Source organism: Quercus suber, unplaced genomic scaffold (assembly GCF_002906115.3).
Source record: "Quercus suber isolate HL8 unplaced genomic scaffold, Cork oak 2.0 scaffold_95, whole genome shotgun sequence".
In the NCBI taxonomy this organism is placed as follows: Eukaryota; Viridiplantae; Streptophyta; class Magnoliopsida; order Fagales; family Fagaceae; genus Quercus; species Quercus suber.
The window spans coordinates 1500156-1572244 of record NW_027069560.1 but is presented as its reverse complement, the minus strand read 5'-3'; the positions used below and the strand labels follow the sequence as shown (position 1 = coordinate 1572244).

Genomic DNA, 72089 nt, shown 5'->3' with positions numbered 1-72089 from the left:
TAAAGTATTTGTCTATATATTGTACGATATGTACGATTTTATGATACAATACAAATCGTACAATACACATATTGTACTGTACGATTTATGAGCACTTACGAAACGAAACTTTTTCCACACGATACGATACGTATCGCGTATCGTACGATATTAACAACTATGCACAAAACTACCTAAAGAGTTAAAGTTTTGATTGTACACTTAACTTGTTTTGAGTCCAACACTAAGGGTCCGATTGGTTGGAGGGGTGAAAAAGTGGGAGGATAGAAAATAGTGGAATGATGGAAAAGTGGGAGGATAGAAAAAATTTTATTTTCTCTTATTTTTGTTTGGTTAAGAGTGGAAAAGTGGAGGGATGGAAAAAATGAGTTTAAATAAATTTACTCATATACCCTTATTAAAGAATGATGCCAAATTAAAATTAAAAAAAAAAAAAAAGTGACAAATAACCACACAAAAAAGAGCAATCTCCCAAAATTTTTTATAAAAATAAAAAACATGTTCCAAAAAAATCACATCTAGTAAAATAAAAATAAACTATCACGCCTAAGACCTAAAAAATCAAAAGAAAAAAAATTAGAAAAAAAAAAAAAAAAGAGGCAATGTTAATGCCCATGAAAAAAAGAAAGAAAAAAAGGTGGCAAGTGGCAACGTGATTGCCTAGAAAAAGAAAAAAAAAAAAAGTGGCCACATGGGGGGGGGGGAGGGGGGGGGGGGGAAGGCGGGGCAACGTTGCTACCAAGAAAGAGAGAAAAAAGAAAAAAAAAATGTAACTTAAAGTAAAAGTATTTGTGTAAATTACATTATTCACTTTTTCCTTCTCATTTTCCTCATAAATTGGGAGGATAAAAAAAAGTGGATTTGGAGAGATTATTTTCCTTCCTATTTTTTGTCTCTTGTTTTCTCTCTTAAACTAAATAGTGGAAAATGACATTTCCCACTCTATTTGTCATCCTCTCTGTTTTCACCCTAACCAAACATACCCTAAACCCCACAATGGTAAAACATATGTAACCCACCTTAGATTTTTTAGTGTTACACAACACCGCCCGCACTCCCCTCCAAAGTGGCATTGCTTTATTTGTAAACCGTTCAACATCTATTAAATAAAAAATGAGTTGCTCATGTGATGATACTTCTTCTTTAGAGTGTGTGTTGGGGGGGGGGGGGGGGTGGTTTTACACTAGGTCGGCTCCCCTCCCGTTTAGAATCCTTATGTTTTCTCTTGTTGTCTAGATGAGTAACAATTGACAAATGACACATCCAAAGGTTAAAAAAAAAAAAAACCAATGTCAACTATGGAATTTCTCTCAATTTTTGGGTCTTTCTTTCTCTCTTTCTTTCTGTCTCTTTGCCTCTTTCTATCTATCTCTCCAACATTATCATCACCACTTGAACGTTAGAGGCGTCAAGATTAGAAGTTGGGTAAAAGTGAATTCTGAATGATAAGAGAAAACCCATGTTTGCTTTCTTTTCAAATCACAATATACAACTGAACTTGAGAAAAGAAAAGAATGGAGGGATAAAGATGAATTGAAGTTTTTGACGTTGAATAGATTTGGCCATTCGGTGATAACATGTTAGGTCTTCAATAAGCCCAAATCAAGAAGAAATATACAGTAAATTATGCGGCCAAACAACTACTCGAAACAATAGAAAAAATAAAAATAAAATTAAGAGTGGAGATAGAACAGATGATGGTTTTACAAGAAAAATGAAAATGGCTTTACAAACAGAGGACAATAACTTGAACACCCACCTTGCACAATAGAGCGTCCTTGGCTTTTGGTAGAAAGATTTTATTCTTCTTTGATTTCCTCATCTATTGTCCCACTTTTACCCCTTTTTTCCAGAAAGTTATGATCTTGGCGCCTTTGATTCAAAGGCGACTGTGACAATGTTGGAGAGAGAGACAAGCAAAGAGAGAGACTAGAAGAAAGAAAGAAAGAAAAACCCAAAAATTGAGAGAAAACCCATCATTGACATGGGTGTTTTTTAACCTTTGGATGTGTCATTTGCCATGTGTCACTCATCTAGAAAAAAATAGAAAACATGAGGATTCTAAATGGGAGGGGAGCCGGACCCATTTACACTCAAAACTTCATGGATTTTACGTTTTACAGAAAAACTACATGGGGGTTTTTTATACCTTTCCCATTTTGGAATCAAATAACTACCAGATAAGATAACAGCACAAGATTCCCAGCTTGGATCCTATGGGGACAAGCATTTCCCTAGAAGAAAGAGTAGTAAAATTTTATTATTTTATTCAAGGGAAAAAAATATTATCAATTACGATGTACAAACTTAATCAATAAACCTATGACTAGATGTAAAAATATGACTACGTTTCGTTAAGATACTGGGTATGCTAACAAAACTTTCTGCTGGTACCAAAAATGACAAAACCATGTGTGAGACATACCAGAAACTCCTTAAGGCAAGTGAATCAGACTCTGGCCGGACTCTGCACCCTGAACTGTACTAGACCAAGTTCCTTGAAGCCAAATCCACAGAATTCAATTCACAGCCAGCTTCAAACTTTGAGTTGAGCAGGTCCTGACAAACCTTGCACTTTCATCATACAATGATACTTTGTTGGTGCAATAATGCCAGCCTGTGTGCACAAATCCACAACTGCTGGTGCATGTCCATAAAAATCCCTATGTGCATCCACAAGCACAAGAGGATCCTGAGGCCGCCGCTTCCATACAAGCTTAGGAGGCACCAAATCATCTACTTCTGCCTTTTCCCAGAAGTGGGCTCCTCGCCAACTCTCATACTTAAATACTCCACAGAGCCTAGCCTTGTGTCCAGATGGCCCAACATGAACTTCTGAACAGTATTTACAGACTTTTGCTGAATAAACCAACAACAATTTCTGTACACCAGTTCTTAGGATCTCCCATGCTCTCAGAGTTCTATTGGCAATTAACTTCAGTTCATGAGGTGACAGAGACTCAGCTCCTTCAATAGCAGCGGAAACATTTTCCGAGTTCCAATTGCTGGAGCACATATCTTCATCATATGGATTGGCTCCTGCCTGCCAACACAGTTCGACAACTGCAGGAACACGGTCAAAATCAAACCTTTGTTGGTGCTTAATAACATCTTGGAACATGTTCTGCAGATGAAAAGTTTCTACTGGAACAAGTATATCATTCAAACCACCACTAATCCATTCATGAACTCGATTCTTAGCACGGCGCTTGTAACCACAGCAAGTCTGAATTAAATGACCTTTCTCACCAATATACACTTCTGGACAAAACCTGCAATGGTACTTTATGAATGAAGTTAGGATGAACGTTCTCTTTGAAGAAATAGAGCATGTACTAAAGTGAAGTTAGGGGTATCACAGCCAAGTTAGATCAATTATTGTAGAATAAAATAGTCTTCAAGAGTTTAAGTGAACATATGGCAAAGACCTTTGTGCTAAATGTCACCTCCACCCCTCATAAGAGTGAGTTAGTGGCAGAGGTCAAGGGTTCATGTACCATGGGGTGCAGGTATCATGTAACAATTAAAAAGCAAGTAAGTGTTCAAGTGAAAATTAGAGACAGCTTGTTTACCAATGCTTGCCTAAAAACTGTTGGGTAATGTCTGCTAATTTATAGTGACAGCCTGACAGGCATAAAAATTTCACAATAAAGATGCACATAGTAATCAACTATATTCATAGTAATTGTCAATGACCATTGCTGCATAGGATGCATTTTGATAAGTGATATGTCTGCACATAGTTTTATTATTTCAGGTTTTGATTATTGTTCTTAATATTTTCAGCACCTGAGATAGGCTGGCAACATAATCATAAATTATAGTTCAGCACACATTTAATAGTTACAATGGGAGAGGGAGAGTTCTGAACCTGGACATCTCCATTGGAAACACCAGGAGGTGCTAGTTGAGCTACATGGCTCTTAGCAGCACATTTGAATCAACATCAAACCAGACCAACTTAGATTTCCAGCACTAATTAACTACATGTCTAAATCTTCATATAAAAAATTGTTAAAAACATGCAATACAGAGCGGCAAAATCGTTCATATACACAGTTTATAGATATCAACAAAATCATATAAATGAACCACGATTACATTTTAAGCAAAATGAACAAAATCATACACATCAATGACCCCATTTTTGACAAGATAGCAAGAAGCAATATTTAGGTTGTTTCCATGTTAAAATGATGAAGCACAAACAAATACAATTCAAATTATTGTTCAAAACATATATATATATATATATAAAATGAACACTCAAGCTGGACTTACTTGCAGGTCATAACAGGAAAGACATTGAGGAGAGTAGAGACGCCTTGGTAGAGCGCTGCTCGGGCCCTAAGTACCTCCTGGGCCACGGGAACCATGCCGCGAACCGGGTAGTCCTTGGCTCGGCTTTCGATTCTTTTCAGAATCATTGGCCTCAGCTTGTTAAAGTCTACCTTAGAGCTGTAAAATCTTGCGTGCATAACGCATCCAATCAAGTCCCCCGTAACATTCTGCCATGGTCTCTTCCTTACAGCCATATCAACAACCCCAAACCTCAAAAATCAATAGAAGAAGTATATTTCGTAACAAGTTGTCAAAGAAGCATTTAATCGAACAGGTTGTGGGCGATGAGGTCGGTGAGGAGTTTCTTATATGATTACGGGATTTACCGAGTGAAAGGTGAAGAAGGGTTTTGTTATTTGAGTTGGAAATGGTCCGGATATGAACGTAGAGCGGAAAAGGTATCGTTCGCCGGTTCTTCAAGAAAGCTCAAGTCTTCATCTTCGACGGCTTTAGAGAGGCTTAGAAAGAGTGAAAGAAGGAGAACAGAGCATCTTTGTGCGTGAATTTTAGTCCGTAGAACGAAATTGAGTGAGAGAGAGAGCGAGGAACACAAAGAGCCATTGCTCTGAGCAAAGTTAGACCAATTAATATTTTTTAATTGGAGTTGAATTTTGGTAAACTATCTGTTAAATTATATTATTTTTGTATATTTTTCATACTTATCAAATTTTGAGGCGATCAAAGATCAATAATTATGTTATTTATCAATTTTATAAATTCAAATTTTTGTAGTTTAAAATAATGCTTAAAAGATGAATTTATGAATTAAATAGTAAATAACATCAGATTGGTATGAAAATCGGCATGCATATTTAGAACAAATAAAATACGTAATTTAATAATAGAATTTTCAAAATATAAATTCATTAATAAGTTATTGGGTGGTGTGAGGCATTTACCTCAATCCCTTTACAGTTAATAAGAACCATGTCAAGAGGCGGATGGCTAGACCTAACAATAGCCTTATCTTCCTTAACAAAATTTGATTTTTTTAAATATATTCAAACTTTTTTATGAAATATTTTTCAAAATATAATGGTTTTTAACAAAATCGAAAAACAAAATATGTTTTTGCAACTCATGCAATTTCTGTTTCCACTTTCTTTTAACACGATCTTTTTCTTTTTGATCAAAAGTAGCATGATAAGATTTTCTCTTATCTTTGTTCTTTGCAGATTTAAATTCATCAAATAAAGCAATCATATCAATTTCAAAAGATGAAAATAGGAAAGCTTAAAATAATAAAAATAGGTATTTTAATAAAATTTTAATAACAAATTTAAACACTTACAAGAGATAATAATAGATAAAAATCTAGTTTACCGGAAAAGAAAAAAAAAAATAGATACAAAGCTTTGAACTGGAATGGAAAAAGGTTACAAGCTTAGGAAGCAGTCTGTAAACTATATGAAATTTGAAACTAGGAAAATTGAGTGATGCCTTCATCTGAAAGGGACGTCCCCGTTATAGGCAAAATATAATATATATATATATATTTTAGTTTTGGGTAAATATAAAATTTTTTTATTATTTTTTTCAAAGAAAATAAAGTTGCTAGTTTATCAAAGTTATGATTTTGTGGATTTTTGTTCGTTTAGATTGGTCATTTGTTCAAGCCTTCAACGTTGTTTTATTTTAATTTTTTTTTAATTTTTCGATAATTTAGTTTATTATGTAATTGATATTAAATAATGAAAGAGAAATTATACTTTACCATCCTAAATTATACCTCATGTTAAACTTTGCATTCTAAATTTTTCGAATATATTTTTTGCACTCTAAACTATGACCATTGTTACACTTTGCATCCCGATGTTAAGTTTGCTGTTAACTTAGATAAAAAAATATGACACCACGTGAAAAAACCTAATTGCCCCTCTTCTCAATGCCTTAAAAATAAAAGATAAATAATACTTTACCACCCTAAACTATACTCCTTATTACACTTTGCACCCTAAACTTTGAATTTTCATTCAAGTTAATAGCAAACTTAACAGTAGGATGCAAAGTGTAACAGGAGTCATAGTTTATGGTGCAAAACATGCATTCAAAAAGTTTAGGGTGCAAAGTGTAACATGAGGTATAGTTTAGGATGGTAAAGTGTAATTTCCCCAATAATGAAAATGAAGTGGGCACAATTCATTAAACTAACTAAGTGCATGGTTAGCTCCTTGTTATTATTATTATTAGTATTTTTCTGAAAGTGTATTAAAATATATTTATACTTTAAAATTTTTTGAAAATTTGAGGTTTTAAAAAGTTGTATATAAAAACTAAAAACTTGTCAAATAAGGTGAAGGAAAACGGCCACTAAATACATGTGACAGTCTTGGAAGTCAAAGTTTCTATTGAAATAAATTCTTAAACCAACATGTAGAAGCCCAAATCTATAGGAAAGATTCAAGGAAAAGAATGAAGAATAATTTTACTTGAGATTCAGAGGCAAACCGAACAATAAAGAATGACAAAAATTGAAGCAAAAGAGCAGAGGACCAGAGTTAGAGGCGATACATGGGAAATTGGGGAAGAAGGATTGTTGAGAGAGAACATATTACCAGAATATATACTAGTATTTAGGGGGCAGAGAGAAACAGGTTTTTTGGATGAAAAAAAGTGCAGTCGTTAATCGCTATTTTGGTGATTGAATCGCGCGAATTGAAAAAGCTTTGAAAATCTTTTTTTTTTAAACCATGGATAAAGTGTGATTTGTAAATGCAATTCGGCTAAAATTGCACTACAAAACGATTTCCTGTTTTGAGTTTAGCTCATTATATATAATGAAAAACTTTCAAATTTTTACCTTCTTTTAATGTTGTAATATGTATATTTTTAGAAACTTTAATGTTGTAATATTAATGTAATCTTCTAGTACCATTTTTGCAATTAGTGATATTATCAGAAAGAGAAGTGCTATGTCTACAACATTTTCACAACAATTTATAGGCGGTTAGTTGTTATTGGTTATAATTTGAACTTATCACTAAAATTACTTTTTAACCCCACCAATAACAACCCGTAACAACCTTCCGCTTAGAATTTGTTGTGAAAATATTGTAGATATAGCATTTCTTTATTGAAAAAGGTGAATGGGCGATTTTAGTTCTTCAAATATAAAACATTATCTCTTATATGTTTATAGAGAGTGCAACCTTTTGCCACTTTTGCATTGTAATGCTTTCTTATATAAGGAATAGTTGAAAACAAAATATATGATAGAGCATTATGGGTTTCGTTTCTCAAAAAAAGAAAAAAGAAAAAGAAAAAAGAGAGTAATATGGGTTTTAATATTAGAATTTAAATGTAATTAAATGGACTTTTCATTTTATTAATGTATTGAATTTAGTGATTCTAAAAAAGAAATATAGTGATTTTGATGGATCTTGAAATTTCCAAATATTTGGAAAAGTTTAATAGTTTTTTTTATAATTAAGTATTTTGATAGAGATTTTATTAGTTATTACTACAATTAAGGTACTTTAGCTTTTACATTTACATTAGATACATAAAATATTTGACAACATTTTTTACACCAGTTGAGATGACAAGCTTGTACTGATTCTCATTTGGGTTCACCTCTAATATTACTCTCAACAACTAGTTGTGTGTTGGTACTCATTATATCTCATTTCTATCCAAAACAATCGACCTAACATAACTAACTAGGAGTATGGGGTCTTGCTCGGGAGTAATTAGGGTGCTACTATGGTTACGCCCAGGTAAAGAAGTCACACTAGTCGCCCCCCTAACCATTTTTGGTATACCAAAAAATAAAAAATAAAAAACCTCTATAGGTGTCAAATTTTTGTATCTTTAGACTTTCTCATAGATTGTTTGTTTTAAATCTCAGTCACAAATTTTTTTTTTAATTTTTAATTTTGGGGATTTGGACAATTAGTCTAAATTTTATCCCTTGTAAGTCTAAAAAAGCAAAAGAATAATAATTACATTATTATGGAGACAAGTTACCTTATAAGTTGTGAAGTCTATTGTTTTTTTTTTGTTTTTTTTTTTAAATATTATTATTTTACTTGGAGTACTAAAAAAATGTTTACATGGAGAAATAATTAAGAAAATGCTAAAGATATTATAAGTTTTACTACATAAATAGTAAAAATTATAAACTGATGTGACAATGAATATGATTAGTATGTTTTTATCATCTTATAAATGAATATTTGAATTGTCTCTTTGTGATTGATGACAACTTTAACATATCAATTTGTAAGCTTAATTAGTAAAATTTGTAATATTAATTTAAGTTTGAATATTTGTAATATTAATTTAAATTTGTAAAATTTGTAATATTAATTTAGTAAATGAATATTTGAATTGTCTCTTTGTGATTGATGACAACTCTTGGTGTAATGGTCACTCCACAAGTATAAGTGTTTGTGGGGTGTGAGGGGTAAGGGTCAGGATTTAAGTTTCCAAGAGTGAGCTTCACATACATATACACTTAGATTAGACTAAAGTAGAATTTCTATCTTGTATAAAAAATAAAATAAAAAAACTATCAATTTTTTTTTTCTTTGGACTATGTTTATAGAAATTTTGACATTAAAAAATAATTTCTAGACAATAATTGCCTTGTTATTACTTCTTTTATAAAAAAAAAAAAAAATGTTCGTGTCATCAATGTATGGGAAAATTTAATATAATATCATTTTTTTTAATTATTTTGAAATTTCATATTTTATTATTATTATATTGTTATTACTTCTTTTATAAAAAAAAAAAAAAATGTTCGTGTCATCAATGTATGGGAAAATTTAATATAATATCATTTTTTTTAATTATTTTGAAATTTCATATTTTATTATTATTATTATTATTTTTCTCTCTTTGCGTTTGTTTGTTAGCAAATAATAATAATAATAATAATAATAATAATAATAATAATAAAAGGGAAAAGATTTATTGACAAAGGTCTTGGGTTAACAAGAGTTTGGTCATGGGTTCAAGTTCCCCTAACGGGCCTGATCACCGTTGACGAGTGCTTTGGTGCCCGTTAGGCTTCTTTTTTTAATATATATATATATATACACACACACGTTGCAGTGCGGCATAGAAACTGTGGAGTGTGGAGCGCAAATACAGGATTTTCGTGGGATTGCATAACATAATTTGCTGTGTATTATTCTGGATGCAAAACAAATTCTATGGAGGTATTCTTTGGGATTTTGGTATTCTTATTCTTTTGGGTTTTAATTTTTGTTTATTCCTTTTTAGTGGGATTGCATGAAATTTATTTCATTAGAGAAGATACCAATATGGTTTTGTTTAACTTCCTTTTGGGGACAAAATTGCAAAATGTCCATTTTGGGCAAACTAAGCAGCGTTTTGCCATCTTTCTCAAACTAATTAGGGAAATGTCTCTCTTTTGAAAATTGAGTTTCTAAAAATCAATTTAGGCTCTATAGCGACGTTTTTAAGGAGCCTATAGTGACGTTTTCAGGACCTATAGTGGCGTTTTGTAACTCGATTTATATAAAATCGAGTTATAGGTAAAAAAAAATTAAAAAAATTGCCTATAACTCGATTTATTGGAAGTTGAGTTACAAAACGTCACTATAGGTCCTGAAAACGTTACTATAGGTCTTTAAAAACGCCGCTATAGGGCTCTAAATTTTTTTTTTTTTTTATAACTCGATTTTGACAAAATCGAGTTTCAAAAGAGGGGCATTTCCCTAATTAATTTAAGAAAGAGGGCAAAACGCTACTTTATTTGTTCAAAAGGGGCATTTTGCAATTTTGTCCTTCTTTTTGGTGATGAATGAATAGTGCAAATTGTCACCTAAAGATGTCAGTACAGCCCAAAGAACAACTTATATATATTTCTTTTTAGGTTGTCTCAACCAGGAACCAAGGGATCAATCTTGTAGCAAAGGTTGTACCAGTTTTACTAGTAGAATAATATATTTTAGTATTGGCCAATACCGGGTTTACCGCTATTATATATATATATATATTATAATAAAAATAAAAGTTTATCATAAAATATTACCTCAATTCAAAATTAATTATTCATGGTTTTAGACTTTAGACCTTAGCATACTAAGAAAACAAATAATATTAACTAGCCGTTGAGCATGCACTCACGCACATGCTTAAAGGCTCTTCTATTTATTTATTTGTTTATTTTTTGGGAAAAAGTTAATAATTTGCATTCATTATAATTTGGGATTACTATACTTTTCAATCACAAAAAAACCTAGGAGTGTGATGAGTATTATGCATTTGCAGGTGAAATAATTTTTCTTCACACCCCTAAGTTTTTTTGTAATTGAAAAATGTAGTAATCCCAAATTATAATGGATGGAAATTATTAACTTTTTTCCAAAAAAATAGAAGAACCTCTGAGCACACGCGTGAGTGCATCCTTAGAAGCTAGTTATTAAATTATTATTTTAGGTAGAAGTTTTGAGAATATATTTAAATTTAGGTTATGAATTGTTAGATCAATGTGACCAAAATATAATTTTGAAAATGTCTAAATTTTATTTCCCAAGCTCATTTATACTTAAAATTAGACCAAATTTGCCGGATTCATTTGACACACTTTAAAACAAAATCATGCCTTTTTGTAAGGACAAATTCAAGTTCTAGTTAGCCAATGTAATTTGGTTATCCACTAGAGCTAATACTAATATATATATTACTTTTTTCATGGTATTTTTTTTTTAAGTAGAAATTTGTAGTTAAATTAAATTTAAGCTTAGGTTAGTCCAGTCCATTTTACAATCCCAAATAATAAGCATGGTAGAGTGCAAGGCCAATTGAAACGTGTCTAGTTACTCTTTATTAGAAACTGTTTATGTTTTCCAACACCCAATTGGATCAAGTCTACCATCTAAAATATAAAATATGCTTAAATAATAGTATTACTAAGTTAAAATTGTTAGTCCATATCTATTCCTTTTTATCATTAGTACTTATCTTTAAACATGTCTAGTTACTCTTTAATAGTTTTTATTTATTTTTGTTATGGTAAAAGGATGCCATTTTTTTGTGCTAGAATTTTTTTATCCATATCTATTCCTTTTTATTATTAGTACTTATCTTTAATCCTAACATTTATACACTTACTACACATCCATTAAAAAAAAAGTACAAAATTTGAATAGTTATTATTTATTTTTGTTACGGTAAAAGACTGCCATTTTTGTTACGGTAAAATTTGTAGTTTCTGTTACAAAAGATTTTTTTTTTTTTTTTTTTTTTACAACAATTTCTTAGATAACAACCACTTCATCTGAGGTTTGAATCATATAATAATTCTTGTAAAATCCCACCCGAACTTATTTGATATTCCATTCCAGTGACTCCTCAATGCAATCCAAAAAATTTGTGCATAAGTGAACTTGAGAGGTAAATGAATTAGGGTTAAACCAATTATTTAAAAAAAGATTGCTCATTTTGGACGTCTTGCAGGCCATCAATGGTGGTGACTTTGGCTCGAAAGCTTTTGGGTAAGGACCTTAGGACCTTCCACACAACTTTGGTGTCCTCTATCTTCTCTCTGAGATTAAGCTAGGCATTGACAACTTGTTGAGTCTCCCATAAAATGAGTCAAATGACTCGTCCTCACCCATCTTCACTTCTTCGAATCGAGTAGTAAGAATTTGCAATTTTGTGTCCTTACCTTCTTTGTTCCCTCATAGGTAGTCTCAAGGATTTTCCATGCTTCTTGGGCAGTCTGCACATGAGATATCCTATGAAATTCGTCATTAGACACACCACATAAAATTGCATTAATGGCTTTGCTATTGGCATTGGCCAAAGCTACGGCAGCCTTATCCCATTCGGCCTTGGGTTTTTCGAGTCTAACCCAACCCATCTTGACAAAGTCCCACACATTCTCATCGATAGCACAAAAGAAAGCATGCGTACACACTTTCCAAAATGCATAATTGTTCCCATCAAAGAAGGAAGGTGCGTTAAGAGATTGAGATCGGTCTATCTTAAAAGGAGTCTAGGATCACACAATGACAATCAAATCTAAATATGAGTACCCACTCTGATACAAATTGAAAGCTCGATAGTGTAAACCATTATAGCTTGTTTAGACCCACAATTTTAAAGTTACGGCTAAATTGTTTTTACTCTACTTAACTAAGTACGGAATAAGAGTAAATGAAACACAATAAACCAAAACTACTCTTTAGTGCATAAACAAATTCAATAAACAATAAATGTAAAGCATAATGAGTAAGAGAAGAGAGATGCAAACATAAGATAACATCGAGACGTGTTATCGAAGAGGAAACCAAAGTACTCGGCAAAAAACCTCTCCACGGCCCTCCAAGCCGAAATGATCCACTTGTGAATAAAGTTGAAGTACAAGGATATCAAAAAGACCTTCCAAGCCTAATCTACCTAATGTACTTGAACCCTCCGAGTTGTAGCTCCCAATGGACTTCACTAAGTCATGTCTTCACTTGTTATCCGAATCCCGCAATTAGCTCCAAATTGCATCTACCAATCAATGGCTTCTTCCAATGCTTCCCACATGCACCAAAACAACTTTCAACACTCAGATTGGGTGAGGTTTGTGTTTGGGCTAAGAACCTTTCAAGGATTTGTAATTGGAGAGGTAGGAGTAAAGGAAAACTAAGAGAAATTGTGTAGATAATTGTGACTTTACAATCTCTAATTATCAAGTGTATTTTTAGGGTTTTCTCTCTGAAAGTCTCCTTTCAATTTCGTGGGTAATGTGGGCTTATATAATGTGGGTAAAGAGATTAGGAAAGCACACTTAAAAACATCTAAGTAGTGCATCTCGCGGGTCATTTGCCTTCAACCATGGATGGCCTAAAATGATGTGATAGGATGTACTCCCCTCCATTACATGCATGAGAGTGGGTGCCCAAATTGGCCCAACCCTAAGCCAAAGACATATGCCCTAGAGTGCTCTACTATAAGGCTCCTATTCTTGCTACCTGCAGTGGCTCTGGAATGATTCTTTCTCTTGGAATACCCAAGATATCAAATGTTGGGAGAGGCAGAATATTAGTGAATACCCAAAACGACCTTCACCAAAGCCTTTTTGATTCGAGATGCTCCCCAAAAGGCAGTGAGTATAAAGGTCTTTCGCCATTAACAACTTGGTTGGCTAGATTTTTAGGTTTGCCCTCTTCCCAGCTTTGATAACCAAATCTCCCTTGGCTACCCCCTATCATGGAAGATATTCCTCAAAGCATAGCAATCCATGATATGGTGATCACATCTCCTGTGACACCTACAATAAAGTGGATTTTGCTTTTCTTCTTCTGTGGGCTCACGTTTGCATTCAGGTAACACCACTACACCATTCTTCAGCCAAGCTTCTAGGATGCTATATAACTCTTCATTGGAAATAGTAAAAGGAGGAGGAATACCACCTTTCTCCCTCTTCTTACCTTTGACTACTTTCTTAGGTTCCTTTGCCACAACGGCTTCCATCTTCTTGTTTTCTCTCCTCTAGGACTATCTAGGCGTACTCAGGGCTTGTGAAGTCGAACCCTTTGAAGGCTTCCTCACATACATACTTGTCCTTCTTGTAGCCTTTACAAGCCTTATAAAACTAGAAATCTACAAGCCTTCAAGATAAGACTGATATTCATACAGCATACCTGCAATACAAACACCTACTAGCCTTTCTTCCTACACCAGGGTCATAGCATAGCAAAGAAAGGTCTCTGAATCTACAAATATACTTTAGCAACCCTTCAAACACCCTTTGCTTTTCATGTTATAGATTAGACAATGTGAGCTTTTCCTCTAAAGCAAAAAACTTTTTCATGAACTGCGTTGCCAAGTCATTCCAACTTAGAACTAATCCTGGTGCAAGACTAGTGTTCCAAGCAAAAGCACAGCCTTCTAAGGACTTAGAGAACTCCTTGAGCCTCAATTCATGGTCATGGGAGTGAGCTGTTAGCGCATCTACATATTGCCTGAAGTGCTTTCTAGCATTCCCTGTCATGCAATCATACTTGGGAAAGATAGGAGTGTAGTTAGTAGGATAAGGTCTTCCAGCTATCTCTTCAAGATGAAAAGGTCTAATATCAACATAAAGAACACTCTCCAACTTCTTAGTTTCAAACAAAATAGTAGATATGTCTTCCTTGGTTAAGTAAGAAGATCCCTGATGACCTTGACCACCTCGAGGGGCTTGAGGTATGGCTGTCTCCTAACGTAGGGACTGGAATTTTGCCCACATAACAACCTGAGAATGCTGAAGGTCTTTAATGACAGCCATGAAACTCCCATTCTTGGAATGACCAGCCTCACCAGAGGACTCTGTGCCTTCAGAGTGCATGGACATTTGATCTGCACTTGGTTCTGGCCAATGATTTTCATTCACACTAGTCAGTACCCCCGTAGCTTTCTTCCTTGGAAGCATGGAGAAACTAACAACAAAATAGAGGTATATAACCCAACAAAAACACACTGAAAAAGGGAAATAACCAGAAATTCTCTAGTGGAGTCGCCAAAAATGTACGTGCAAGTTAGAATTGAGCTTATGTAGGGAAATAAAATAAGTTATCTAACAGTACATCTACAAGAAAAAGCTTGAAAAAATGCCAGCTTTGACATGACAATTGAAAATGAAGAAGAAAGTGATAGTAAGAACATAAAAAGACACGAGATGTGCGTGGAAAAGCCTAGAGAAAGGATAAAAAAACCACGGTTTGAGCAAGAATGGAATGTTCTTGCTCTGCTCAGAATGTATTATGTATGCAAAGAGGTCACTCTTATACAATAAAAGTGTTCTTGCTTCCTACCATCTCAACTTTCTACTTTCTTCTCTAGAATACCTTTTTGGTTCTTGCCTAAACCTACAACTGCATGTCCCTCTTATACTCTGAGGAATATGACTGTGTACAAAGATAGGTGTCAAGTCATCATTTCTTTATTTTGGACCTTTTTCATAGCTGTGATGTTATCTGCTGACTAGATGATAGGAATTGTACCACATGTCAGGTGCATATCTTACTTTCTTCCCAAGGCAGTCACGGTGATGAGGTTGTTGACATTGAGGATGTAGACAAGGATGCGTCTGAAAAGGTTGTAGCTCCCCAGGTGGGTCAAGGCGACAGTCCACCTCAATGTGAAGAGATGACGGAAGACAGAGCTGAGCCTGCCCCCACCGCTTGAAAGCCTTATGTTTACTTCTCCTTTTTTTTTTTTTTTGGCAATTTTCATTCTATTTTAAGAACAATTTGGGTGCCCTATTTTGGCACATGTGACATTTTTCTTTAAGTTTTTATTTGGAACAATCATCAGTTTTTAATATAGTTGTGTTAATGCTTTTACTGCCACCGTCTTTCTTGTGCAAGATTTTTACTGTCTACCCTTAGGAGATTTTAGGATTAGACACCCTTCGGTGTTCTAATCTGTCCACCTAGTAGGAGGGACTTAATATCTTCAGATCAAGGCACCCATCGGTGTCCTTGGGGATCCGTTCGCCTCGTAGGTAGGACTTAGTAATTTTTTGGACCATGACATTCATCAGTGTCCTTAGTGATGCCTCCACCCTGTAGGTAGGACTTAGTAATTTTTTGGACCAAGACACCCGTCGAAGTCATTGGGGATCTGTCCACCTCGTAGGTAGGAATTAGTAATTATTTGAACTAAGTCACTTGTCGGTGTCCTTGGTGATCCATCCACCCCGTAGGTAGGACTTAGTAATTTTTTGGACCAAGCCACCCGTCGGTGTCCTTGGGAATCCGTCCACCCCATAGGTAGGACTTAGTAATATTTTGGACTAAGTCACTCATTGGTGTCATTGGTGATTTGTCCACCCCGTAAGTATTTGGACTTAGCAATTTTTTGAACCAAGACATCCGTCAGCATCATTGGGGATCCATCCACCCCATAGGTAGGACTTAGTAATTTTTTGGACCAAGCCACCCGTTGGTGTCCTTGGCGATCTATCCACCCCATAGATAGGACTTAGTAATTTTTGGACCAAGCCTTTATTGCTTGTAGACATAATTTCTCGAGAACAGTCCCTTTATTAAAGATAACTCGAATACAAAATGTAGATACCTTCACCTGTCGGGCTCTAAGGCCTAAAACCTTGAATACATAACAAAATTTAAAGAAAAAAACATAGTTTATAGCTTTTGGTAGCACTGCTAGTTGTTCTTCCTTAGCTGTTCGGCATTCTAAGGGTGGTGTAGTATTTGTCTGTCGAGCATCTCTAAGTGGTAGGTGCCTTTCCTATAGCAGTCAAAGATCTTAGAAGGTCTTTCCTAGTTGGGGCCAACTTACCTTGTGTGGGGTCTTTGTTAGCTGTTGTCACTTTCCTTAGGACAAGGTCTCCGATCTTAAGGCAGCAAGACCTGACTTTGGTGTTGTAGTGCTTAACCATGAGGTCCTGGTAACATGCGATCCATTATTCAGCTGTCACCCTAACTTCATCCAAAAGGTCCAACTATAGGTGCATTCTTTCTTCATTCCTTCCTTTGTTGTGGTGGGCTACCCTATAGCTGCTTAATCCAACTTCTGCTGGGATGACGGCTTGAGTCCCAAATGCAAGGTAGAAGGGTGTCTCGCCTGTAGGCATGCAGGCCGTCGTCCGGTATGCCCATAACACATTTGGTAATTCATTCGGTCATATCCCCTTTCCTCCCTCGAACTGAGTTTTGATTATCTTGAGCAAGGATCGATTTATAACCTCAACTTGATGCCTGTGGGTGGGCAGGAGATGAATAGTGGTTTCGGATTCCTAACTATAGGCAGAAGTCCCTGAATGCATCATTGTCGAATTGCTTTCCATTATCAAAGACGAAGACTCTAGGGATTCTGAAGCGACAAATGATGCTTTTCTAGATGAAGCTTCAGATGCTTTTCTCAATAATAGTGGCCAAGAGTTCTGCCTCGACTCATTTAGTGAAGTAATCGATTCTTACGACGAGGAATTTGATTTGTTGTATTGCCATGGGGAAGGGTCCCATTATGTCGAGCCCCCACTGAGCAAATGGCCAGGGAGCATTCATTAGGGTGAACTGCTCTAACGGTTGTTGTATGATGTTGTTAAAGCGTTAGCATTTGTCACATGCCTTTACATAGGACTTGGTGTCCTTGTGCATGGTAAGCCAATAGTATCCCACTTGTATGAGCTTGTGAACCAACGATTGTGCCCTTGAATGGTTCCCATATACTCCTTCGAGGATTTCCCTCATGATGTAGTTTACTTCGTCGGGGACCAAGTACTTTAGGTACGGATGAAAGGAACCTCTTTTGTAAAGAACATTCCCAATTAGCACAAAATGCGACGATTGTACTTTTAGCCTTTAGGAAGCATTGTGGTCTTCCAAAAGTGTCCCATTCTGGAGATAGGAGACAATTGGTGCCATCCAGTCAGTTCCCGTGGGGATTACTTGTACATCTACCTTGTCAATGGCAGGTAAGTGTTGAACGAAGGACAATACTTGATCGTTGACAACATGTGTTTTGCAAATGCTGCTTTGGCTAGACGGTTTGCTTGCTCATTCTCTTCTCTTGGGATCTGCATAAATCTAGCTAGAATCTTTTGACTTACCCTTTCGTGTGTTTATGTACATTAGTATTTGTGTACCTTGGATGGCCATTGAAACAAAGTTTTCTAAACTTTGTATCTTTTGTAGCTTAGATAAGCATCTTAATTCATAACTAAGCAAGTGAATTCTGTGGCTTATGTTTGTGACGAGTATGATTAAGTAATCTCTTGTACTTAACACTCATATCACTCTTTTTGACGGGAAGGACTAAAAAATCCTAGGAGAAAGGCATAAATAACCATCACACCACTAAAGCCCGCCAATCATGAATAACATATGTATGCTTTGGCATAGCAAAATTGATGTTTAAGCTTACATATTTAGGTATTTCTGTTCTCTCTCTTATATGCCAATGCATGATATGCTTGAAAAACAAATATGCAAAGAAAATTAAAAGTAAAAAGAATCAAAATGCTTTTGAATATGGTTGCAAGCGTGTTTTTAGGAGATGTGGGAGTTATATGATGTACCTCAAAGGTGATAGTTCTCATCAAGCAGTTATGATTGTGTGTTAGTGAAATTGATTTTTTCATATCTCAAATCATCATAATATGAGACACTTATGTACTCTTGCTATGTTTTCACACACAACACACAAATTCTTTGCTACTTTTGATACATATATAAGTACAATGTGATTTGGCCATCACAAGGGATACACGTGTTAATGTATGCTCACTAAATTGTCTTGACTTGTTTTTGTAATATAAAATTGGTTAGACTAGTTTAGTATGTGTGTGTGTGTGTGTGTGTGTATGTTTTGGATCATGAATGCTTTGCATTTTCTTGTTGAGATTTCTTTTTTAGTTTAAAATGTTGTTTGGATCTTTGGTTGAGTAGCTTGCTTGATTGCATTCATTTCTGTGTTTTTCATCTCTTTGAAAAACTATTTTTATCAAGCTCAATAGCTTCTCGACAGATCTTGATAGATAGCTATCTATTGAGCTCCTTGGACTTTTTTTCTCGACGGATCTTAACTCATTTTCAATCCATTGAAACTTTCTGGAATTTGTCTTGATAGCTTTTCGATAGATTCTTGATCCATTAAGAAAGGTTCTACCTGGCCGATAGCTTCTCAACAACTTTTCGATCCATCAAGGAACTTTTTCCGTCGATAGATTCTCGACAGCACCTTGACAAATTTATCTGTCGAGAATTAGTGCTCGACAAATCCTCGATCCATTGAGACGCGTTTTCTTTAAATACTTCAGTGTGATTTTAGATTTCATTTTTCTTTATCTCTCTTGACAAAAGCTTGTCTTTTCACCTCCCAAACACTTTCTTCTCTCTCTAAACCTCAAACCTACGTGATTTTCTGCCTAATCTAGTCTCAAATTACATGGTATGTTTCTCTAATCCCTCATTCTTCATGCATTTCACATTTTAGACCTAGGTTTTGGGTATTCTTGAAATTTATGGGGTTTTTGAAAATGGATGAGTATTTTGTGAAATTTTTGGGTTGGGTTTTGCTTATATGGTGTTATATGGTCATGCATTGCATTACATTTGCATTTTCACAATGTTTCATGCATTATAGATGTGAGTTTATATGTTGAACCTTGTATGCTATTAAGATTGGATTGGGTTGAATCCATGATGCAATTTTCTTTACACGTCACATGCTCATGCATTGTTCATGCATATGTACCTTTTCATTTCTATATTTTGGTACTATTTGTAATGGTTCTTTTTTGTTTGTCTCTCTCTCTCTCTCTCTCTCAAATAGTCTGCGCATGACACCTAAGTGAAAAATCACTCTGTCTCGGAACCTTCTTCGTTTTGGGGCATCTTCTTTTGATCCTACCCCTCTTCACAAATAGTCTGCGCATGGCACCTAAGTGAAAAATCACTCTGTCTCGGAACCTTCTTAGTTCTGGGGCATCCTCTTTTGATCCTACCCCTCTTCACATTTGGTTCTATGATAAAAAGGCCCAAAAGGACTTCTCGGAGAACTTCTCCAAATGTGGTGTTCATTCGGAGCGCTGTGTGATTCTATTGGATTTTTCTGATACTAATCTACCTACTATCATTCACAGTTGGGGATGGGAATCTCTATGTGAGATACCCATGAGTTGTCTCACCGTGATCATTTAGGAGTTCTACTCCAACATGCACGGTTTCGATACCTCTATACCTCAGTTTGCTATGCGCATTCGAGGTACACATATTGTAGTCACTCTGGAGATTGTTTCCAAGGTACTACACATTCCGAGAGTATCGCATCCTAATTACCCTTCATGTCCATGCCTGAAGATTGTGTCCAAGGACGAACTTCTGTCTCTCTTTTGTGAGGCACCTTCGTCATAGGGTGATCATCAAAACACCTTATGCTTGGGCTTTGCAAAAGGTCCGAGATTCCTTAATATGGTGATGATATTTGTTCTCCATCCTTTATCTTACTATAACTCCATTACCGAGCCCGTGCTCGCTTTCTGCTTTCCCTTATTGAGGACCTTACTATAAACTTTCTCTCTCATTTCATTCTCTTCCTTATAGATATCTTATAGATGTCTATAAGGATACGGTGACCCTTGATAAGCTTATCTTTCCTTCTGCTATCACATGGATCATCTGCCATTTTTCTACTCCTTATCCTGAATCTTTTCACTTCACCGTCATGGGTACCATTAGCGCGGCATCTGTTTGATAGAGAAAGGCCCAGCTTTGACCAAAGCAGCCACGAAATGAGATGGTGACTCCTCTAGCCCATTCCACTCCATCCACCTCTGCTTCTTCTTCTTTTTCTTCTGCTAGTGGTGCGATGCTAAAGGCCATCATGATGTAGCTTGAGCGCATGGATGCTTGCCTTGATACACTCACTACTAAGTTGTATCAGGTAAATGATATGCATGAAATGTAAATAATAAAGTACTCACATATCTACATATTTAGCTTTACTTTTATGTTATTTTGTGTCTGATTATATAATATCTTTGTGTTGTAGGTAACAAGGGCTTTACATGCAAAGTAGGGTTATGCCAATTGAATCAAGCCAACTTACATCCAACCAGGCATGAATTCAAGATAAGACCAACCCAATTAAATTTAAGTCCAATTGGAGCAAGGAATCAAAGCAAATTTGCACCAAATCCAAGTCCAATTTGGACGAGGATTCCAGCCTGCACATTAGTTAGTATTTTTAGTATAACTTTCGGCTCAGATGTCCAATCGAGATGATTCAAGTTGGCTTGAAAAGTTAAATTAAAGGAATACAAATTTTAGTTTACCAAAAGTCCAAATTATGATGTTAAATGGGCCAAAATAGTCAGTTAAGTGAAGCCTAAAAATCTAGTATTTTCTCTAAACGGGAATTCAACTTGTAATAGGATTCCTTAACCTATTTAAAGGCTCTTTAGGGCAAAATTCAGAGTAGGCTGAGGCTAGTGCTAGGACTGAGGGCTGAACATAGAGAGTGTGGCAATTTCTTTGGTTCTCTTTCATGACAGGTAGTTTTATTTTATTTGTCTAGTTTAATGTTTAGTATTTTATTCTTGTTTTTTCTTTCAATTACCATAAGTAGCTAAATTTATAATTAGGGTTGAAGATGAAATCTTGTTAAGGATTATTATTAATATTTATATGATTTGATTTTTCCCACAATAGTTGTTCTTTAATGATTTAAATTGTTCTTGCTTTATATCAATTGACTAAGATGAGATTCTAGATATGAATTCAATCATGTTTTTCTCATGATTTAGGATTTTTCTTAATTAATTGAATGCCTGGTTTATTAATTCTTGATTATAAAATTGGATATTGCTTGTGATTTTTCTGTCAATGGATACAATTTATTATTTGATTTTTAGAATTGGATATATCTTGTGATTTATTTGGCTACATATACAATTGATGATTTGATTTTATACTTAAGAAGTGAAGAAGAACATAATTTAGATTTTTAAACATAAGTTTTAATGATGATATTTCCATGATAGTAAGATAGATTTCTAGATTATCATGCAGTGGTTGGAAAAAATTAGTGATCATAAATATATGTTGATATAACTTACAAGGCGGATTCCAAAACCTTAATTCTTTTCTCTTGATTGTTTACATCTTTTTATTGCTTTATATATTTTGCTTAGTTTAACTATTTGTTTAATTTTATTATTTGCTTAGTTTATTTAATATCAAAACAACCAATTTTTATTAAACTAGATTATGATTAATTTGGTTAAGATTTGATTTAATTTTCCTACGTTCATTCAAGTCCTTATGGGTTTGACCTCATTCTTGTCAAACTATACTTCGGTACAGTTTGTACACTTGCAAGTACTTTGAAATTTCACAACAGTGAACACCCATGTTAGTATCACACGAAGACAGGCTCGCATAGGTGGCTTCACCACGTCTCCATCTCCCTCTCCCTTTCCATCTCCATAGGCTTCAAAGGATGAGGACGATGATGATGGTTCCGGTGATGATGATGATGATGAGGATGAGGGTGCTAGCTCTTTCGATGATAAGGAGATGACCGCTTCTTAGTGACTTGTCCTTTGTCATTCGTGAAAAAAAAGGGAGAGTAGTTTTGGGTTAAGAGTAATCATGTACTTAGGGAGAGAGTTAGCATAGGACTTTTTGATAGGGGGAGTAATTTTTTTTAGGGATGTAGTGAGGATTTATGTATTTTTTTTTTTTTTTTTTTTTGTTTCACACTAAGATGCCTTGATAAGTTTTGTTTAAAATGTTTCAGAAAGACAAGTTGTCAAAATCTATCATGCCATGAACTCTTTTCTTGCAAAGTTTTTGAAGAGTTTGTGTTAGGATTAGATTTTATTATATTTAACAAGTGATTATGAGTTGAGTGATTTATGACTTCTCTCATACTTCATTTGTTTGTTGTGGTTTTGTCACGGATTGTCAAATGGGGAGATTGTTAGGATATATGAAACTTGTTAGAACATATGTCTTGTAGAATTGGCTAATCTTTTAACAAAACACACTTTACTTGTAATTGGGTAGATCTAGGATTTTTTAATACTTCAAGGAACAAGAGTTCAAGTCTAGTATTGAAGCCATACAAGTACGTCCAAGAAACAAGTGAAGAAGTGATGTTCAGTAAAGCTTAACGAATATCTCGATAGATAAATCTATCGAGGTTTAATGTTTGATTCTCGACAGCTCTCGATAGAAGCTATATCTATCAAAAATTACGAAATTCAGATTTCAGATCTATTTTTCACGTATAACCAAGCTATTTATTTCGGGCTTCTTTTCTCACAACCCTAGACATATATAAAGATTATTTTAAGGGCCACCAAAGATGATGCGACTTGATGCAAAGTTATTATTCACTCAAATTGTTATTGAAGACAATTTGCCCTAGTTCATCTTTCTCTTGAAGAAGCTGTTGTGTCTTTGCGCCAAGGGTTTTGTAACCAAGGAGCTTCTTGATCTTCATTGTTTGGATGAATTGAAGAATTTTGCAGCCAACATCTTCTTCAAATTGGTGTGTTAGTTATGTGCTGAGATCTGTGCATCGATTAGTTAGTCATATATTTGGAGCTGTGCATTGCAATGAGAGATTGTCACTACATTGCAAGTCCAATTGTGTATTAGGGTAAGAGTTTAACTGTAGGTTGGTATTAGGAACTGAGATTCCTTTTACTTGTAATTGCTTGTTTTGATAATAATGAATTTTTTAGAGTGGTGACCTTAAATTCACCCAGTGGGGTTTTGCCTCAGTGGTTTTCTCCATTCGTAAACAAATCACCGTGTCAAATTTATTTTCATATAACTTAGTTAGTGATTTGTTTGTGCTATCACAGTTATTGTATGTAATTGAATCTAATTAATTCACTTGACTCATTAATTGATTAATTTACCAAATGGGTCAATACATTCTTGGCCTATCATAATTCACAGACTTGCCATTTATGAAGGAATCGAAGGAATCCATATAGGAAGAAGCTCATCAAAGTTTTAAAGCTACTGTGAGTCGTAGTAGTAAGTTATCTATTGGGAAGTCTAGGTACAATTTTATTTTTTTCAAGACTATAAAACACATCCTTTTCTAGTTAATTGCCTTAGTGGGAGTAGTTGACACATATAGTCCTTTTATCTTTAAAGAGTTCTCCGTAGGTTTTTCACTTTAGAATCATATTACGAGTCTGTTTGGGAACAACTTATTTAGTTGAAATTAAAAACTTTTGCCGGAAGTAATGTATATAAAGCTAAAAAGTAGCTGAAATAGTATAGCGGGACTCATAAATAGTATCAAAAAGTGCAATGGGATTCATAAATAGTACCAAAAATAAGCTAAATAGTAGCAAAAATGAGTTAAATATTATAAATAAATAAAAATAGACTTTTTAAGCCAATGTCAAATGCAACCTACGTTATACTAATCACCAAATTGCAACATCGAAGTCTAGTTAGGCTTGTGGGCTATTGCATTGAAGGAGATGAGAAAATGCTAATTTATGAATATATGCTCAATGGAAGCTTGGATTCCTTCATTTTTTTGGTTTGAACTTCTCTAAAACAAATAATTTTTACCAAACTCCATGAAAGTTTTCATTGTTATTTGAAGAAATACCAATTTCTTATTTCATTATTCATGTTGAACTTAGTATTAACATAAATGAGAAACTTTTCAGATCAAACAAGAGCTAAAGTTTTGGGTTGGTCTATGCACTACAACATTATCCGTGGGATTGTGTGAGGGCTTCTCCATCTTCACAAAGATTCTAGTTTGAGGATTATACATAGAGACCTCAGAGCAAGCAATGTTTTACTTGATAGTAAGATGATTCCAAACATTTCTGACTTCGGTATGGCTAGAATTGTTGGTGGAGATCAGACTGAACGAAACACAAATAAAGTAGTTGGAACATAGAATGTCTTCTTAACATGTTTTATTGTTGACATTTTTTAAATCAAAGATGTTCATACGTAATGATATTTTTGCATTGGTTATATGGCACCTGAATACGCAATTAATGGCATATTTTTAGTAAAATCTGATGTTTTTAGTTTTGGAATATTGTTGTTGGAGATAATAAGTGGAAAGGAAAATCGAGGCTGGTTCCATCTAGACCATAGTCTAAACATTGTTGAACATGTGAGTTCTCAACAAAATTTCACCCCCTATCTTACATATAATGATACAAATAATGATAGAGAATTTTTAAATATTTTAAGCATGGAAATTATGGAAAAAATGTAGGCCTTTAGAATTGATTGATACTTGCTTAGAGGACTCTGGCATCGTATCAAAGATTGTACATTGCCTCCGTATTTGTTTCTTATGTTTGCAACAACATCATGACGATCGGCCAAATATGTCATTACTTGAACCCAAAGAGCCGAGTTTCTTTGTAGGAAGAAAATCACCTTTATCAAGCAAGAATCAGCCATCCTCAGTCAATGAAATTACCGTTGGAGCATTTTAATATTAAATAATTAAAATGAACAAATGTTATAACATAAATGTAAAGATGTGGGAGTGAATATGGAAGATGAGAAGTTAGTGAAAATGTTTAATCCTACATTGAAAAGGAGAGAGACTATTTTATTCTTTTTAATTGTGGTGATTAATGGGCTAACACGAATTGTATCAGATATTGGGCTAGATACGTGCACAAGGAGGAGTTGAAGGGTGGAGGTATCAAAAATGGAAATGAATCAGCCTCTTGGATCCTCCTACTTAACAGCCCATTCAGAGTAATTACCATAGCCTCTTGGATCCTTCTACTTGACAGCCCATTCATAGTAATTACCATATCCGTTGGTGAGTACATGGCCCGAATCAATACTCCATTTTTATTATGGAAAATGAAGAGCCATTAACCTACTTAATGGACTATCCATTTGGGCCTTTTCAGTCTTCAGAAACTCCTCATCTCACTATTAATTGTGTAACTCCAGCCCATCAGATAAATATCCAATAATTAATCTTGTAACGCCCACTACATCATAATAATGGACCTAATTAATCAGATTTATTTGAGCAGTAATTTTGTGAGGCCCATTGAGCCTATAAATAGACTCATTCAGACATAATCCAAGTTACTACAATACAAAAAAAAAAAAAAAAAAAAAAAAGACATAATCCAAGTTACTACAATACACAAAAAAAAAAAAAAAAAAAAAAAAAAATAGAGAGATTGTTGGCAAGGAAAGGTGTTCTTTCTGGTGGAGCTTTGGGCTTGACACTTTGTGCAGAGGTTGTTCTAGCCATATGACACTTGTTGGATTGTTGTATCCTGGGGGAGATAAGTCAAAGAAGGTTTACATTTGTTACAAAGTTTAGCCAACCAAGGGCTTGAATCTCCTTAAAGAGAGCGAGTGTCACGCCTCAGTCCAAATAGTGTTGTGTAATTCTTTTCTTTACGTTAATAATATTCAGAAATATTATTCAGTTTCTCGTTGTGTTATTTCCATTATTATTGTGGCTGCACCAACAATTTTAAGGAGATCAACACATAGAGCCTACAGAAGAGAAACCAAATGAGCCTGTTTTAGATCTTAACAAGCCCTTTCACTTTAAGGGAGCTCACTTCAAGAGGTGGAAAGGAAAAGTCCTCTTCTACTCGAGTCTTCTCAAAGTCTCCTACATCCTCACTGACAAGAATCCATCAAAAGTTCCTACCGATGAGATGAGTGAGGAAGAATATATTATCCATCAAGAAAAAATAGATAAGTATGCAAAAGATGAATATAATTGTCGCTTTTATCTATTGAATTATCTTGCCGATCATTTCTATGATTATTATGATACAACTTACAATTCTGCCAAAAAAATTTGGAAAGCTTTACAAAGCAAGTATGATATCGAGGAGGTAGGTGCAAAGAAGCATGCTGCTGGTAGATTTTTTTCATTACCAAATGGTGGATGGAAAATCAGTGGTGGATCAAGCACAAGACTTCCAAATGATCGTTGCAGAATTGAAATTTGAAGGCATAAAGATTGGAGACAATTTGGTGGTGGCTGGCATAATTGACAAACTAGCACAATCTTGGAGGGAGTTCCAAAAGACTTTGCGGCACAAACAAAAGGAGACATCCTTGGAGACTTTGATCACACGCATCCATGTGGAGGAGGAGGCTAGAGGACAAGATGCACTCATGACACAAGAGAGCAATGGTAATTCCACCACAAAGATAAACTTTATTTCAACCAATAATAATAAGCCCAAAAATCGTTTTCCTAGAAATTGTCAATTGAAGCCTAAAAAGAGAGCCTTTAAAAATAACAATAGACCTTAAGGAAGGGGAAACTCGAATAAAAATCTATATATATATATATATATAATAGCAAAAGTTGAGAGACAATGGGTTCCTATAATTAAGGGGGTGCTGACAAATAGGATAACTGCCTATCTAAAATTTAGACACGTTAAGGTTAAAAAGTGATACATTACATTTTTTGGTACTGCTATAACATCTTTTAAAAGCGATAAATTATAATTTTTCACTATCTTAAAACACTGTTTGGAGCCTTTTGGTATAAAGGGAAACTAACCATTTAAAAAAAGAAATGAAAAAAAGAAACATTACTACACGGAGAAACAAGAGAGAGATCGAGAGAAAAGAGAGACAGAGAAATAGAGAGGCAGAGATAGAAGAGGCTATAAAGACATGGAGAAAGAAACATAAAGAGAGAGGCGATCCTGGGACATGGAGGAAGAAGAGATCGCCTCTCTATTTCTCTCACTAAGATCAGAGTTCATTCGCCATTTTGATTTTACCAGAGAAATAAGCAGAAGAAGGAAGATGATATCGACTTCAGTGTCAAGAACGAAAAAAGTCCCCTCTGCCCACCAACAACACCTTTGATGGGTTCTATTCTTTTTCTGATTTTTTTTTTTAGCTAAATTAGATCTGTTATATGCATTCAATTTTTCCAATTTGGTTCTAGATTTGGCTTCAAAAATTAGGGCTAAGGAAATCAGGTTTTAATATGTGACTTTCTTTTCGCTTCCTTTTCAATTTTTTAACACCAATGCTTGCGATCTAGAGATAGAGAAGGAGGAAAAAACAAACCTTGAGATACCGAGATGAGAAGGAGACAGACATTGAGAGAACTACCACCGGTAAGTTTTTCTTTTTTTCATTCTTTCTTAGATCTGGGTATGGGTATGAAATATGAATTAGTTTTGAGAAATTTGGTTGGATTGATTTTTATTTAGGTATTTGGATAACATTAGGTTTTGATTTGATTTTTTGAAATTTGGGGTTATATATGATTTAGGTTTGGAGAGGGCAAAAATAGAGAAATAAGAGAGAAGGAGAGAGTTCTCCATTCCCATTTATCTTTTTCAATTTCTTGGGTTTTGTTTTGTCGATTATTGTTTTTTTGGTTAGAATTTTGTTCCTATTTAGCAGTTTTTTTATTCTTCGTTTGCCACTGAAATTAATTTCTGATTTTTTTTTCTTTTTCTTCTTTTTCTCCCTCGAGTTGCATAATACTGTTTCCCTGTGCCAGATAAAGACATTGGGACTTCTGCAATAAGAGAATTAAAAGGTACAGTTAGATTTTAATTTCTTTGTTTCTTGCTAGAATTAAAATCCTTAATGAATGCAAATATTGAAGTGTTCTCTTTACATTTGAACTCACATGACTCAATTTGGATTGTGACTTATCATGTTTAAATAAGAAAAAATAAATTTTGAATTATAATGTAATTAATATTTGCATTCATTGTAACTATTTGTCTTTTACTATATGTTTGTTTGATGTTTTTGAGTTACTTTCAAATTCTTGAGTGAATATTTGTGGTCCATTGGTATGTTGGTGAGACCCAACAGTTGTGTTTTTTAAAGCAATAGGAATTGAATAACACAATCCAAAAAAATTTAGAAGAGTCATGAAAGTTGGTACTAAAGACATAGAAAGAAAGGAAAATCAAAATGTTACATTCTGATGCTTCTGTAATTACTCATTTGAAGTTCAAACTAGATTCAAAAAATTGGTTTGTGGTTTATAGCATTTCTATTTTTACTAATTGTGTGTTTCCTTGTACCTGTTTTTTAAATTTTGGTTTGTGTTGTCTTTCATTTCAGTTTTCAGTATTTGCAGATTTCTCTGTTTTTGCTAGCTTTGAAACAATATTTTGCTAGATTTGGATCCATACTGCTAGACTTATTGTTAGTTACTTAAAGTTCAGTGGTGTATAAAAGTACATGCATTTGAAACTTTTGATTAAATAAGTAAAAGAACATGAATGTTGCCTAAGAAGGGTTAGCAAGAAAAATGATAATCATGTCAATTGAATAATCCCAATTATTTTCTCTCTCTATCATTGTTGGGCATGGAAAACACAGATTGACTACGGTTCTAATGATATCCGCTTGAGGATTTTCCATTTTCTATTTTTGTTTTTTTCAAATCAATTTTTTCCTTGGTTTCTCAATTCCTATCAAACTATTCGAAGAAAGGCTTGAACTGAATTTTTGGTCAATTGTTTCTTAATTCTGATTTTAGTCTAAGGTGAGTGGAAGCATGAAGGCAAGAAAATGTAGAAGTTGTTTGGGAAGCCAGATGTAAGATAAAGCTTAAGAGATAAAGCAGCACGACAAGCATTAGGCCATTGTGACTGAACAAATATGAGGTAATGTTTAGTACAGTGTAGTGCCATGTTATTGAGATATTTGCGACTGCATGAGAATTGTGTTTTCTCATGTAATCTTGATGTTATGAGTTTGATGTTGCACTTTAGATCCTTTTTATGATCATCAATGACTGATTAATATGGGTCCAGCTGTCAATGGTGGTTTAAATTGTTTGCCAATTGTAATGTTCATTTTTACTATGGTTGCATGCTTTTTCTAAGGACAAGGTTACCAATGTTGTTAGTGCTCAAATGTAAGACTCAAGTAATATTCCTTTTTCCTTTTCCTACAAACAAAGTGGGAATTGATATGGTTACTTGGAGTTTAAAGTGTTTGTTTTGATTTTGGATTTTTATTTTTTGAGGATAGCTGATTTGAGTTTGATTTTTCCTTTTATTTTATTTTTGGGGTGGAAAATGTAATTGGGCTATTTGCGTGCCTTTTTCCTTCTATATCACATAAGAATTACACATTGTTTTGAAATTCATAAGCATATATTTGTCACATAAAATAGAGTCTCATTTTCCCTTTTCCTTTTTCCCTTTCTTTTTAATTTCAGTGAGATGAAAATTTAAGATTAAGCTGCTCACAATTGGTGGAAAAAGATTGAAACTTAAAATTTGGGACATGGGTAATTGCTGGAATTATTTTGAATTGTAGTTTCATTTTAATCTTTGATTAAAGATGCTTTGGAAGTGATAGTTTATGGTGACGTGTAATCTCTCTCTTCCTTCAAGTTAGTCACTATTCTGATTTCTGATGCTTAAATAGATTATTTGTACATTTCCCAATCTCCACATCAGACCCTCCACTTTTTTAGAGAGTATATCTCACTAATTTCTTTCATTATTATATTATGTTATAGAGTATAAATCCAAGTGAAAAACCACATTGCGTTGCTAACCTGTGCGATGCACAGAATAGTTAGCAAATGTTAAATAAATAAATAAAAAGTAAAGAAACATCTACGAAAATTAATAATATCAAAATTTTATTATATATATATATATATATATATATCAAACAGAATGACAGCCAGTGCAGAGTTCCAAGCCCAATGATTTATCAAAGTTTGTGCACAAACTCAATTATACAGATACACAACTTAGGTTGGAAGAATTAAGCAAAAGTGAGGATATAAGGATCAATGGCCATGGAATATAAAAATATATACAGTTGAGATGGGAAACAACAAAGGCGAATTCATTCCTTTTTTTTTCTTTTGGGTTTGATTCTTTATTTATTTAATTTCATTAATTAGTAGTGCAGATTTTACAACTTGCAAATTAGAAGTGAAATTTAAGAATACTATGCCACATGTTTAGTGGGGTGATTGATTTTCTCTATTTGGTAAAACAAATTTGGTTCAACAGTTGGAGTTCAATTATGTTTTGATTGTTTATTATTATTTTAGATTGAAAAGGTAGAAATTGTATTATCATCAAAAAGAGAAGTATGAAAAGTATAATGCGGGTTCCTGTAGGACATGATCCAAGCCAACACAGTGGCTTAGGCTCTTAGAAAAAAAAATTATAGGGAAAGAGACAGTATAACTATCATAGATTTGACCACTAAGTCCCAAAAGCCCATAGTGTTAAATACCCACAAAAAGCCTCTGGTAGTCATCAAACAGTGTTGTTTCAATTGTTTATTAATAGATTGCCTTCAATGTGTTTATAGTTGTGAATAACTCTCACACTATGTTTCAAATTAAATCATCTTGAAGCAACCAAGGTTTAGAAGATGGGACACTTCAAGTCTTGAAGGATGGGGTTTCAACTTAGTTGAAGGTGATGCAAGTGCAAGGAATCGGTGAAGGAAGGTACTGCTATTGCTAATGTTTTGTTAAGTTATTGTATGTCATTTTCTTTGTACATATCGCCATGAATTTTTCTAGAAAATTACATTGTAAATAAAGCTGGATTGTTTCTTCAATTAGAAGTAAAAATGAATTGCTTTGCTGGGAAATTCCATTGTGAATAAAGCTGGATTGATTCTTCAAGATTGTTGGCTTTTGTAAGTTGGGTCCATCAAATTAAAAAATTTGATTTATTTTTTCTATTAATCCATCTTTTGTTGATATGGATTACCTCCACTTTTGGATGATTCTGAATCACATTATGTGACTAAGATTGGTTTGAAAATGTAGCTGATAAAAGGGGTTGGTATGTTACTAGGGATAAAGTTTAAAATTTCATTGATAGTATTCCCCCTCCCCCTGGTATTGACAAAGAACAAAAAGTTCAAAAACAAAAACAAAATGATGATTATCAAATTAACACAATCATAGACCATTATTTTCAAATAAAGCATATGGGCCAACATCAAAATGAAGATTATCTATAATGTGACTAATTAGTGAAGGTGAGAGAAGAGTACAAAAAATTAAAAGGAAAACTTACTAGGAAATAAAAGAGGAGCCAATTGTTGGCATTTAAGGGCCCTTCTCTTTTTTTAATGTTCTTTGCACAACTTTTCTTTTTGTATTTCTTTCTCTTTCTCTGCTTACTTTCCCTTTTTTTTTTTTTTATAGTTAATTTTTTTTTGGCTAAATTTTAGTTGACTGTAGGTTTTATTTTTAATTCTTTAGCTAAATGTTTTCTGACTAGAGATTTTTTTTAATAGGATCTAACCGCATATTGGTCATGAATAAATGTGCCATTTTATTGGGTTTGGGTTGGTATATAATCCGATAGGAATTGACATGTCACATATACATCTATTTTATAGATAGGATTTGATAATCAATATATTGGTTGGCTTTAGATTTGCAATTTATAAATAATGTCATGTTACATTATTGGATGACATTTTTCAAAAAAAAGTAGGTGAAGTATATTGAGCTAAGTGTAAATTTGTGTTTGAAAATATTTAAAAGTCAAAAAACTATAAAAGTTTTGATTGTCTTCTAATACGTAAAATGATCCCGCACATTGCGCAGGTTAAACACTAGTTACAATAAGAACTAAGGACCCCCTTCACAAGATCAATTTAATAGATCATGTTTTGTCTGTGGCAAGAGTGGGCATATTGCTCGATTTTGCAAATTTCGGAAACGTTAATTTATCCCGTAGGCTAATGTAATCGAAGAGCCTTTAGTGGCTATGATTACAGACATCAATATGATGCAATATGTTGAAGGGTGGTGGGCAGATTCTGGTGCTAATAGGCACGTCTGCTATGACAAAAATTGGTTCAAATTGTACACTCCTTTTGAAGAAGAAAAAACTATTATACTTGGTGACTCTAGCAAAATCAAGGTTCTTGGAAGTGGTGAGGTTGAATTGAAATTCGCTTTTGGACATGTGCTAACATTGAAAGATGTACTTTACACTCCGTCCATGGGAAAGAATTTGATGTCAAGTTTTTAGCTTAACAAGGCTGGCGTCAAGCAAACTATGGAATCTAATAATTATGTAATCACTAAAAGAGGATTGTTTGTGGGCAAAGGTTATGCTTGTGATGGAATGTTTAAATTGAATGTTGAGAATAATAAAACATCTACCAGTTCAGTTTATATGCTTTCTTCTATTAATTTTTGACATGCTCATTTGTGTCATGTAAATAGTAGATATGTGGGAATCATGAGTAGTTTAGGATTAATTCCAAGACTGTCAAAAGATTTTGAAAAATGTGAAACTTGTAGTCAAGCTAAGATTACAAAAAAGCCTTATAAAAGTGTTGTAAGAAATACCAAATTGCTTGAGTTAATTCACTCTGATTTACATGAATTTGAGGGAATTTTAACTCGCGGAGGAAATAGATATATTATCACTTTTATTGATGATTTCTCAAAATATACAACTATTTATTTGTTGAAAAATAAAAGTGATGCTTTTGAAAAATTTCAAGATTTTTTAAAAGAAGTTGAAAATCAATTCGGTGGAAAAATAAAAAGAATAAGAAGTGATAAAGGCCGTGAGTATGAATCAAGTGCATTCAACTCATTTGTTCAGTCTTTGGGAATTATCCATGAAACTACTGCACCATGTTAATTGAATTTGGTGCACCTTTACATTTTTGGGGTGAAGCTATTTTAACTGCATGCATGTTTTGAATAAGGTGCCGCATAAAAAGTCACACATCACACCTTTTGGGATGTGGAAAGGACATAAGCCAAATTTGGGATATTTGAGAGTATGGGGATGTCTTGCTTATGTAAAACTTACTGACCCTAAAAAGCCTAAATTAGGTATAAGAGCTATTACCTGTGCTTTTCTTGGTTATACGATTAATAGTGCAGCCTATAGATTTTTTTATCATGAAAACAAAATAATTTTTGAGTCTGGTGATGCAATTTTTTATGAAGAAAAATTTCCTTTGAAATTGAAAAATAGTGGAGGTGAAGAAAATATTTTGTCACAACTTAGTTCTTCTACTTCACATTTACAAAATCAAGAAAATTTTGAAATGGAACCTAGAAGGAGTAAAAGAGCTAGAGTTGAAAATGATTTTGGTCCTGATTATTATGTTTTTAACATTGAGGAAAATCCCCAAAATTTAAAAGAGGCTTTAACATCACCTGATGCTATATTTTGAAAAGAGGCTGTAAATGATGAGATGAAATCTCTAATTTCTAGTAGAACCTAAAAATTAGTAAATCTTCCACCGGGTTGTAAGACCATAGGTTGTAAATGGGTCCTTAGAAAAAAGTTGAAACCAGATGGATCAATAGATAAGTTTAAAGCTAGACTTGTTGCAAAAGGCTTTAAACAAAAAGCAGTTCTTGATTTCTTTGATACTTTTTCTTCGGTAACAAGAATTACATCTATTAGATTGCTAATTGCTATTGCTGCAATTTTTGATTTAAAAATTCATCAAATGGATGTAAAAACTACTTTTTTAAATGGGGACCTAGAGGAAGAGATTTATATGGATCAACCCAAAGGCTTTGTAGAGTCTGGACAAGAAAGTAAGGTATGTAGGCTAACTAAATTCTTATATGGTTTAAAACAAGCACCTAAGCAATGGCATGAGAAGTTTGATTTTTGCATGATTGAGAATGGTTATAAATCAAATAAATGTGATAAATGTATTTATTCTAAATCATGAAATAATTTACTTGTTATTATTGGCCTCTATGCGGATGATATGTTGATTTTTGGCTCAAATATGCATGTTATAAATGAGACAAAAAATATGCTTAAAAGCTATTTTGATATGAAAGATCTTAGTGAGGCTAATTTTATTTTGGGCATGAAAATTACAAAAGCATGTGATGGAATATATCCTGATCAATCACATTATGTTGAGAAAATATAATTTTCATGATCACAAAAGTGTTGCTACTCCTTTTGATTCTAGTGTTCATTTATTTCCTGTGAATAAAGATGATGAGATTTTTAATCAAAAGGATTATGCTAGCATCATTAGTAGTTTGCGTTATGCTATTGATTGTACTAAACCTGACATTGCATATGCAGTAGGAGTTCTTAGCAGATTTACTAGCAAACCTAGTAAAGATCATTGGCTAGCTATTGAGTGAGTCATGAGATATTTAATTGGTACCAAAATCTATGGCTTATTTTATAAAAAGTACCCTGCTGTGATTGAAGCTTTTAGTAATGCTGATTGAAATACTTTGTCAGGTGATTCTTTCTCTACTACTGGTTATATTTTTACCTTGGGTAGTGGTACTATTTGTTGGAAATCCAAAAAGAAAACAATAATGGCTAATTCAACAATGGAAGCTGAATTAATAGCATTAGCTTCAGCTAGTGAAGAGGCAAATTGGCTTAGAGATTTGTTATATAAAATTCCACTTTGGGAAAACCAATTCCACCTATCTTAATTCATTATGATAGCACTCAATTGGTAGAGTTAAAAACTTTTACTACAACGGTAAATCCAGACCTATAAGAAGAAAGTATAGTACCATGCGATCTTATTTGAGTAGTGGCATCATAATTGTCGATTATATTAAATCTAATAATAATCTTGCATATCCATTTACCAAGGCCTGGGCAAAAGATAGAGTCTAGAATGCATCGAGGGGGATAGGACTTAAGTCTATAGAATCATGAGCTATGTATAAGGATACCCAACCCAAGGATCAGAGATCCTAAGAATTGGGTTCAATGGGAAAAACAAATCATACGATAATCGTAAGAAATACACTATTTATTTTTTTAATTATTTATTTTGTAAATAATTTTTTTTTAGTTGTTCATCCCTATGATGTAAGTGCATTTATCCTTTAATGTGAAGAGGTTGAGTAAAAAAATCTTAATGAAATTTGTAGCTCGTATGAGTAGGGTGTCAAAATTATAGGAGCACCCTTGACAAAATTTCACATATGTGAGTGTGGGGGTGGGGCCGCTCCCTATGAGATTTGGACTTAATCTCAAATGCACTCATGAAACTAGGATTAGCACATGGCCATAAAGTGCTAGCTATAAAAGCTCATGTCAACACTTGGGTTATTATGTGTAAGCAGTGACGCTTAATTTCCCTAAAACAGTCCTAAGTCAAGTCGGAGACCACTACGACTTCGGAGTTGAGATCGCTATTTCACTAAAAGTCCTTTTAGATACAACTTGTCGTTGCTGAAAACTGATTGTTGTTGGAAATACTGTAGCAAAATAATTTTTAAATGTATGAATAGTGCCTTAGGACCCATTTTTAATAATTTTTTTGAATAAAGTGGTTGTAGGTCCCATGAATAGTGCGTGAATAGTTTTTTTGTCCCCTGCACAGTAAATTCATGTGATTTACTGTTCACGCGCTGAAAAAAAAAAAAAAAACAAACAAACAAACAAAACGCAGACATGTGTTTGGTAACGCCGTATCCAAACCCACACTAAGTGAAGGTTCAATGCAGAGCACACCTCCATGATGCATAGTGACTCGTCTTTGCCTAGTAATCTCTCTTTAACTAAAAAAAATTAATATTAAAAAGAGTGGGAGATTGTTGAAGCATTTTAATATTAAATAATTAAAAGGAATAAATGTTATAACATAAATGTAAAGATGTGTGAGTGAATATAGAAGATGAGGAGTTAGCGAAAATGTTTCATCTCACATTGAAAACGATAGAGACTATTTTATTCTTTTTAATTGTGGTGATTAATGGACTAACATGAATTGTCTCAGATATTGGGCTAGATACGTGTACAAGAGGGAGGTAAATGGTGGAGGTATCAAAAATAGAAATGAATCAGCCTCTTGGATTCTTTTACTTGACAGCCAATTCAGAGTAATTACCATATCCGTTGGTGAGTAAATGACTCGAATCAATACTTCATTTTTATTATGGAAAATGAAGAGCCATTAACCCACTTAATGGACTATCCATTTGGGCCTTTTCATTCTTCAGAAACTCCTCATCTCACTATTAATTGTGTAACTCTAGCCCATCATATTAATATCCAACAATTACTCTTGTAACACCCACTACATTAGAATAATGGACCTAATTAGTCAAATTAATTTGAGTAGTGATTTCGTGAGACCCATTCAGCCTATAAATAGACTCATTCAGACACAATCCAAGTTACTACAATACACAAAAAAAAAAAATAAATAAAAATAGAGAGATTGTTGGCAAGGAAAGGTGTTCTTTTTGGTGGAGGTTTGGGTTTGAACACTTTGTGCAAAGGTTGTTTTAGCCATATGACACTTGCTGGGCTATTGTATCCTAGAGGAGACAAGTCAGAGAAGGTCTGCACTGGATACAAAGTTTAGCCAACTAAGGGCTTGAATCTCCTTAAAGAGAGCAAGTGTCGTGCCTCAGTCCAAATAGTGTTGTGTAATTCTTTTCTTTATGTTAATAATATTCAGAAATATTATTCAGTTTCTCGTTGTGTTATTTCCATTATTATTATGGTTGCACCAACAATTACTATTACCTTGTTAGATGCTGAATAGTCAAGCATCATATCAATTGCATTGTATAACATATCTTGTGATTGATGTTTTGTATCAAGACATTTTGTAAATTATACTCACTTGTATTCTCCATGTATGTGACATCAGTTTTATTTGAATTTTAAAGGTTTATAATGGCTTTTACAATATTATATAGGTTTGAGTTTGGGCCAAAAGTTGCTCAGAAACAACTAACTTTTAATATGATCAAATATGAGAATTTGATGATTTTTTCCCTATCTTTCCTAGTGTAATGAATTTCTATGTGAAAATTGTTCCATTGGTAAGTAGACGGACAAAATTGGGCAATGCTCTTTTCACCCAAATTATATAGCCTTATGCCCCAATTTCCAAACTAATTAGGAAAATACTTTTCTTTTAAAACTTGATTTACTCCAAATCGAGTTAAAAAAAAAAAAAAAATTCTGGAGCCCTATAGTGGCGTTTTAAGGAGCCTATAGTGATGTTTTAAGAACCTATAGTGGCGTTTTGTTACTCGACCTCCATGAAATCGAGTTATAGGCAATTTTTTTACCTATAACTCGAGTTCATGGAGGCCGAGTTCAAAAATGCCATTATAGGTCTTTAAAACGTCACTATAGGTTCCTTAAAAATGCCACTATAGGGCTTAACTCGATTTAAAGTAAATCGAGTTTTAAAAGAGGGGCATTTTCCTAATTAGTTTGGAAAGGGTGGTATAAGGCTATATAATTTGGGTGAAAAGGGCATTGCCCAATTTTGTCTGTAAGTAGACATCTGAGATTTAAAATGGACATAGCTTTGACCCGATTTGGATTTGAAATGAATGAGATGTAATTGTTTGAAGATGGCACACTTAATATTGAATATGAGAATGTAGATTGAGTAAAAAAAAATCATTTGTAAACACCTTATTTTGTACTGGTTAATAACTTTTAGTTCTTGGCCCTAATGATGATCTTCATATATCAACAGAGTTAATTGAAATTATCTTGATAATTCGGAAGTTATCACAACTCAAAAGTGCTCTAAATCGATTTGAAAACAATACTGAAAAATGCATAATGTATTCTTAATTACAATAATCAAACCAGGCCTTGTAATTAGATAACTCATCTCAAAGTTTTTTAAGCCTAGTAAAGTAAGCACTCAAAATGGACTAATATTGAGCAAGAAATGAGATTGCCTTCTAAATCTGAAAGATTCAAGGTGCATTCCTTTGTGCAAACCTCTCTTGAAGATCCAACCATACATCTCGAGCTGTCTACATGTAAATAATCACATTGGAAACTACGTCTTTAGAAATAGAATTGAGAATCCACGAGAGCACCATTGTGTTGCATCTTATCCAACGACTGAAAATTGGACAGTATTCACTGGTATATTGTGCCATTGACAAAACAAATTTTAGTCTTGGCTGTGAGAGCCATGATCATTGAGCGTGACCAAGTTTGATAGTTTTAGACAATGAGTAATTGGCTAACAAGAACTGGAGGGATATTCTACTGTTCGTAGTTGTAGGAGCAGTAATAGAATCAGAAGTTGCTGAAGCTTTAGCCATTGAAATGAAGGAAAGCTAATAGCTAAACTAGAATTCAAGGAAAACTATTCTTGAAGAAGAATTCAAAGGAAAATTAGGAAGATGAAAAAGAATTTTGAGAGTGAAATTCAAAATCTCAAAAGAGAAATTAGAAAAAAGATCTAAATAATCACAGGTGCTGCTCTGTTTATAAACACAGATACGGAGCCTAGGACTTGGTGGGAAAATGTAACAAACTCAACAAACTAACTAACAAGCCTAACAGAATGAAATCTAACTAACTAATTCTAGTTACAATTAATCAAATTACGACATGTGCAAAACTATTTACAACACTAATCACGTAAATGACATGTGAGCAAATAAAGGTGAAACGACTGTAGCTGTAGGCTTGTACTCTGAACGACTGTAGCCTTGTTATTGATAGTTCTGAGTTCTGACTCTTCTGAAACAAGAAACAAGAAAAAGAGAAAATAATAATTTAATAAATAAATAAAAAGAAGAAAGGGTAAGTTTGTCAGAGATGAAAGACAAAAGAAAGTCGGCGTGGTGTTTGGGTTGGGGCGTTGAAGCATGTGGTGGGGAAAATAGGTAAAAGAAAAAGGAAGAGAAAGGTGAGTGGGGTTTGGTTCGAACCAATGGTTAGAAATAAGTGAGAAAAAAAAAAAAATGATGGTGGGGTTTGGATTCCACGTTTGCGTTTCAGCAAACGCGTTTTTCTACTTTTTTTTTTTTTTTTTTTTTGGCCACATTTTTTGACTTTGAGAGACAAAAAATCTGTGCATGAACGGTGCGTATATTGTTTACGCACTGTTCATGCACTGTTTATGTAATAAAAAATATTAAAAATTGGTCCCACGATACTATTCACACATTTAAAAATTATTTTGCTACAGTGTTTTCAGTTTTTAGTTTCAGCAACAATAAGTTCAATCCAAACACACCCGATAGGCTCACAAACATTCTCACGATAAATTTTATATTACGGGTTGTGAAAGATAGGTAAAAAAATAATTTTTGTGGTGGGTTCAAGTTAAAACCTATAATAACTTACCGTCTATGATTTATTGTGAAATTGTTTTGAAGATATTCTAAACATGATATTTTTCAAAAATAATATATATAAGAACATTGGTAGAGGCTCCCCTAAAATTTTCTCCCTATACGAAGATAAGAACATATTTTTCATGTTTTAGCTAACCATTTTCTTTCATCCCATCAAATTCATTATTCCAAACCCTATTTTATTTAAATATTATTTTTTCATTTATTTTTTATTATTCCTCATTTTTCAACATATTCACCTTATTTTATCATAGTTACCAAGACAAGACAAAAAAAAAAAAAAAAAACATAATGAGTTTATTTTATGACAGTTACTAAGATACAAAAACAATATAAACAATGAGTTTAGGGAATGAATAGTATTCCATAAAAATAGAGAGCCAAGGTTCATAAAACTCATCTTTGGAATGAAATGGGTATGCTGATGCGAAAGTTTTTAGGTGTTTTTATTTATTTATTTTGGTTACCCATATTTACCACTTATCTTATTTTAAGTAATTTGCTACCAATGCTCTAAGAAATGGGACACTTAAAAAAAAAAAAAATTATGAAGAGAAAAATTTATGTAGAAATTGTTTATATAGCATATTGAGTAATTTTTTTTTTTTAATTTTTTATGTACAAAACTCTCTAATTAAAAATAAACTAATGTAACTTGTTTTTCTATTGAAAATTTTCAAATATTTTTCAATTGAAATTTAAGTAGATGCTAAAATTGAAATTTTTATTTTTAGAAATTTATGTAATGGATAAAAACTCTAATGGTTCTCAATTTCTACGTAAGAAACAATTATATTTTTGGTTTTTATAGTCATCCTAATAAAAAATAGATAAATGTACCAAAAATGAATTCTACACCTTTTCAAATCAGATACAAAATTTCATTCAGCATAATTATTTTTTAGTAAAAAGTTTCAGCATCCTATTAAATGTAATTTTCTAAAAAAATAAAATAAAATAAATAATACATTCTACTATAATACATTCTAAAAAATGCATTTTTTTTTAATATATATCTTCTGTACTGTTTTTTTGTTCCATTTTACATTCATCAATCACAATTTTTCATATATATTTTTTATTATCCTTTTTAAATAACAACATGATAGTATAACAAAAAAAGATGGAAAAGATTTGTATTCCTCACCTTTCCATTCGTTTCTCGACCTTTCACACTGGGAGATTCGGGACCACGACAGACTACCAAAAATGTGACATCTGCAAAATAAATTTTCTAATTAAGAATCCAATCAGTATTATTAACACTGACTGGATTCTTCGAAAATTCTAAATTTTATGTCGTATTAAAGTGTTGCCAATGCTAGACAGAACAACATGTTTGAGTCAATGCATGACCTATGGTATTCTATCTAGTCTTTACTCATTTTAATGGGGGTCTAAATTTAACATGTTGGTTAACAGCTCTAAGAAAAGAGAGCAATGGACATCTTTGCTTATGTATTTTTGAATTCCAGTTTGCTATTTTTCTACTTTGCATTATCGGATGCTGGTTACAGCATTACCCAAAACCAATCCCTCAGTGACGGCACAACATTGGTCTCTAAAGATGGAAGCTTTGTCCTGGGGTTCTTCAGTCCAGGTAACACCACTAACCGTTACTTGGGAATTTGGTTCAACAATATCCCAGTTAAAACGGTTGTTTGGGTGGCAAACCGGCGCAATCCAATCACAGACTTGTCTGGAGTGTTAATGGCAAACAGTGAAGGTAGTCTTGTTCTTCTCACCAAGAATAGGACAGTTGCTTGGTCGGTGAATTCAACAAATGAAGCCAGGAATCCGATGGTAGAGCTTTTAGATTCTGGAAATCTAGTATTAAGAGATGAGAATGAAGAAAACCCAGAAAACTATTTGTGGCAAAGTTTTGATTATCCTTCTGATACTTGGCTTTCAGGGATGAAGCTTGGATGGGACCTAAGGACTGGTCTGGAACGGCGCCTAACTGCATGGAAGAGTCCAGATGATCCATCTCCAGGAGAACTGAGTTGGGGGATTGAACTTCATAACTGCCCGGAGATAGTCATGAAGAAAGGCTCCGAAATTTACTTCCGGACTGGCCCATGGAATGGCATTGGTTTCACTGGTATACCAGACTTAAAGGAAAACCAGATTTACAACTTCAATTTTATCACCAACAAGGATGAGGTATACGTCATATTCCACAATATTAAAAAGTCTGTAATCTCAAGAGTAGTTTTGAACTCAACTCTCAACTTGTATCAGCGCTACGTGTGGGTTGAAGCAAAAAAAATATGGAGCCTGTACTTAACTTTGCCAAAAGATATATGTGACAGTTATAATATATGTGGTGCTTATGGCAATTGTATCATTGGTGACTCACCTGTCTGTCAATGTGTACAAGGATTCCAGCCTAAGTCATTAGAAACATGGAACCCAGAAGAGTGGTCTAAGGGATGTGTTCGAAGTATGCAATTGAGCTGTGAGGATAAAGATAAAATTGGGTTTGTTAAATTGGTGGGGTACAAAATGCCAGATACCACGTATTCTTGGTTGAATGAAAGTATGAATCTTATCGAATGCAGAGACAAATGTTTGAACAACTGTTCCTGTATGGCTTATACAAACTCAGATATTAGAAATGGGGGAAGTGGCTGCGCTATCTGGTATGGGGATCTAATTGATATTCGACTGATTTCAGCTACCGGGCAGAATGCTAATGGGCATGATGTATATATTCGAATGCCTGCAGAGCAAGGTATGGGCCTATAATCTTTGTTTCTATTTAATTCGTATATATTTTGATTAGGCCTTAATTAATATTTGTTCCTTACTTCCATACTCGTATGGACCTAAATATTTGTTTACATCTGTTTAATTGGATTAAAGTCTGTTCCAATAGTTGCATCTAAGATATTTTTGCTCTTCTATTGCCAAGTCAACCATGAAGAGGTGAAACACAAGAGAAAGATGAAGATGATAGTGATATTGGTGGTTTCCATGGCAATTGCCGTAGTTTTTGGAATTCTCTTGAGACCCTACTGCATTTGCAAGAGGACACATTTTAGAGGTAATTAATATCACTTTCTCTGACCCACTTAGAAAAAGATATTGCAAGATTGTTTAATTGAACTTCTTGAAACGTACAGAGCAGCTAGTCAATAAGAAGATGAACAAGAAAAGCTGTGATGCATTGCCATTTCATCCTATCTAAATAAAAAACCATTGTATGGAAGAAAATCTACATAATTGTTTTGTGCAAACATGAATCATTTGTACCCCTTTAGGTAATTGTTAGTATATTATTTTAACAAAGTTTTGAAATTATTTTTGTGAAAAATATAAAATACCGTAAAAAAAATTTAATTACAATTTTCATTTTAAAAAAAATTGAATATATTATAAAGTAATGCTTTTAGAGCATCGATCTATAAAGAGTCTGTTTAAGATTTTCTTATTTTATTGAAATTGAAAACTTTTTATTGAAAGTACTATACAAAAAGGTTAAAGTTAGCTGAAATAGTATAGTTGAACTCATGAATAGTACAAAAAAAATATAATAAGACCGGTGAATAGCAGTAAATATAAGCTAAATAGTAAACTAAGTTGACAAAAATAATCTATACCAATTTCTTTCGAAAGATTGAACTTTATTTATCCTCAATACTCCACAATTATTAGCAGTGGCAAATTCGCAAAAAATCATGGGTCATACTTGACTCAATTTTCTAGGAGACCTATGTCGTTATGTTGTTACTCATTCATTGAATTTCTGCACAATTACCCTTTTTTTTTTGTTGGTGGACAATTACCCAACTGGACTTAATGGTCTGTTTGAATGGAGGGAAAAAGGATGGGGAGTTGAGTAGAATAGGTAAAAATAAACTAATTTAGTACTAAATCTATTTTATTTACTCTACTTCTCCTCAATTCAAACAGACTATTATTTCAATTTTATTTAAATTTATTTGGACTTGTAGATGCTCAGTCAACCATTATGGCTGCCATGTAGTTTCAATTTCATACATGGTCCGTCATCTCTTCACTGAAATAACTGTACACTTCATAAGGATTCCTCCGTGACACGTGTCTGGTAAGTGATTATTTATTTTATTATGAAAACAAATGCCCCTTGCATACGTTTGGTTTGTGCCCCATAACCAATCTTCTGGTTTAGCCGTATTGCAAGGGGTATCCGTATTTGTGGGGTTTTCAAAAGTGTTTGCTCTTTTTTTTTTTTTTTTTTTTTTTTCTTTTTTTTTTTATATTAATTTTTTTTATTAACTAGTTTTAATGGCTCAAATTGAGCGGTTAAAAAATAACTTTTAATCTCAACTTTTGAATAAACAAAATTTAAAAGTGAAAACTTAAAACTAAAAAAATAAAAAACTCCATGGAATACTTGTATGTCTATTCCTTATTTTGCATGGAGATGTACTCCTTCCCACCAAGAAAAATATTCCTTATCTACAGTGGCAGTTCTAATAATTTTTTTTAGGAGGGTCAGTAGTGGTGGAGTTAGAAATTTGTCATGAGAGCAATTAAAAAAATAGAATGATTTTTTTTTTTTGGGTATATACAACTTCCATATTATATACAATAATCTAAAATAAATACAATTTAGTACACAATACAACTATATCGTGTAATAGTCTAAAAAATTATTAATAATTTAAAGATCAGTAAGACAAACAACCATTGAATGCATAATAACTTATTATACTTATATGTAATATTAATTAATAAAAACATATGATAAAGAAGAATAATAACAAACCTAGGAGTGGGACTAGGAGTAAATGTGAACTAAGAAAAAATAATAAACTAATATAAATTTTTGCTTTTGAAGTGTACGGTTTTTTAACCATACACATGGTTACTCTCTTAGAATTGGAACAAACAGAGATAAAAGCTAAGAAAACTACTTGATCAAATAAAGATAAAGACTAAGAAGACATAGATTGGAGAAAGAGAGATAAAGAGAATAAAGAAAGAAATCACAGATATAAATATAGATTAGTTGGTAGGAACGATAGTGTAATTTTTTGCTAATGAAAAAGAAAAGTGCAAGGAAAAATAACTTCATTTTGTAGTCAATGGAAAAGTAAGCTAGAGTCCTAGATAGAAGGTTTATTCATTTATTTATTTTTAACAAACGAGCAAAAATTTGAAACATTTTTTTCTTTATTATAAAATTAAATATTTTAAGAGTAGTGCTGTTGACATAACACTTGCACAAAAATTTCACAACAAAATATAGGTGACAAGTTGTTGAAGGTAGGTAAAAAAAAGTCATATATTAGGGAAAAAGGAAGGTAAAAAAGTGATGCTGATTGTTGGTCAAAATAAAAATTAGTTACAACTTGTCACTTACCTTTTATTGTGAAATTATTGTGAAAATAGCATCAAAATGATCATATTCAAGTTTATTTTAACTAGATTTAAATAAAATTTATGGTCAGGGTGTTCAAATATTTATTTTAGGAGAGTCAAAAAATCAACCCCTTGGGCAACACGTAACGCCACCCCCACTTATGCCCCACTTATGTACTCAGAAAAATTATTTCGTATGCATTGAGAAATGTATTCGTTGTCTACTAAGCAATAAGTAAGAATAAGTAATAGAGCCTTATAAATGGACAATACAACTAAGAGTTATGTGGCTTTGGCCCAAGGGTACCCAACATGTCAAGAGACTTTGAATTAGTTGAAGAGTGCCACAATTAATAAGAAGATGAGACGTCTCTATGGTAATTTGTATTTGCGGATTGGTATAAGTTTTTGGTGAGAGAGTTTTTCTCACTTGGTTATGAGGCTTTGTTGTGTCTTATTTATGATCAAGTACCTCGTTTCTTTGTTTTGTTCAGTTAGAAATGCAATGTTTTAATTTCTTATGTATAATGTGAACCCATCTTACTCTCAGCAGAGAAAATGAAGAACAATGAGATGATAGACCAACACATCGAAGGCCAAGTGAAGACTTAGAGCTCCCATTCTTTAGCCTGTCTACCATAATTGATGCGACTAACAACTTTTCAAGCAATAACAAGCTCGGTGAAGGTGGCTTTGGACCTGTATATAAGGTAACACTATAAAATTCTTTTAAAGAGACCTAAAAGAAGTAGTGATTATCATATTCAATACTAATATAATCTATTTACAAATGTGAATTTTTAGGGCACACTAACAAACGAAAAAGAAGTTGCTATAAAAAGGCTTTCACGGAGTTCTGGACAAGGATTGAGTGAGTTTAAAAATGAAGTTATATTGATTTCCAAATTGCAACACCGAAATCTTGTTAGGCTTTTGGGCTATTGCATTGAAGGAGAGGAGAAAATTCTAATTTATGAATATATGCCCAACAGAAGCTTGGACTTCTTCATTTTTGGTTTGAATTTTTCCCAAGCCTCATGAATTTATGTTTATTTAAATAAATTACAAATTCTTTTTTTATTTTTCAATTTGGACTAGTATTAATATAAATGAGAAACATCCAGATCAAAGGAGAGCTAATGTTTTAGGTTGGTCTATGCGCTTCAACATTATCTGTGGGATTGCGCGAGGGCTTCTCTATCTTCATGAAGATTCTAGTTTGAGGATTATACATAGAGATCTCAAAGCAAGTAATATTTTACTAGATAGTAAGATGAACCCAAAAATTTCTGACTTCGGCATGGCAAGAATCTTTGGTGGAGATCAAACTGAAGGAAATACAAATAGAGTGGTTGGAACATAGTAAGTATTCTTTACATGTTTTATTATTGACACTTTGTTTTTCCAATAAAAGAGTTTTATTCTTAATGATGTTTTGCAGTGGGTATATGGCACCAGAATATGCAATTGATGGCTTATTTTCAATAAAATCTGATGTCTTTAGCTTTGGAATATTGTTGTTGGAGATATTAAGTGGAAAGAAAAATCGAGGGTCTTTCTATCAAGACCATAGTCTAAACCTTGTTGGACAAGTGAGTTCACAAAAGATTTGACTCTCTACTTTTCATATAATGTTACAAATAATGATGGTAAATTTTGAAATGTTTCAGGCATGGAAATTGTGGAAAGAAAATATGCCTTTGAAACTGATTGATACTTGCTTAAAGGACTCTTGCATCCTATCGGAGATTGAACGTTGCCTCCATATTAGTTTCTTATGTTTGCAACAACATCATGAGGATCGGCCTAACATGTCATCTGTGGTTATGATGTTGCATAGTGAAAGTCCATTACCAGAACCCAAAGAGCTTGGTTTCTTTGTAGGAAAAAAATCATCGGTATCAAGTAAGAACCAATCATCCTCAACCAATGAAGTTACTATTACGTTGTTAGAGGCTCGATAGTCAAACATCATATCAATTGCATTATATTGTATGGAGAAGGAATGATCACCCCTAAATGCAGCCATAATCTTATATATGATACCACCAGATGCACCTTGGTACTTCCATCCACTAAACGATCCTATGATTGTTATTCTTCATTTGTTCACTACATAAGTTGTATTCCCCCAGGTATGTGATATTTGTCTTATTTGAACATTGCAAATTAAGAGTCTTGTTAACAAGTGCTCTAAGGGCACAAATTTAAAATTAATAAATGCTCAATTATGAATTGTAATGCACATTATTCAAAGAACAAAATACACTTGTTAATGATTCAATAGTTTGCAATCACAAATTCACTGTTTATGTGTGTATTTTTTGGATATATGTGTACTATTTAACTTAACTTTTTGAAATATATATAACATTTAATGCACCTAAATCACTGCTCTTAGGGAATTAGTGCCAAAATGAATCTATTTAAAAAGTATATATATAAGACTATATATAGAAGGTGCGAGAAATAAAGAAGCCCTAAACCCTCTCTTAGCACCTCAACTGGCACCTCATGAATTGTTCAACAAAGGCATTCAAGGTTCAAATCCTCCTTTTCCATTGTAATTATTGAATAATAATAATAATAATAATAATAATAATAATTATTGATAGGCTAAGAATGTATTGACCCATTTGGTAACTTAATCAATTAATTTAGCCAAGTGAAATTAATTAGATTCAATTACATGCAATAAGCATAGTAGCACAAACAAATCACCAACTAAGTTAAATGCAACGGGAAATAAATTTAACACAGGAGATTTGTTTACGAATGGGGAAAACCACCAAGGCAAACCCCACCGAGTGAATTTAAGGTCACCACTCTTGAGAATCCACTATTATCAATATAAGCGGTTACAAGTAAAAGAATCACAGTACTTAATACCAACCTACAGTTGAATCCTTACCCCAATACCAATTGGAATTGTAATGTAGTGACAATCTCTCCTTTCAATGCACGACTCCTAGTACGTGACTAACCAATTGTGCAAGGATCCAAGTACGTGACTAACACACCAACTTGAGGAAGATGTTGGTTGCAAAGTTTTTCAGTTCATCCAACGATGAAGATCAAGAAACTCCTTGGCACAAAGACATAGCAGCTTCTTCAAGGAATATGATGAGCTAGGGCAAATTCTATATCCGGTCACAATTTGCATGCATAATCAAATTGCATTAAGTTGCATCACTTTGCATCACCTTTGACAACCCTTAAAATAATCCTTATATATGTCTAGGGTTTGAGAAAAGAAACCCTGTACAAATACATAGGATATGCGTGAAATCAGATTTGAAAATTTGAATTTCGTAATTCTCGATAGATACAACTTTTGTCGAGTTGCTGTCGAGCATCAGTATTAACCTCGATGGATATAAATTTGTCAAGATATCTGTCGAGCTTTAATGAGCAGAACTTCTTTACTTGTTTCTTGGACAAATTTCCATGGCTTCAATACTAAACTTGAACTCTTGTTCCTTTAAATACTAAACCCATCATAGATTTACCAAATTATAAGTAAAGTACATTTTGTCAAAGAATTAGCCAATTTACATAACATATGTCTCTAACAATATCCACATATGTCATAACAATAATAATAATAATTGTGGTGGCTTAACCCAATTGTACAAGAGCTTTGGGCTGAGGGCCTAATTTACTTGTATTCTGGGTTGCGTTTATCCCACAGTGGGATACCCGAGAAATGGTGTTATGGTTTCTGATGAAGTTAAAGAAAGGTTTGAGCCCTTAACTCTATTAACCCTGACCTAGCCAAGATGATGACTATGTAGCCAACCATTTTTTTCTAGAATTCGAATAGGTTTCCTTAATCCTGAAATATATCTTTACTCGCTACTCTTGTGTTTCTCTCTCCCTTTTTTTTTTCCAACCCCTTTCTCAAACTTTTCTTCCCCCTTTTATAGCATTCCTTTAGTGAGTTCACCACATGAGGGGTGGTCTTCCCCAAGCAAGTGGGTCCCTTTCTACTTTATATTCTTGACCAGATGGGAGCAGGCCATAGTCTTGGGCTGGCTTTCGTTCATGATTCGTACAACAACAACAACAACAATAATAATAATTGATCGTGGGCTGAATCAAGTTCCTTTCGTCCATAATGGTCGTCTATGACCAAACCACGTCTAGATTAGTTCATAAGAAAGGGAGCCAAATATAAGGTACCATGGGTAATGAATAGGCTCCGTCCTCAAGCGTTATGATCATCCAAGATAATCTAGTCGTCCATGTCACAAAAATGGACGACCAAATGACACTTAGTCAATTTCAGAGGATTTCCTACAGACACCAAACAATTGGACCACGTTCTATTATTCTGGAATGTGGGGAGGATTCCCAAAATCTGCTCCATTCTCTCCACAAATCCCACACATCTCCCATGATGGTAGTGGATCCGAATAAGTAGACCCACTAAAAACTCTCTATAAAAGGGATCTAACTCCATCAACCGAAGGTACGTTAGCCTACTCACTATCCTTGTGTTCTAGAGAAAAAACTGACTTAATCGTTAGAGAATTCTTGGCCGGTTCACCCCAGTCACCCATGACAGTTATTTTCTTTCTCTTAAGGTCATTAAATCATCGTTGTAGCCCGGAGCATTCAGCCTACTAATTTTCGTGCATCATCAATAATAATAATAATAATAATAATAATAATAACCATCGCACACCCTTGGTGTGACAGTCACTCTACAAGTATAAGTACTTGTGAGGCGTGGGAGGCAAGGGCCGGGGTTTAAGTCTCCAGATAGGAGCTTCACACACACATACACATAAACTAGACTAGAGTAGAATTTATATCTTGTTTAAAAATAATAATAATAATAATAATAACACTCTTCTAATGACAAGTTGACAACATGCTATAAATCTACAAATTAACAAAATTTGTTTAAATCCCACCCAACATACTAGTCCAATATTACGTTGAAATGCGATAAAAGGAGGGCAAAATTTTTCTTTTTATTGGAATGATTCCAATGCTACTATCATTTGGTTATTCTGTTCATTCCTAGTAGTTAAATATTTTCTTCAACTAATATCTTTTTTATTCTTTTCTATATGGAAAATGCTAAAGTTGTTACAAGTTTATATATATATATATATATATATATATATTTGGAGAATAAACTACAACTTTACTTTTTTTTTTTTTTTTTAAGAATACTAAGTATTTTATTACACACACAAGGGGAGAGAGGAGAAGGTTTTAAAGAAATTGTCAGTGGTGTATATCCAAAAGTGCCTAACTACAACTTTACTAGATAAACCTTATAAATGGATATGACAATGAATGTGATTAGTAAACTTTAAACACCTCATAAATGATTATTTGAATTGTTTTTTGGTTGTTAGGGCATATGTGAATCATGTTATGAACATATGTTAATATTTTATGTAATTGGTTAATCCTTTGACAAAATGCATTTTACTTGTAATTGGGTAGATCTAGGATATGTTTAATGCTTCAAGAAACAAGGTTTCAAGTTCAAATGTTAAAGCCATGCAAGTCTGTCCAAGAATCAAGTGAGAAAGTGTAGGATTTTAAAGCTCGACCACTAGCATCTATTGAGGTTTGAAAGCTGCTAAAGCCCATGGCTTGACAGCTAGCTCGATAGATGGCTATCAATCGAGGTTTATGAAACTCAGTTTTTCAGAGCTGTTTTTCATCCAATCTGTGAGTATGTGTTTAAGCTTTCGTTTCTCACAACCCTAAACATATATAAGGATTATTTTAAGGGCCGTAAAAGGTTACACACAGTTGCATAAGTGCAGAGCAAAGTCTTGTTTATGCAAAGTGTGACCGGAAACCTAGTTTGCCCTAGTTCTTCTTTCTCTTGAATAAACTACTGTGTTTGTACACCATAAGGTTTTGTGTCCAAGCAAATTCATGATCTTCATCGCGTGATGAACAGAAGAACTTTGCAGCCAACATTCTTCTCTAGTTGGTGATCAAGTCGCATACTGGGATCCGCGCAATTGGTTAGTCACGTAGTGGGAGCCGTGCATTGAAAAAGAGAAATTGTCATTACAAAATAAGTTCAATTGGGTATTGGGGTAAGGGTTCAACTGTAGGTAGGTATAAGTTGCTGAGATTCCTTTACTTGTAACCGCTTGTTTTGATAATAATAGATTCTCGGGAGTGGTGACCTTAAAATTACCCGGTGTGGTTTTTTGCCATGTAGGTTTTCCCTATTCGTAAACAAATCACCGTGTCAATTTATTTTCCGCTGCATACTTAATTTAATTGGTGATTTGTTTGTGCTACCTCGCATCTTGCATGTTAATTTGACTAATTAATAAACTTGGCTAATTAATCAATTAATTCATCACAAGAGGTCAATACATTCTTGGCCTATCATTGGTGATTAGTAACACATCGTTTTTTTTTTTTTTAATTATTTATTTAAGTAACACAATAGTTTGAACTATGTAGTAAAATTATAAGTATCCTTAGCATTACTCTTTTTATATTGTCAACTTCAATTTCCCCATTTTGTTCAAAGCACACGAGGAGAGTTACATGCATAGGCTTATTTGCAACCCCACCACCAAATAGGGGAGGAAAGCCCTTACGTGTTTTTGTAAAATATTTTACCAAGTTTTTAAAGATAAAACATTGTATAGTATTTTACAAAGGATTTAATGATCAACGAAAAATATTTTCAGGTTTGACCAAATATTTTCAGGTAAAATGCTAAAAATATGTTCCGTAAATTATTTTACAACAAAATAAATAGTCTAGATTGCATTAGCATTGGCTATATAAAATTTAAGACATGATGGTCCTAGACTTTTATAAATGTCTGTGATCTTACATGTTTCAAAAGTTGTCCACTTCAGCTTCACGAATTAACAAATACAATAAAGCATGACATCATAAAAATATGCATAACACACCAATGAGAGTAGACATGGCAAAATGGGTGGGTCGGGTCAGGTCAATTGGGTTGCGGGTTAGGTCAGATTGGCTTGTATTTTTCACATGAATTATTTTATTTTTTTTATTTAAAGAAAAACAACTTGTATTTGCTATTTGGAAAGTCATGCAACAAATTACTTAATGTAAAATACATTACTTTGAATTCACCACTTATATTAAGAATGAACTCAAACTTATTAATACTTATTCAATACTTTTAAAATTATACAAATCTCAACATTACTAACTAAAACAAAATTACACAAAAATAAGTAAAACAAATACAAAAGTTTTTATTTTTACACAATATCAACATCCCAAAATATAAAACAAAATTACAATCGACTTATTGGATAACTTATTTGACAAAAAATAAAAACATATAAGAAATTTACAATCTTGAAAATTAATTTTATAGTCTATTATCAATTGTGGTTGGCACTCTACTTCAATTTGAGAATATACATTAAAGTTTGATTGCTTACTTATTTATGTATGGTCTCTTTTGTGAATATCATATCATTGTTAAGCAACACACACTCTAGGAAATATCATAATTTATTTTGAAAAGTCGTTTATTTTGGACATAAATTATTAAAAAATAGGTCTAAGCATTCATAATTTATGCTAATTTGATACTTTGGCTTTTACTATTTTCACATTTATGAATGTTTCTCACACATATCTACAATTTTAAATTTATGTTTTTTACTCTACTATAACCAAATTATCTTGGCATGTACTTTGCTATTTGATATCTAAAAATCTTTACTTATTATAGAATGCTCAACCATTTATCTTTCAATTCATTTGCATGTAATTATGTAAATGTCTCAATTTTTTCCTTAAAGCTCACAACAAACAATTAAATTAATATTGTCTTAATTTTATTATTCTTTTTACCAAAAAGAGTTTTAAAAAATGGTTCGGGATACGGGTCAGGTTGACTCGCCAAAAACAAGGTCGGGTCACGGGTCAATTCTTTTTTGCTTCGGGTAAAAAAAAATCGGGTTTGAGTCAGGTATTTTTTGGGTCGGGTAAGAAAATTCTAACCTATTTTGCCTTGTCTAAGTGAGAGGATTCCTGACAACAGAAATTTGTGAGTCAACTAACAATTCTCACAAGAGGGGAAATTTTGGAAACTGACATTGAGGAAAATTCAATTGAAGCATTTCTTCGAACAATATGACAAGACTCGAGAAACCAAAACTCTTAACCACTAAGGGCCTATTTGGTTTACTCTTAACTCAAAACTCATTTCTCATTTCTCATTTCTTATCACTTAGTCGGGTCACGGGTCAATTCTTTTTTGCTTCGGGTAAAAAAAAATCGGGTTTGAGTCAGGTATTTTTTGGGTCGGGTAAGAAAATTCTAACCTATTTTGCCTTGTCTAAGTGAGAGGATTCCTGACAACAGAAATTTGTGAGTCAACTAACAATTCTCACAAGAGGGGAAATTTTGGAAACTGACATTGAGGAAAATTCAATTGAAGCATTTCTTCGAACAATATGACAAGACTCGAGAAACCAAAACTCTTAACCACTAAGGGCCTATTTGGTTTACTCTTAACTCAAAACTCATTTCTCATTTCTCATTTCTTATCACTTGAACTTAGTTTTCATAACTCATATCTCTATCTCTACTTTTTCCTTAACTCTATCTTATTTTTGTTTGGTTTCAAATATGGGTGAGCTTAACTCAAAATTTTGACAAAGTGGTAGAGCCCATGTACTGTGTAGATTAAAACAATAACATGTCTCTCTCCTCCATCTCTTTCATTTTTCCTCTCCTCTTTCATGAAGCCTGAAACATTGAAACCTTTCTCCTCCCATTTCGGCTTCTACCACCTCCAACAACCCACAAACCCACCAATTTCAATTCTCAAAAACCCAACCCACCGCCATTGTTTTGCATCCACCACCATATATAAATCACCAAAATTCAAACCCATCCACCATAGCAGATCCACCAACACCTTCAACATCACAGCAAATTCTTTTACATATATATAATGAAAATAAAAATAAAAAGAAATACCAGAAAAAATTACCCCACAAAATCCACAACTCCAAGCTCAAAAAACACACCATAACCCGATTAAAACGCAAATTACAACTGAAATCGAAGTCCTCTGCCATCCTCACGTAAAGAAAAAGAAAGAATGAAGAAGAATAATAAGAAGCTGAGAAAAGAAACCAGAGTGAAGAAGAAGGAAAGAAAAGAAAAAAGAAAAAAGAAAAAAGAGAAGAAGATGAAAGAACCCAGCCATGAAGAAGAACAAAAAAGAAAAAGAAAAAGAAGAATGGCACTGTGAAGAAACAACCCATCAAGAAAAGACTATAACAACCCAGAAAAAAAGAATGGCGCTCGCCAAAAATGCCCAGAAAAAATCGGTGTGAAGAAAGAAGCTGCAGCTGTGAAGAAACAAAGAAAGAAAAGAGAAGAGAAGAATGGCACTAGAGTGAAGAAGGAAGAAAGAAAAAGAAAAAAATTAAAAAAAAAAAAAATAGAAAGAAAGAGAGAACTAGAACATGGCGTGTGCCCGAAGAAGAAAGTAAGAAAGAGAATTGATGTGACGAGACTTTTGGGTCCCATTATTTTTATGTATTTACTAAAATGCCATGTAACTCATAACTTGGAATGTGAAAACACTAAAATTGTGTTTTCAGTTTCCATCATCCAAACTCAAAATTTTGAGTTTTTGAGTGATGAAAACAGTCATCTAAAACCAAGCCAAACACTTTGTCATTTGTGGGACCCACTCATTTTGGATGATGGATCATGAAAACTAAGTGATATCACTGAGTTTTCATGCTATCCAAACATGCTCTAAAATTCTTATCTATTGTCATAAAATTTCTTACTCTTTTTGAATTTGTTTTTTAAAGCCAAAATTCCATTAAACAAATCATATTTTGAGGAAGCAAAACCCATGAAAAAGGAAGAAATTGAACAGATCCAAACCAATTAAATATCTACCAATATATAAATAAGTGACATTGATTCTAAATTTAAAAAAAAAAAAAATCAAAATACAATGAAAACCAAAAAAAAAAAAAAACAAAATGGGTGTTTTGGTCACCTATTTCATGTATAGGCTCAACAGGGAGTTAAATAGTCCAATTTTAAAGCATTTTCAGCTTTGGACAGAGAGTTTCGCGATTGTTTCGTGAGTATCTCGCGAGTAAGGCTTACCCGTGAAAATTTCGCGAGTACTTTCGCGAGTCAGCTTCCCGTGAAAATTTTCAGATCAGCTTTCTAAAGGGCATTTGTGGGTCTTTTGTTTTAAACTTCTCCCATCTTCTCCCAAACCCCTATTTTAATGCTTCAACATCAAAACCCAACTAAATTCAAGTATTTTTCATTCCATAAACATCTCTAAGGTAATCTTTAACTCTTTTCATTGATTTTGATCCTTAGATTACGTTTTTGGGGGGTTTTATGTTCATAGTTGGGATTTTCTCAAATGGGAGTCGGAAAACTTATTTTCTGTCAATCTTTTTGATTGGGCTTTGTTTTAAATGATAATTTGCTTTGGATGTTGGCCCCTTGTGGCAAAAATAACATGTATTTAGGCAAGATTTTCATATGTTCTTGCATTGTTCATCATATATGTGTAGTGAGTGCACTCTAAGTGTTTGATAAAATGCCTATATGACATTTTCTTATTGTTTTGGACTCCGATGAGTACCAAATTTTGGAAATCACCATAATTATTCATGTTTATCATGTTTTGATCTTTGGTGGTGTGTTTTGTACACTTTGCCCCTTGAGTGCCTTGCTCATGCATTGGTCATGCATCTCACATGCACATTAGATGCACAGTAGCTGCACCTTACTGCACACACTCTAACACTTGACATGTTTTTGCTTTCACTCATGCTAGTTAAGTTCTTTTTAGACCTTTTAGCACATATAACATGTTCTTGTGTCAATGTCTTGTCTAGGTTTACATCATGTTCCATCATCCTTAGCATGTCATGTTCTTTATGCTTTGTAGCATTGTTTTAAAATGTTTCTGTTTTATGTTTGAGTTTCATTTTCTCATTCATCTTACACCCCTCATGCATCATCTTTTACCCTTGTTCATATCTTCTTTTCTTTCCCTCCTTCCCCTTGATTAATTTGTCTATTTGTGACAAAAAGGGGGAGAATATCGTCATTTCTATATGACTCATGTGCACACTCTTAGGGGGAGAAAGCCATAGGGGAGATGCATATACCAAGGGGGAGAAGACATTGTTTTTGAGAAAACATTGATTTACTTTATGCTTATTTTCTCGTTGCTTTATGATGCTTTGTGTTACTTTTAGTATCTATGCTTTGCATCATGTTTATGTGTTGGAACACTTTTGTACCCAGGTTGCTTTTGTAAGTTTTTAGGGTTTGTTTCCATGCATGTTTTGTAGGCTTTTATGGTTTGTGCCATGCATATGCAGTATCTTGTTTATGCAGCCTTTATACTTGTGTTCTTGAAGTTTAATGTCATACATTCTACTTCGATACAACACTCTTGTGCCCTAGTAGGATTTTTCCTAGATGCAAATACTTCGTGTATTTTGCATTGGTTGAGTGTTGGATTTGCAAATGATACTCTTCAAATGAGCTTATCATCTTGCATGTCCGGATGTTCATTCCTTGTGTGAATGAGCATAGTGATTACTTTTGTATAGTGATTGCTTGTTTGATCTTGCCATGGTTTATTACTTTATTCCATTTTGCTTGATTGCATTCTACTTGTTACATTATACTTGACTTTTTATCGCCTGATTTACCTTGAGGGTCTAATGTGTTTTGTGCAAGTATTTCAGGTTACAGGTATACATGTGCCAAGTTCATCACAGCTTCTGGATTTAGGTGTGAGTGAGTTTTGCCATTGTTCCCAAACTCATATTTAAGTCTAGAGTCTGTTATAGGGTGTTTTGTCATGGAATAGCTAAAGGGGGAGATTGTAAAGTTGTGATTTACAACTATGTTTTATATTGACTTTATTCCATGACAAAATGTGTTGTAATTACTTTAATTCGTTTCCTTGTATTTTGTGGGATTTAATTGTATTGGGTTTAGTATCAAGTTGGTGAAGACTCAAGTTTTATTGAAGATCAGTGGATCTCGCGGGTGTGTCGCTGGAAGCTAACCCGTGAAAGAGCCATGTGAGAAGCACATGACTGGAAGCTGAAGAGTCGTGCTAGGCTGTCGTTTTTGCGAGTGTCTCGCGGGTAAGGCCTTCTCGCGAGACAGTCGCGAAACATTCTGCCTGGAGGTTTTTTAAGAGTGACTTTCTTACCCTTCACCCATACTGTATATACCTTCATTACCCACAAATGTAGGAGAGGCTATTCAGAGAGAAAAACCCTAGAGAGGTTTTCAAAAACACACACACCCATCTTTTGAGAGAGAGCTACTCATCCTTAGTGAGAAATCATTGTAGTCTCTTCTCCATCCCTCTCCCATTATCATAGCTTGAGAGGAGATTTGTACCCAAATATAACCCACATCTATTCAGAGTGTAGAAAGTGTTTTGGAGTTGTTGGGAAGCATTGGAAGAAGCCAAGAATGGCAGATGCAACATGGAGCTTGTTGCGGGATTCGGAGAACTAAGACAAGACACGGTTCCGATAAGCCTTGTTGGAGTAGGAGCTTGGAGGGCTTAGGTACATCGGGTAGATTAGGCTTGGAGGGTCTCTTACTAACCCATGTATCCCAACTGATTGTCTAGTGGATCGATTTCCGCTTGGAGGGCGGCGGAGAGGTTTTTCGCCAAGTTCTTCGGTTTCCTCTTCGAAAACACGTCTCGGTGTTTTCTGTGTTTGCATCTTTCTTCCCTACTCTTTTATATTCCATTATACTGCTGTGTTGCTTAGTTTATGGATTAGAGTAGGTTATTTGCTTATCCGCTTGCATTTACACTATTCCGCACTTTGTATTAAGTTAGTGTAAAAACTATCGAGCTGTAACTTTAATTGGGGTGTCTAAATTGCTCTTGTGTTTTCAACACATTTCTGAGCTTTCAATCTCCACTTCAACAATAGTGAATGACGTGATAACGAGGATGGCGCTGCCAGTGCCACGCTGGACATGAGACGCTCTGAGTGCAGTTGGGTTGATCGGGGTTAGCTGGTTATGGGTGTGGGTTGATTTCATGGTGTGGATTTCTTTTATGGGTGTTAGGCTGATTCGATGGTGTGGGTTGATTTGTGGGTCTGGGTTGATTTGGTGGCTTAGGATGTGCAGGTTTGTTTGTTTTTTTTTTTCCCTTCTCTTACTGTTGTTTGTAATTACGGTGGATTTGGCTGGTGTCTGGTGGCAGTGATGGTGGTGGATGTGGTGCCTGGTAGTGCTGGGTTGAGAAAGAGAGAGACAAAGGAGAGAGATAAAGAGAGAGGAAGAATAAAAAATGATAAAGAAAGAATATTTAAATGAGGTGTTAAAAAAAATAGAAATTTTGATGTAAGAGATAATTGTAAAGTGATGTGTTATATGTTATAAAGTTTGTGTTTTAGATGCTAAATGCTAAAATTTTGAAGATGTTTGATGGGAATGCTCTAAGCCAACATCCTGTATGCATGTGAAAGGCACGCACGCGAACATAAAATTAATTACAAACCAATGAAGAGAGAGAAACCAAGGCAATTTTAAGAGAGAGATTTTTAGGAGAGAGAAAATCAAACTAGACCCACCATTCATCTCATCGAAGTTGGAGATCATGATCTCGGAGTTAAGGCACTGGTCCTAGTCTTGATGGTGCTGTTCATGGGTAGATAAGTTTATTTTGCAAACATTTTGTAAAATGTTTCACGAAATGGTTTTGATGGTTGGCATTCTTGGTTGTTATTTTCCACCTAATTTTGGTCTTTGTTACATAAAAGTGGTTAGAAAATATTGCCTTTTAACTTTATTCCCATTCCAATTGCAAGAAACTTGTATGTTTTGAAATACCCAAGTTTTGATTTAAGAGGTTGTCATGTATTTTTCTTGTAAACGAGATGTTTATCTGTACTTTGAGTTGGTGAAGGTCAAGGTGTTTGGCATAGCTTTGCAAATGAACAATCAATAGATTCAGAATTAGTTTGTTAGTAATATTTTAGAGGAGTTTCATGAGTTTTAATAGCTACAAAGTTGGCTTCACTTAGCCTGAGTTCATCGGTGGAATAAGTTTGTATTGTGAGCCCACAATAGAGTGGTCGAGAGACTTAAGACCGATGTGATCTGCAGCAGGAACACGAACGATGGTCTGGTTTGATCTTCTCTCTCTTAGGTTTCTCCCTCTATCTCTTCGTCAAAATTGCCTTGGATTCTCTCTTTTCATCTGTTGGAAACAATTAAATTTGAGTAATTTTATGTTCGCGTGTGTATGACGTTAAGTTTTTAACAGAAGACTAATAGGAGGTGTCAATTTGGCAAATGTGTGAAGTTTAGGTATTAAATTGACTAAAATAAAAGTTTAAAAGATGTCAAGACCACTGTCCTAAAGTTTAGGAGGTGTCGTGGCATTTTTCTCCTTTTAATTGTAACTGACAGAAATTTAGACCCCTTAAACAACCAGATTGTGTAGCCTAGATTAATTAGCCAAGTTGTTACTTAGTCAAATTAAGCAATTCTAGGTTAAAACAATCCAAACAATCATATCAAGAATATAAAGCAGCGGAAAATAAATAACACAAGATATGATCACCCAGGAAACTACACGGTAAAAACCTGGGGAGGATTTGACCCACCGATCCTCAAGGCATAACAGAATTCACTATGAAAGAATTGAAGTTCTTACAGAAGGACTACAAGCTCCCCGCTCGACTTCCTAATGCTACCCACCAGTAAAACTTCCTGACACGACCACGCGCAGGCTCCGAATCCACGGACTACTTCTTTCTTGAATTCTTCAATCAGCTACAAGCTCCCCGCTTGCTTTTCTTTTAATCTCCAATGATAGCAACCTTGTTGATCATCAAGATGTTGAAATAATCTCTACCTTAAAAACCCTAAGTTTATGTGAAGGAAAGCTCCTCAAGGATCTCACAAGAGATTCACATAAACCGCAAATATGAGCAACAAAGACTTAGAGAGGTTTGGGTACAAAACCCTAAAAATAAAAGGAGGCACAAGAGGCACTCTAATCTCTCTCTCAGAAGTCCCAAAAACGTTCTAGGGTTTTCCTTATATATAGAAGTGTTTTACTTGAACCCCAAGACGTTTAAATAGAGTTTGGGCTGAACTGGAACTCTGCAGAAAAATAAATCTGTACGTGGTTCGATCGATCGAGTCTAATTTTCGATCGATCGAGCCTTATAGATTTAGTCCAATAAATCTGCACTCACTCGATTCCAGTTTTACAAATAAACATACTTTGAGCAAGCCTAAACAAGACTAAACAACCTGTTTTGATCATGGTTTGCCAACAATACAAATTAGAGTTCTAAATACATAAATTCCTAAATCTTTAGAACCTAACAGTAACTGATCAACTTTTTGAAACATTAGTTAATTAAAAAAGTATTTGATCATTTGCTTTTATTGCTTTTCAATATAGCCCAAGTACCCATCAGATTCCTCTTTAATGGAAACCCAATAGTAACTGTTAACAAAAGCCAAAGTTTAATTGACCTCAGTTTTTAATCTTAAAAAAAAAAAAAAAAAAAAAAAAAATCAAAGCTGTTGGAAGAAGACATCCATTGCAAAGGCTGGCCAACAGAGGGCGTTGGTTAATTGGTAATATAAAAGCGTCTTAAAACAACTACACATGTACTAAATATTACCTTTATTTATTCTTTTTAATTTTTATTATATTTTATGGGAGAGTATTACCTTTTCGGCACTCTATTGTCGAATTCTTATATTTTTAGATGAGCTACTCATGCGGTTGAGTTGGTAATAGTTTGATATCAACCAATCACCCAACTGATTATTTTCAGGTTGTGGACTGAACTCTGAATTGAAGCCAACACTGGACTTTTAAGGGTCTATTTGGATATAGCTGAAAACTGAAAGCTGAAAACACTGTAACAAAATAATTTTTAAATGTGTGAATAGTGCCGTGAGACCCATTTTTATGAAAAAGTTGCTGAAAAGTGAAATATGTGAGTCCATAAACAGTGCACGGATGCATTGTTCACTGTGAAAAGTTAACAATGCAGGCCGAACAAAAAAAAAAAAAAAAAAAAAAAAAAAAAAGAGAAAAACACAGAACAAAAACGCAAACGTGACAATAATTTGAATCCAAATGGGTACTAAGTGAATGGTTAGGTTTTGGTGGCTTGGCAACATTAACACTTGCAAGAGAAAGACTAATAGAAGATTGATTTTCTCCAATTCTAAGTTCATGGTCTAAAAGATGTTCATATAGGTCCTCAAGAGTTAGAGGATCAACTCTTTTGTTGACTGAAGTCTCAAATGAGTCAATGTCCGAACTCTGCCAAGCTAAGAGTGAATTTGAATAATTTGAGCCTTGGATTAAGAGGTGGACATGCATTTAGGGCTAGCCAAACATCTCGAGAAGCTACACATTTTTTTAATGTTATGATCTAAGTGTCCCACATGACTTAAGTGCAAACTTAAGCATGTGTATATAAGCTCTTAGACACATTTTCCTTGCAGGTCAGTAATTTTTTTTTTTGGATGAGTTCTATCCATAAGTTTGTATTATTTGGTATATTAGTAGATTGTCCATAAATCAATAGAACTCACCATTTTGACATTAAATCAACACGAATAGGCCTGTTTAATCCTTAATAAACCCGTGTTTGGCTCTAGATTAGAATTCACTAATTTGACATCAACTTGGGTCAATATGTTTGGGGTTACTAACAGTTTCTTTTTTCTTTTCTTCATCTTCCTCATCTCTTCACATTCTCTCTAACTCCTCAACTTCCATCTTTTCTCTACAAAACCCTACCTTTCCCTAATTTCCTCACAAACCAAACTCCATGGCACCCAAGTCCAAGAAAAGCTCCTATGTGATTTCCGGCGATGTGTTCAACCTCACTCATTGGAATGGGGCTATGAGGCTGAACCAACCTTCCTAATTGACCCATAGGCCGAATGATCATCTCTCAGAGAATGCACGGACCGGATTGGTGAGTTTTTCAAACTTTTCTCATTTTCTCATTTTGCTTTGATATTCCATTTTAATTTGTTTTTGGACATTTAAATGCTTGGATTTTGTTGTGGGATAGTCTAGATGAAAACATGACACTTTAGGAGGGGTAGAAGCATGTTTAGGATAAGTTTTTATCAAAAAGTGTTTGAAAATGTCGAAGAACACTTCTTTGTCTATGCATACGTGGATATCGGCTTGTGTTTGCATCCATCATGCGTATGCAGACTCTTTTCATGCGTACATGTCCGTGTTCTTCAGTTTACATGGACACATGATCCAACTCGTGTACACATGTGGCAACCCTGCGTACGTAGATGTGGGCCCGCATACACATACTAGCACTCAGAAACCCTATTTTGATTGTTTTAACTTATTTTTCACTTATTTTCTTGCCCAATTGTCAATTTAATGCTTTATTTTCATCCTTATGCATGCCTTGCTAGCTTTCTTAGGTAGAGGTAGCACTAACCGTGTTGCTTCAAGGTATCGGATCATGACCGCAAATACCAAAGGCTACATACGTGCTTCGGGCTTTGAGCCCATCATTCGTTTGTTGCCGAAGACCTCTACTAGTGCCATCTTGGTGTAGTTCTTGGTTGAGAAGTGGTGGGACACTACCTGTTGGTTAAATCTGGTTTTGTATCTCATACAAAACACATAGCGGAAACAATAAACAAAGATCTATTTCATTCATGATTGATAACTTGCATTATGTAAATTTCAGAATTAGCGTACCTTGGTGCGGTGAAATTCAAAACAAAAGATTATAAGTCCTTGGGAACACTTTCAATCTTCACTCCAATTCCACTTTACGCCCAAGAAGTGTGGTCTCTCAATCAATTTCCAAGGGAGAATAATTGAGTGGTTTCACTCGCACATACACACCACTTCACAATGGTGTCTCACCTTTTCTCTAATAAAAATTATGTATGTCTCTCCCTTTATATATAACTGATTATCTAATTGGGCCGACCTATTGGGCCTTTCCAATTGGGCTTTAATGTGTGGCTTGGAGTGGGACCAAAAGGACCAATAAGACACTAGCTCCAATGGGCCTTGGGCTTTTCTGTCAACTCTTGACAAGTCCAAAGTTACCATTAATTATATTTAATACCACTATATAAAGATAATTGCACTAGACCCCTTAAACTAACCAGATTGCGTAGCCTAGTTAATTAGCCAAGTTGTTACTTAGTCAAATTATGCACTTCTAGGTTAAAGCAATCAAATAATCATATCAAGATATAAAGCAGCGAAAAATAAATGAACACAAGATATGATGACCCAGGAAACTACACGGTAAAAACCTGGGGAGGATTTGACCTAGTTATCCTCAAGGTAAACCTGAATCCACTATGCAAAAGAATCGAAGTTCATACAGAAGGACTACAAGCTCCCCGCTTGACTTCCTAATGCTACCCACTAGTAGAACTTACTGACATGACCACGTGCAAGCTCCGAATCCACGGACTCCTTCTTTCTTGGACTCTTCAATCAAGTACAAGCACCCTCGCTTGATATTCTTTAAGTTCTTGAATCTGCAACTGAATGATTACCAAGTTCTTGACATAATCTTGAATCTTGGAAACCCTAAGTATATGTGAAGGAAAGCTCCTCAATGATCTCCCAAGAGATTCACATAAACAGCAATATGAGCAACAAAGACCTTAGAGAGGTTTGGGTACAAAACCCTAGATATAAAAGAGACACTCTCTTCTCTCTCTCTAAAAGCTCTCCAAAACGTGGCTTAGGGTTTCCTTTATAGTGGGAGAAGTAGATCTGAAACCCTAATCCTTAATGGGCTTAAGCTGCTGTTTGGGCCGACTTAAAATTCTGCAGATACGATTTTCGATCGATCGAGCCTGTTCTTCGATCGATCGAACCAGGCAGAATATGAAGTCTTCTTCCTGCAGCTTGTATGTTCTTGAATCTTGACTTTAATCACCTTGAGCATTGTCTAATAAAACCTATAGACTCTAAGATCTATATCTAGACAAGTTTGTGTTCACGATTTGCCAATTGTTCTAAACATTTAGAACCTAACAATCTCCCCCTTTGGAAATTCGTGACAAAACTTCCATACAGAATGAAATGCTTAAATACAGGAACAACCCAATACAATAAAATGCTCATTACAACAAATTCAACCTAACTACTATCCATCAGTTGCAAGTGTAGACAGCAGCTCAATTGAATCAACCTGTATATTTCCTGAAACACTCAACAAATGCATAAATGCATGTGTGACAGAAAAACAGTAAATCAACAAATATGCAAACTAACTCTCCCCCTAAGTTAGATACAACAAAAACAATGTTAACTTCCCCTAAACATAACATTCTTGTATTTTCCACACATATTCCCACATATCAACTATTTCTCCCCCTTTTTGTCACGTATTGACAAAGACAACTCATACAAAGAGTAAACAATCAACATACGCAACAAAGAATACGAGAAAATAGAGAAAGAAGGGGATACAAAACAATTCAACTCTATAGAAAATAGAGACAGCTCCCCCTATGAACAACACAGGTTAAAAAAAAACTTTTCTCCCCCTATCAAAAATAGGAAAAACAAAACAAGTTTTAGGAAAAACAGTTTTGGGGAAAAATAAAAGAGGTGGGGGAAAAATAGCAGCATCAGCAGCATCACCAAACAGGATCAGGAACATCCTCACCAGCAGGACCAAAGTTAAAAACACACAAACCAAAGTGAAAAACAAGGTGAGGATACACATGAAGAAAAAATATTCTCTCTTTCAATAAAATGCAAACATGGCACTATGTGACCCACAAACAGTTGCATGAGTAGAGAAAATATTTGCACATTGATTATCCATCATATCTCTTAAGAAAAATATTTTCTACAATTCACACATAAGAAATAGCATATACTAGAAAGTACGTAACTCAAAAATTAATCAATCAATTTTTAGATCAAGTTGAGTACCCAATTTAGCAAAGTGTATGCATGCTATGTATGAAAACAATGAGAGATATGACTGCAAAACTGCAAGATGGATACAGAAATCAATGCAATGCATGTGAATCCTAAACACAAACCAAGGGCAGATTGCAAGTTAGCACAAAAATCAATAGAATAAAATTCTATATGATGCGTGAAACAAGTACAATGCTATGATGCATGAACTAATGCAGTAGAATTAAGTTCAATTGAGATCAAATTGACAAAATTGGCTTGAGAATAGAGTTTCTATCAAAAAACCCCAAAATTAAAAACCACTTGTTGAAATTTTTAAACAAATTGATAAATTGAGCATTACAAAACACAGCACATAGATTATAATGCTTAATTACATCAATACAACAAGCCAATTTCATCAAATTCTACCCAATTTAACAAAAGCCCCAATTTGGGTACATTAAAGCTCTAGAATTTCCAATTTCTCAAACTTTAAACACAATTTGCATTAAGATCAAGGAATCTTTTAATCTTGGATGGCCACAACAAGATCACACACAATAAAATGTACCAAGTTTAACAAAGAGTAACTTGTGTAGTATGTGCAACTAGCAAAAGCTTGAGATACATGTGAGGTGATATGTGAATAGCAATTAATCACAAAGTCTACACAATTCATCACATAGAATTTAAAAGAGACTATCACCTAAAGAGTTACATCCTATAACTCCCACATCTCCTAGAACAAAAGCTTGCAATCATGTAAGTTTCTTGCATTTTTGCCTCTTATTTGTATGAAATGGCATTCAGCCTAATAGTACACACCGGTTTGAATTAAGTGAATTGGCATCAAGCCTAATAGTACACACCAGTTTTAATTAAATTTGAGACTACACCTTATGTTCTTTTTGTGCATGTACTACACTTTCTCGAGCACAAAATCTTATGATATGCACTAAGGTGTTCATGATTGGCTAGTGAACAGTGGTGAGATGGTTATTTATGCCTTTCTCAAAAGGATCAAGTCCGACAGTCAAATAATATGTGACTTCAAGATCAAGACAAAATGATTAAAAACCATACACATCTTTCCCACACAACATGCACTACAAAGCTTCAACTAGTAAAGTGCAATAATTAAGCTCATCCGAGCTAAACAAGGTACATAAACTTGTTATATAAAGATAAGGTGGCCAACCTTGATTTCAAATCCATGATATGAAATACAAAACACAAAAATCTTTTTGGTTTAAAAAATTTTATGACCAAAAACAGAAAGCACACATTATGCTAAATGAACAATGTAAATGCAATGCATGACAATGTTTAACTAAGCTATAGAGGGCATACAAACAAGAAATATCAATTTCTTAATTAACCCATGAGTACATGTACAAACTGAAGGATATAAAGATAAATGCAGCGGAAAATAAGTTTTAAACGGATCTACTTCATTCGATATTGATAACACGTACAAAGTAAATTTCAGAATTACAGAAACAAGAGATCGTACCTTGAAGCGGTGAATTTCAAAACAAAGATTGAAGCACTTGGGACTACTTTTAATCTTCACTCCAATTCCACTAACGCCCAAGATGTGTGGTCTCTCGATTGGTAACAAAGAGATGACTTGTGAGTGACAAAAACTCACATGCACACCATTTTCATGATATTTTTCTCTCCTATATCTTTTTGTACGTTTTTCCCTTTGTATCTAACCAATTTATCTAATTGGGCCGGCCTTTTAGGCCTTACCAATTGGGCTTAAGTGTGTGGCTTGGAGTGCGACCAAAAGGGACCAATAAGACACTAGCTCCAATGGGCCTTGGGCTTTTCTGTCAACTCTTGACAAGTCCAAAGTTACCATTAACTATTTTTAATACCACTATATAAAAATAGTTGCACTCTAGGTCTTATCTATAAATTATATCCCAAGACTTTATTATACATGCAACCCCTTCATAAAATATTCGTAGTAATACAAAGTCATTAATGTAGACTGCCACTTTGTAAATTACTACATCTTAATCCTTGAGTACCCGGTTTAATCCTTTAATGTTATTCATTATATATTTATGAAAACTAAGACAATGCTCCCTCACTGAAGTACCTTCAGCCATTTTGGTATTATAAATCTGCCTCATAGTTTCTTGCCTTGCAGAACGGCCTTGCTCACCAAACATCTCCTTCAGACTGAGCATAATGTCCAAAGCTAGTTCTACATCCTGCATTTGATGCTGTAGAACATTTGAAATAGATGCTAGGATATAGCACTTAGCCATCTCATTAGATTTCTGCCAACGATCATATCGCTGTTTTTCCTCAAGAGGAGCATCTAATGATGGAAAGCTAGGACATGGTTGAGTAAGCACATATTTGTGCTCTTTAGCAGTAAGAACAATGTCCAAGTTTCTTTTCCAGTCAACATAGTTGGATCCAATCAGTTTGTTTTGATTAAGTGTAGCAACAAGTGGGCTAAATGATGCCATGATTTTAAATCTGAAAATAACAAACATGAATATAATAAGTAAACTAGACACTATCAATTTAGCATATAATCATATAATATGGAACCTTATAAAACCATAAAATAATATATGCAACGACAAACCAATCCATGTCTATAATTCCTTGGTAGCAAGTTTATTATAAACACATTAATTGATTGAGAACTATTCTCATTATTAATGCTATCATGATAACTCTTATCATACACTAATAATATGCCGTATTAGCTTTAGCCTTTAAGTAATAATGACATAGCTCCTTTGGGAGGTTAACATTAAACTTAGTCTAGTGTACACCATTATCTAGAATCATGTGTAGCGACATTTCATCTCACTTATAATGTTTAGACTTGTAGTACCATGGAACAAAAACACCCTCCTTTGGGATCACGAGGCATATACGCCAAGACGAGGTGTTTGTCCACACTACTTTAAACAGGTTAGTTCAATCTCATAGTACTTGAAGTAAACACCCTCCTTTGGGATCGCAAGGCATATATGCCAAGACGAGGTGCTTACCCACGCTACTATGAATTGATAATGGAGGTCGTGAGATCCAACCCTTGTATCTCTCTCCCACTAGATGTTTTAAATTAAAGGTTTTTATGTTCAAAAGCCATAATAATGCTAGAAACCCTTAAAAACATAATCCTAATCTCATTAGGAATAAATTTCATTAAAGTATTGTAACAGGAAACCAAAATACTTTATTCTAGCATTAATATGATAGCATATATATCTCCGTGCATCTCCATATAAATTACAACTTATGAAACACACATTAATATACGGATCCAAAACATCCAAAGCATATAAAAAATTGAATGCATATGAAACCATATAAATAAAGATATATATGTAACATACGGATTCAAGGCATTTATTACATCTAAACAAAAATGACCACCAAGAATTCTCATGTACAAGATGGCTATCATGGCAACAACTTTCAATTGACACATGATAAACAATTAAAAGCATGAATAGCCAAGCGGTGCAATCAACATGGTTCATGCACATGGTAGTTACAAAACGGTTACTTCAACAATCAATAACTACCATTAATATTACAATCGGTGCAAAATACATATATATAATATATTGACTAATGCATCGAAGGAATCCATCAATTGTCTAAAATTAGCCAAGCCGTACAATAACTAAAGTAATCAATACAACAGTTATTGATATAGAACTATATCTCCTTGGTAATTTCAATTAGAACACGGTACAATTCTTTAATCATAGACCACTTTGAACAAATCAAGAGAATATACATCCTTTGGTGTGAACCCGATATCATCAAGAAACCATTTTTCTTTTATTCTAAAATCCAATCACATGCTATACAATCATGAGATGAAAACCTGGCTCTGATACCAATTGTTAGTTAAATCTGATTTTGTATCTCATACAAAATACATAGCGGAAGCAACAAACAAGGATCTATTTTATTCATGATTGATAACTTGCACTATATAAATTCTAGAATTTAAGAACAAGATAACGTACCTTGGTATGGAGAAATTCAAAAACAAAAGATTATAAGTACTTGGGAACACTTTTAATCTTCACTCCAATTCCACTTTACGCCCAAGAAGTGTGGTCTCTCAATCAATTTCTAAGGGAGAATAATTGAGTGGTTTCACTCGCACATACACACCACTTCACAATGGTGTCTCTTTTTTTTTTCTAATCTCTAATAAAAATTCTGTATGTCTCTCCCTTTATATATAACTGATTATCTAATTGGGCCGGCCTATTGGGCCTTTCCAATTGGGCTTTAATGTGTGGCTTAGAGTGGGACCAAAAGGACCAATAAGACACTAGCTCCAATGGGCCTTGGACTTTTCTGTCAACTCTTGACAAGTCCAAAATTACCATTAATTATATTTAACACCACTATATAAATATAATTGCACTCTAGGCCTTATATATAAATTATATCCCAAAACTTTATTATACATGCAACCCCTTCATAAAATATTCGTAGTAATCCAAAGTCATAAATATAGACTGTCACTTTGAAGATTACTATGTCTTAATCCTTGAGTACCTGGTTTAATCCTTTTAAGTTATTCATTATATATTTATGAAATCCAATTTCATAAATATATACTTTAGTAATTTCTTACCAAAGTGGTTAGGCCTAACTCTCTGAATAACTAAACCCATTAAACTTTTCTCAAGGGAATATTTTAAATCTCTGTTAAGAGACTATGAATTCCATCTTGAGAATATATGTTCCATCAACACGAAATATGGCTACCCAACATACTGAGGTTTTGACCGTTACTTTAGATCTCACTCCTAATATATCAAAGCAACCTACACTTCATGATTAGGTCTATTATTCTCTCAGGATTAAGAGTTCATGCAAATATAAGTTGTGAGATTTATTTTTTAATTGACAGTCGTTAGGAGAATAATAAATCTCACAGCAGTCCAGTTCAATATGTCTTAGCTCTTAAAACATATTAACACATCAACTAGAAGTCTCCACTTCTATGATCAAGACAAATCATCTTAGTTGATATGTTATAATCTTCGCAGATGAAATGCCCAATTTCATCACCGACTACGAACTAAAATTCTGAGTTTACAAAGAACTTGTGACTTATATCTTCTGTGACTAAATCACATAAATCACATACTATGCATCTCATGGACTATATGATAATGTCCAGATATTCTTGTTACCATTATTTCAGATAATAATAAAACAACTTTATTAATCACAACATTAAGTCATACATAATGTCATACATAGTATCATACAATAGGATTTAAGGGTATTAATCCTAACAACCTCGACACCTGCTATCTGTCGAGATCTAAAATTTCAGATTTCCAATCTGTTTTTCTTGGGATCCGTGAATATGCTTTTGGGCCTTCTTTTCTTCTAACCCTAAACATATAAAAGGATTGTTTTAAGAGCCGTCAAATGTGACACAAGTTGCAATATCATTGAGCAATCCTTATTCAAGCAAATTGTGATCAAAAGACGAAGTTCTTGACCTAGTTCATCCTCCTTCAAGAAGTTGCTATGTATTTGCACCATAAGGTTTTGTAACCAAGCATCTTCCTACTATTCATCATAAAGGATGAATTGAAGAACTTTGGAACCAACCTTTCTTCCTTAGTTGGTGTTCTAAAGTCGCGTACTGGGATTCACGCATTGGTTAGTCACGTACTTGGGAGCCGTGCATCAAAGGTGGGAACTGTCGCTACAGATCAAGTCCAATTGGGTATTGGGGTAAGGGTTCAACTGTAGGTTGGTATGGTGCTTGGGATTCCTTTACTTGTAACCGCTTGATTTGATAATAGTGGAGTTTCGGAAGTGGTGACCTGAAAATCACCCGGTGGGGTTTTTGCCGTTTAGGTTTTCTCCATTCGTAAACAAATTGCCGTGTTATTTAATTTTCGCTGCATATTTAGTTTTTGGTGATTTGTTTGTGCTTCCACGCAATTGCATGATTAATTGATTAATTAATAACTTGGTAATTAATTAATTAGGGTTAATCACAAGGGGTCATTCAGATTGTGGCCTATCAACAGCAACGCAGCCCAGCAAACATGATGTAGGACACAATTTACTATTTAATTATTGTAATTTATTATTTTTGGTATTTTTATGTAAAAAAACGTTATTTTAGGTTTAGGTGATTTATTTCCTTGTTTTTAGGTGCATTTAATGCTTTTTAGGTCAAATTTGGTTCCTGTTATGGTTAGGTATCAATTAGGAGTTATTTTAGATTATATTTTCTTGTCAGTCAAGTTTTAAGGAGCCCTTAAATAGGCCCTTAGGTCTGTAAATGTTTTTCATAGTTTATTATCAATAAAAATTCAGACTTGTGTCTTTTATGTTCTTTGGTGGATTCCAGACCTATCACCTTGTGGATTCAAGGAACCCCTCGTGGATTCGAGGTTTACTACCCAGGAACTAATAGTTTAATTTCTGTCCATCAAAGAGAGCATCGTGTGTGCTTCTCTTCAGGCTTCCGCACATCAGTTGGTATCAGAGCCAGGTTTAACTGATGCAACTGATGTCGCGGAAGCCTGGAGAGAAACACATACGATGCTCTCTTGATGGAATAGAAACTAAACTGTTAGTTTCTGGTAGTAAACCTCGAATCCACGAGGGGTTTCCCTGAATCCACAAGGAGATAAAACTGGAATCCACCAGAAGAAACCCCTCGTGGATTCGAGGTTTACTACCAGAAACTAATAGTTTAGTTTTGGGCGGCAACTAGGGTTAGGTTGTCTCACCTATTTGTACTCATTCCTCGACACTCTCAGCTGAAGGACTCTTCGTCAGTTGGTGGGGCCTTGGAAACTCCTTGAGGTTAGTCCTTTCTTTTTCCTTTGTAGCTTTTTACAAATGTACTCCATGCCTTTGCAAA

The 72089-nt window shown here is 34.0% G+C and overlaps 2 protein-coding genes and 1 long non-coding RNA gene across 9 annotated transcripts; 2 read left to right on the top strand and 1 right to left on the bottom strand.

Annotated features, from left to right (window-relative positions):
- Positions 1-1523: 1523 nt before the first annotated feature.
- On the bottom strand, positions 1524-4921 carry LOC112027773 (APO protein 4, mitochondrial). Of its 2 annotated transcripts, XR_010629415.1 has the most exons (3): positions 4282-4921; positions 2426-3272; positions 1524-2234 (listed from the first exon to the last, which is right to left on the bottom strand). XR_010629415.1 is itself a non-coding variant. In XM_024060416.2 (2 exons), exons 1-2 carry the CDS (start codon positions 4533-4535, stop codon positions 2537-2539), a joined length of 990 nt encoding a protein of 329 aa, XP_023916184.1. In that variant the 5' UTR covers positions 4536-4921; the 3' UTR covers positions 2251-2536. The 2 variants fall into 2 exon arrangements, 1 of the variants encoding a protein (XP_023916184.1); XM_024060416.2 differs by lacking the exon at positions 1524-2234 and having other exon boundaries at positions 2251-3272.
- Positions 4922-27351: 22430 nt separating this feature from the next.
- Positions 27352-37383, top strand: LOC112027769 (uncharacterized). 6 transcript variants are annotated; one of them, XR_010629416.1, is made up of 5 exons: positions 27352-27904; positions 28297-28335; positions 29296-29422; positions 31150-31245; positions 36516-37383. It is a non-coding gene; the product is annotated as an uncharacterized LOC112027769 (long non-coding RNA). The 6 variants fall into 6 exon arrangements; XR_002884525.2 differs by lacking the exon at positions 36516-37383 and adding an exon at positions 32365-32967; XR_002884524.2 differs by lacking the exon at positions 36516-37383 and having other exon boundaries at positions 27352-27650; positions 27829-27904; positions 31150-31425.
- A 3930-nt stretch (positions 37384-41313) lies between these two features.
- On the top strand, positions 41314-47186 carry LOC112027765 (G-type lectin S-receptor-like serine/threonine-protein kinase At4g27290). Its single transcript, XM_065774616.1, has 8 exons — positions 41314-42607; positions 42752-42919; positions 43830-43857; positions 45803-45932; positions 46027-46237; positions 46347-46584; positions 46664-46814; positions 46893-47186. Exons 1-8 carry the CDS (start codon positions 41314-41316, stop codon positions 47184-47186), a joined length of 2514 nt encoding a protein of 837 aa, XP_065630688.1.
- Positions 47187-72089: the final 24903 nt, after the last annotated feature.

What these genes read in the sequence shown, in the direction of transcription:
- LOC112027765 (XM_065774616.1), top strand. Translation starts at nt 41,314, where the DNA reads ATGGACATCTTTGCTTATGTATTTTTGAATTCCAGTTTGCTATTTTTC. An exon ending in CAAGAGGACACATTTTAGAG is followed by an intron (nt 42,920 to 43,829) that starts GTAATTAATATC and finishes TTGGACTTGTAG; the next exon opens with ATGCTCAGTCAACCATTATG. An exon ending in CTTGGACTTCTTCATTTTTG is followed by an intron (nt 46,238 to 46,346) that starts GTTTGAATTTTT and finishes AGAAACATCCAG; the next exon opens with ATCAAAGGAGAGCTAATGTT.
- LOC112027773 (XM_024060416.2), bottom strand. Translation starts at nt 4,535, where the DNA reads ATGGCTGTAAGGAAGAGACCATGGCAGAATGTTACGGGGGACTTGATT. An exon ending in TTTCCTGTTATGACCTGCAA is followed by an intron (nt 3,273 to 4,281) that starts GTAAGTCCAGCT and finishes GTACCATTGCAG; the next exon opens with GTTTTGTCCAGAAGTGTATA.